The sequence below is a fragment of the Lotus japonicus genome, chromosome 3 (assembly GCF_012489685.1).
Source record: "Lotus japonicus ecotype B-129 chromosome 3, LjGifu_v1.2".
Lineage (NCBI taxonomy): Eukaryota > Viridiplantae > Streptophyta > Magnoliopsida > Fabales > Fabaceae > Lotus > Lotus japonicus.
The window spans coordinates 18331154-18403242 of NC_080043.1; the positions used below are offsets into that span (position 1 = coordinate 18331154).

The following is a 72089-nucleotide window of genomic DNA, read 5'->3' on the forward strand; positions in this document are numbered from 1 at the left end:
AACAATAATTATAATTTTGTCTTTAAGAATATACAGTAATAAACGAGTTTACATATTTCTTGATGAAATTTCTTGGTCCAAACCCCACACATACAATATTGTAATTGGACTGTACTGAGTTTGGTGTTACAGTGGCTATGTTCTCCGGCGGAAGTGGGAGAAACAAGAAGAAAGAAAGTGAGTGAAGGATAATTTAGTTATTGCAATTATTCATAACATTAAATCTGGACCACTTATTATTTAAGTATTAAATCCGATGGTGGAAATTAAACTGCACCACCGTGCCTCAGTTAGAAAATGAGGCACGGTAGACAAAACCCTACATATTAACAAATTAAACAGTACCATAAATGAAATTATGACCAACATATTAACAATCAACTGTCTAAGTGGCTTTATTCGGTGAAGAAAGATCTGATAGGATTGAGATCTATCATCTATGAATAATTTCAACATGGATAAAGATTTAAAGCCTCGTGTATCCCAATATCAAAACAATAAAAGAAGAACAGCGACTTGACATGCCAAATTCATACTCTGTAGTCTGTACCCGAGTAATGATATATACACATCTCACTTTCTCTTACATCTCATTTTCACCCCTTCTTCTTCCTATCTCTCTCTGCATTTTCTGTCACATCACACATCATATCAGTTATATCTCTATTAATTCTCTTCTTATTTAATAAGGTGAAGGTGAAAAAGGAGTGGGTAACTATCATTATTCGTCTGTACCCTGGCCTTTGTCACATCTGAACGTACTCTTGTTTCTACCTCGTGTATCCCAATATCATTTATTGCTTCACTAAACTCTACTTAAGTCCAAATTCAATTCCCGTTAGAGAAATTAGAGAAATTAATCTGATGATTGTCAATTATAAAACATTCAAAGTCTTCACTCTAGGTGAATGGAATAATGCAAATTTGTAGATATGTTTAAGTTTGAACTTTGAATGATTATATCAATATAATATGCTGCCATATTAATAAGCATCTTCTAAAAAATACAGTGTGTCATAATTTAAGTGAAGTAGAATGTTTTTTTATGCTTGGATGTTAATTTCAAACAAAATGGAATTACAAAGCGAAGGAGTACACAGTAATAAATTAGTGAATGCATGAAATTAAGAGTCTAAAACTGGTGGGGACTTATGTCCCTAGCTACCAAAATTGAGTTCCTGTAATCATTTTACCTGGTGCAACATTACTAAACATGTTTCAATATTACACACAAAAGTGATGAATCATGAATGATCAATGAAGAGCTTCACCGTACATTCGTGGCAGTTGACGATCCTTGCTTTGAGACCTTCACCGTACAATCATGAACCCTGAAAAATATTTTTTTGTTTTACTTCAATCTAAAATTATATGTTTTGTTTTTATTCCTTGCCATCACATTTTTCATCCAATCTAAGCTGAAATAAACACAATTAATGTAAGAATATAAATGAATAAATACAATAACTATTTAACACATACCAATTGGATAAAAAATGTGATAGTAAGAACTAAAAACAAAATGTTCAATTTTGGAAAGATGTTAATCTAAAAATATATTTTTCAGAGACAAAAAATAAAAATAAATGTATTTTACTGGGACTATAAATTTGTTTAAGCCTTTAATTTAATTGGTGTTTAGCCATTCATTCAATTTTGTGCGTTCACAGTTTTTGCACAGTTTACAGTAAGTTCGGTTGTCTTTTAATTTGAGAAAATGGGCAGTTAGAATTTGAAAAGAAACGGTAACCATATTATAATGTGGAAAAGATGGCATTTTGCACAGGGAAAAATATTCTTCTTCTCTTTTCAATTATGAGTATCATTGTAATTTCACCAAAATGTAAGTTATGAGTGCAAAGCACATTAAATGCAGTTGTATTAACATTAAGAAATAAAATCAACACTAAGTTACATCGAAGTCTACATAAATTTTTACTTTTTAAAGCAGTGTTTTTTTCACAGCGCAACTTTTATCATTATTTTCTTACAATTTGAAAGAAAAAATTATTTTATCTTAATAATATATAAAGCTCATCCACCAGAGTAGACCATAATGCTTTCTAATTTTCACATGTCATGTTTTTATTGGGTGTTTTCATTGAATTTTCACATGTCTATTTCTCATTGGTCCAAATCCTTAATTTTTTATTGATCGACATTAATTACTACATTAAACAATAAATAAGTAAATACATAAATCAAACAATTTGAAATTTGGTCGACAGGGCAGTAAACATTTCTTTTGATTTCTTTTGAGACAATTAAGTCAAACTTGAACGGTTTTTTAAAAGCCAGCCTTTATTTGTCAAACAAGAATACAGTCTTAATTAATTAAAATTTTAAATTATGTGCTGTCAACATAATATGGCAGCGTTACACCCAACATAACATGTCTATAAAAGTGTTTATTAATCTCTGACTTTTTTATTTCTGCAATTGTTATAAATTTGATTGCTCCTAAAACGCGTTAATGGTTTACTTTCAATTAATTTCCAAATACGTGGCCGTGCAATTTGATTGCTCATTATAAATTGCAGAAACCCGTGCAATTTGATTGCTCATTAAATTTGATTGTCTAATTTAATGGTCTTTTGAAAAAATTTAAATTTTTCATTTTAAAAAATCCTGCCTTTCTCATGCTATATAAATCCACATGCTCTTAACATTTCAAACACAATAAAAATACCTTGGCTTTACTGTACTTTTTTTTCCTCTTCATTATATTTGTTTTGATCATGGAGATGCAGAACTTTGTTGTCCACAATTGTTTAAAATTTGAATCATACTAATAAAAATTCATTTTATTACAACTTCTTGCTCTTAATTTTCCTTTACTCACCGTCAATATTTTTTTCCTTTACCTGCTGCCTCCCTTTTAAAATTTCTCTCTTTTCTCTCCCTCAACTTTTCAACTTCAATCTGCTTCATCCTCTCTCTCTCATCTTTACATCTTCAATCGGTGTTTCCTTTCTCTGTCTCTCTCAAGCTTCAATCTACTTCATCCTCATCTTTTTTTAAAAATGGTGTTTAAAGTTCGTATCTTTTGGTCCCAAAGCCCAGTTTGCATTTCTTATTTGGCAATAACTTTGAGGAAGCCACTAGAATAATGGATCAAAGAGGAGTCAAGATAATTTCAATTCAATGGCAGGGTCGACCTCTGCAGTCACTGCAGCTGTTGCTCGTTGCTTCTATTAATTTTTGTGGTAGGAGAAGGAATCCTTTTACTCAAAAGTTCACAAGGGGGACCCAAAGTCAATGAGCAACAAGGTAATATCTTAAATCTATTGTATCAAAATTGCAGCAAATGTAATTTCTTTACCTCTTTGACAACAATGGCGCTAACTGCATTGTAATGCCTTTGTTGTGAGCATTTGTATTGATTTATGAATGAAATTCATCTTATTAAAGTTTTCCAATTCATGATGTTTCAATTAAGTTTTACTTATTCATTATGGGAAGGTATAGTTTTTCTTATCAATTGAGTTGATGCATATATAATATACTTATTTTTGCATTAATGTGATATCGTATAGCATAGCATGTTTGAAAGCATAATGGGCCGCTGTAAAAAATACTATATGCAGAGGCTAGACTATGCCAAAGAATAGTTGAAGGATGAGAAGGCTAAATTTGTGTCCATAAAACATTTAGATAGATCTGTATCTATTCAAATTTGTTATATTGTTGGTCTATCATACACTATTGAACTATTTTTTCCCTTCATAAGAAAATTATACTATCATACAACGTTTTACTTCTTTGATTGACTGTTCTGAAATGAATGGAAAAGGATTATGGATCCCCATTAGATTATAATCAAATTTATTTTCTGTATTTTTTTTTTCTTTTGTCTCTTCTTAGGCTTTCCCTTTGAAAAACAAAGGGAAATACTAGATAATTGAATCACAATCTAAATCTAATTGTGTTCCCTTATGAAATTCCATCTAAGAAAATATCTTTGTTATACATACAGGTTAAACCATAGCAGCAAATATCAATCATTGTGGCTCCCTGGCTGGTGAATATTGTAAGATGATCATACTTCTGCAAGGTACCATTATGTGTAATGGCTAGAAGGGTAGGATTGTTGAAGATTTGATGTTTGAGTGAACTTATTTGGTTTCCTACTTAAATTCTATATAATAAGCATAGGTATCTGTTTAACTTAATACTAAAATCTTCTATTTCTATTTAGTTTTCAGGGGATTTTATGTTTGTCTTAACTAAGCTTCAGGACTTGCTTTTTTTAAATCTAATGGAAAACATTGGTTCTGTGTCAAAAAGCTATTGATCTAATTCAATATTGCAATATATGATCATTTGATGTAAAAAAATTTAAGGGAATGAAGACAACATATAATTTAAATTTTTCTCTGGAAGACTATCATCTTTTCATGTCCTCCTCAAAGTCAATTGTTTTCAATGAATTGCTTGAATCATATGTTTTCAGGTCTTTTAGTGGGATGGAGAGACTTGACATCTTCCATGTTTATTGAAGAAGATAGAAATGTTTGTAACCTCTGGTTTCTGCATAAACCAAAGAGATATGATTCAGTTGATTAGAGTTTAGCGTGTCATTTTTGTCTGTTTGATATATATTAGGCAAAGAGGTGTTACATTTTTCCTACAATTAAATGAAGTATATATCTGATACGGGGCACATTTCCATTTTACAGTTTAAATTCTTCCTTTAATGCTTAAGTAGGGATCACACAATTAGCTGATGTGACATCAAACAGGCTCTAATACAATTTCCATGTGAAGGAATCATTGCTCAGTATATTAATATTTGAAACATATGCTATGTTAAGTACAACATTGAGGCAATCATTTGTGCTAGACAAGGAAATTGTGAGTAAGGCCCTTGATCCAGTAAGAGAAGGAAATTGTAAGTAGAGGAATATACAAGGGAGCAAGGTCTCTCACTGTGATAATTTGCGAATGAGTCATTTTTTTCTGAACTTAGATCAATTAAATTTAAACTGGTAAATAAACGATGGAATGAATCAGATGACTCTTAGAAAATAAATGCCTAAACTAAGTCATTTGTAATTTCATGTGACGCGGCGCATTTCATAGTTAGTTATTTACTCTTTAGTACAAACTAATAGAAAATGAGATATAATGGATCAAGGCCTCTCTCAGACTCTCACTATTATAATTTGTGAACGAGTCATCTTTATTAGGACTTTGACCAATTGAACTGAAATTCGTAATTAAAAGATACAATGAATCTTAGAAAGTAAATGCCTAAAGTAACTCATTTCTAATTTTATGTGGCGGAGCACATTTCATAGTTAGTTATTTACTGTTTAGTTCGAGGACATGTAATGAAGAAATTGGTCACTGAGGATGAATAGTTTAGGTTGAAAAAAATTACGTCATGTGTGTGAATAACAATTAAAAACAAAAATATATAACACTGCGCATGTTCACACTAATATAAATACTAGAGTAAAATACACTCACCCCCCTCAAAATTTGCAAGAATGACACTCCACTTCATTCTTTTTAAAAATCTACACTCCACCCCATTTTTTATAAAGGCAAAATTTAGTGACGAAAACAAATTCGTCACTACTAAAAACTAATTACTAATTAGTAAAAATTTAAATAAATTTAATGCATATATACTATCATACATTAATTTATGAAAATAATTTTACTGAATTAAATTTAAAAAAAACATCAAATCTGTCTGTTAAGTCCACGTCTCATCTATCTCCAAATCATATTTCTCACCACAAACGGCCACCACCAAGCCTTTACTCCCTTTAACACGGCTCCACTGTCCCACAATGTGAAACCCCATGCCTCAAAGTTTTGTTGTGACCTGAACCCCAGAACGTGAATCGCACATCCCTAAAGCCACTTGTTCAACTACATCTTGTGAATTTCACCCCTTTAAGTTGTGAGCGAACGCTCTGTTGGTCTAAGATATTGTTGAATTTTGTTAAAAACGATGCTCCACCGCCTCGTTGGGCTCTAATAACCTGAGATCCACTTCATATTTTCATAATTTTGTTTCTCTATTTTCTTCACCCATTTGTGTTGCTTTTTTGGCCTACAACCCAATTTTGAAAATTGGAGGTATAAAGAGATTATTTTGATTAAAATTGAATTATTACAAAATATGAAAACACAAGCATGTTTCACTATGTTCGAGATATGGTTTGTAAATCGGGCAGGTGTGCTATTGCATAATTTGCATTGTGAATTTACGGTGGAAAAACGCGATTGAGAGAATGAGGAGGATTGTGATGTTTTCATTTTTAAATTTATTGGATTATATTGAAATGTTTTTTTTGAAATTATTGATTAACAATTTAAATAATAACTAATTATTAATGAAGAATATTTTTCGTCACTAAATTTGCCTCTATATAAAATTGGGTGGGATGTAGATTTTAGATAAGAATGGGGTGGAGTGTAATTCTAACAAACCTTAAGGGGGTGAGTGTACTTTACTCTAAATACTATTAAATAAAGACATCTCACGAGAATGAGAATTTTACATTTGATTATATTAGTTTTGTCATTAATAGAAGAAAGAATACGTATAATTTTATTATTTTTGCGATAATATTTCTTTTTAAGTATTATTAAATTATTTTGAAATAACTTCAATATAAACAATATTATTAATGTTTGAATTACATGTTAACATTTTACAATAAAATATTTTCATGTTAAATTTATAAAAAAATAAATTTTAGCAAGTTTTAGTATTTTTCATAATTTCTATATAATTTTAGGACTAAAAATATATTTTAGGACTAAAACTATATAAAATTATGAAATCTTTATAGAGAAAGTATGTCGTAAGGTGGATAGAGATTCATTGGGTTTGAAATAGAATGCATTTTGTTCTCCTACCGCGGAGAGAGGTGTGGGGTTTAGAAGTTTTAAGGCTTTCAATGATGCTCTTTTTGCTAAGCAATGTTGGAGACTCTCTAATTGCTCGGATGCACTTATGACTAAATGTCTAAAAATTAGGTACTTTTCAAGAACTCATTTTATTCATGCTGGACTATGAAATCTATCTAACTACATATGGAGAAGTATTCAGCAAGCGCGGTTGATTATTAAACAATGGTGGAACCATAAAGACTTTAAGTTTGGAACACTTTATCTGTGTTACTTAGGTACATAGGACTAATTGTGCTTAATGTTGCTTCCAGTGGCATAGTATCATTACTCTTTCCTGGAGGCAGAACAACTCATTCTAAATTTTACACTCTATTAGATGCTACAAAGAGGTCAACATGTAATATAAAGCAATGAAGTCTACGAACAAAGCTTCTACTTGAAACAAGCCTTATTATATGGGATGGAGTTTCAATGTTAAAAAGTTTTGTTTCGAAACTCTAGACGTTACACTCAAAATTTAATGAGATTGAAAAATGAAGATAACGTACATAAACCTTTTAGAGGAAAATTTGTACTACTTGGAGGTGATTTCAGACAAAATAAATCAAAGAGTAAGCATATTGGAATCTTAAAATTGGAAATGACGATCATCCTGATTCCAAAGCATGAGAGTATGATGTTCAAATCCTGCCAGATCTGCTCATCCCAATTAGTCCTGACTCATTAATGAAATTCATTAAATATACATATCCTGGCCTTACGCACAAAATGAAAGACTCGCAATTCTTTCAAGATAGAACAATTTTGGCCCCTACACTGGAGGTTGTTGAAATGATAAACACTTACATGTCTAGCATTATAGCTGCACCAGAATATGAATATCTGAGCTCCGACTATGCCTTGCGATCTGATGAAGATTCTGAAATCTGAGGTGAGTGGTTTACCACAGAATTTTTTAACGACACTAAAAGTTCAGGAATCCCAAACCACAAATTATTATTGAAAGTTGGTACTTCAATCATGTTTTTGAGAAACATATACCAAACAACAGATTTATGCAATGGAACCAAGTTAATTGTGGATGAACTTGGTGAATGTTTTATTGGTGCAACTGTTATCACGAGAACAAATGCTAATGACAAAGTGCACATTTCAATAATGGACTTTGTTCCTTATTATTCCAAATTTCCGATTAAATTCAGAAGAAGACAGTTTCCAGTTGCAGTATGCTTTGCGATGACCATAAACAAAAGTCAAGGACAAACACTATCTCAGGTTGAGTTCTTCCTTCCGAGACCCGTCTTCACTCATGGTCAGTTATATGTACCTCTCTCTAGAGTATGGTCAAGAAATGGTCTTAAATTTTGTATACTGAATGAGTCGGATAAACAACAAATCAGTACTGTAAATGTAGTGTTTAAGGAAGTTCTTTGAAATGTTTGATATATACAACCCAATTTTATTTATTTATTCCATTTTCTCTTCATATATTATTACACAATTGACTTATACACGATTGACTTATTTATAATTTAAAAATTACATACATATGAAAACTAATTTATTTATTAAAAAAATCCAATATAAATTTCCGTGCGGCGCACGGGTTATCACACTAGTTAATTTTATGTCTTTGCTAAACAACAAGAGTATGCAGCCTCATCTTTCTTGCCTTGAACCCCTCAACGGTACTAATGACAAATCGATGATAAAAAAAAAGTTGTTCATTTTCTTCGAACAACTAGAGATCGATCAAGCGTTGTATGATGATTGTCCACAAATTTCTGCTGGTATTTATATAGCAATGTCGATCCTGAGGCCGTGACTAATATGCTACCAAGAAGTTTGAGTTCTATAAAATAATATACTCCCTTCGTTCCTCAATATAAGAATTAAGCAACCACTTCACACCCTTTAAGAAATTTAGTTAATCTAGATATTTACATTAAATTTGTTCTCAAATTATATCAACTTTCCAAAGTTACCCTCCAGTCATTATTCTTAATTTTTATGCATCATTAATGCTATAGCAAGTGGAAAGAGAGAGAAATTCAATTAAATAAGGGTATTCTTGTCTAAAAATAATTAGTTCTCCACAAACTCTAAGTTGGTTCTTATAAAAATGACCAAAAGCACTTTCTATTTGATTATTATAAATAGGAACAGAGGGAGTAATAAATTGGTGCATGATCATATTCTTGCTCATATGCCTAATAATTTCCATCGATATGTTTTTCCTAGTTAATCAACAAATGTAATATGGGAAAAACTTGTGTTTATCCACTTAAGAGAAAATCAGTCACTTTTCAGACCAGTGCGGTTTCAAACCATGGTTGAGTTGCAGTTTGGTTATATAATCAAAGCAGTCCAATCCAAACTGTTGGTGGGGTGAATTTAAGCCACTCACCAGTCATTTTGCCAAACTAGGGGTTGTTCAAAGACTTACCAAAATGGTAGTGTTAAAAGAAAACATAGACACATTGTTGAAATTGGTCTTACCTTACTTGCCTATGCTAAGTTCCCCCTATGTAGTGAGATGATTCCTTTATTTCTGCCACTTTCTTCCTTAATCGCCTTCCCACTACTGTTTTGGGTCATGTTAGTCAAAACTTTAAGTTGCTCAACCACATTCCTGATTACAAGTTATTGAAGGTCTTTGGTTGTGCTTGTTATCCATTTCTCAGGCCCTATAATAGCTCTAGTTGTCTTTCAGGTCGTCTAAGGAATGTGTCTTTCAGGTCTAAGGTCTTCATGTATTCAGTTAAGAAAATCAATATATACAACAAGATTACATTTCAGTTACAATTTTCTTTCCTTTCTATCTCTGGTTCTGAAAACTTCTCGTCGAGCTTTTGGGTTGGCAATGGAATGAAAAAAGGACTTGGAGGCAGTTGTGTACAGAGAACGACGAAGAAGCAGCAGGCGACGGTGGTGGAGGAGAGCGGCAGAGAGATGGTGCTAGCCATGGGTCTCCAATTTCAAGCACTTGATACCATGTTATAGTTCAAGAGTGAGAGAGAATTCATAAGACTGAATAAAAATGAATATTGGTATTGAATGAATCAGATAGTACAATACATTGTTATATAGGTAGAGCTATAACTGAATGGATTCCGCTAGAAACTAACAGCTAACTACCTTAATTACAATTAGTAACTGTGTGGAGACTATGATACAGTGTAAGTGAGCCTATAGTAAGTACATACCTCAACATTGAGTTATGACTTATTAGGGATTTTGGCCCCTTGCATTTCCCCCTCTCCCCTCCCCTCCTAAAATTTGAACCAAACATGATAAGTTTTAAATAATCCCTTCCCTCCCCTCCATTCTCATCCAACAAAGCATAGTGTTAGTGATACTCCAGCGATATTTTTTTTAATTTATCAATCTAAGGTTTGTTCTGATTCATCTTTTTTCTTTTTCAGGTATTACGGGCTGCCCATTGCAAGCATATATTTTTATGGGGCCAATATACTACCAGAAATTAAAACATATGGTGAGAAATCCTTATTAAGAATGAAGATAGTTCTTCCTATTTTACTATTTCAGTATTCATTTTAATTATTTTAACAATTAGAATCTTTTTGTATATGATGTGAATTAGCTTGGTAGCTTGTAGAATATTGCTTTAGTATCGTAATCTAGATGAGAACCAAAACATGTTTTCTTTTGGTAAGTAGGACTACATTTTAATATTGCTTGGGGAAAATACTCTTTTTTCTTTCATATTTATAACTTGCCTCTGTATTCATGTCAACAAGTTCACTAGCAAAAGCTGTTGTGATACTCAGGTGCTTGATAAGATGCATGCCCGTGGTAATGGCCCTCGTAACTCGCTACATAGACAGCCTACAGAAGGGAAAGCTAGAAATGGAGGTTTTTATTTTATACTTTCTTGATATGTTTTTGCATTTATTACATCTTGGTAATATTAGAGTTGCTGGGATCAGTTAGAATATGATGCAACATTCTAGAACTTTATACAAAGTGTGAAAACTAATACTTGTATCTATCAAGAAAGTTATGGAACTTTAGGGAAAAGATTACTAACTATGTATACTAGAGAATTATCCAGAACATGCAAACCGACTACTCAAGCCTATAAATAGGCATGTAGTGCATCATTTGTAGTGTGTGGAGGAACACTAAATCCTCTCCACCCAATGTACTTTGCTATGCACCATGAGTAAAAGTCACACGGCTTATATCTATTTCAATGGATTTCCCATTCCAATCTATTGCAACTATTTCAAATTTTAACAGTGGTATCAGAGCTGCGTTCGGTCATACACTGGGCGTAGTGATACTACTCACCTACTATTTTAAAACTACCCTTGCACTCTTAACTCACCTCTATACTTTTTTTTAAGCTATGACTATATAATATCACTCGACCTTCACCTATCACCATCTCTATTGTTGGTGAAATCTATTATCTAAAAAATAGCTAAGGGCCTCTGAGACTCAAGTTCATCTAAAAGGAGCACACGCCTGACAATGACAACGGCCTCTGAGGTTCCGCTTGAGTACATGCCCAGGCAATCCAAGTCCAACAAAATGACTCTAGTTGGATTTGATGAGAGTGATAAAATAGCCAACAACAATTTGTTTCATGTCGATGGGTTGGAGGCAAGAAGAATGATTTCTAAGTGAAGCAAGCTAAAATTGCATCATGAACAGTGGAAGCAAAGACAACTGGAAGATCAAGTTCAACTATTGCAAGATGAAGACTAGCTAGCAGCTATATTTATAGAGGCATTGCTAGGAACAAGATTCGAAGAGCTCCATGCTATGCGTGGAGTTAGAGAATATTGCATCAAGTAGGAGTGTTAGAATATGATGCAACATTCTAGAACTTTATAGAAAGTGTGAAAACTAATACTTGTATCTATCAAGAAAATTCTGGAACTTTAGAGAAAAGATTACTAACTATGTATACTAGAGAATTATCCAGAACATGCAAACCGACTACTCAAGCCTATAAATAGGCATGTAGTGCATCATTTGTAGTGTGTGGAGGAACACTAAATCCTCTCCACCCAATGTACTCTGCTATGCACCATGAGTAAAAGTCACACGGCTTATATCTATTTCAATGGATTTCCCATTCCAATCTATTGCAACTATTTCAAATTTTAACAGTGGTATCAGAGCTGCGTTCGATCATACACTAGGCGTAGTGATACTACTCACCTACTATTTTAAAAACTACCCTTGCACTCTTAACTCACCTCTATACTTTTTTTTAAGCTATGGCTATATAATATCACTTGTCCTCCCTAGGTCGTGACCTCGTCCCCTGTAACAGCGCCACCGTCGCTGTCGCCATCCAACATCGCGACGAAGCCACTGTCGTCGGTGCCGTTCCACCATAGATATCATCTCATCATTGAACACTGTTCGGGCTCACTTTTAGTCACGTTCTTCCATACAAGTGACTGACAGCATAAAAAACGTTGTTCAATCCTTCTGATGGGTCTCAAACACGACCCTTTGCAACAACACACCGTCCAGTGAATCATCCTTTTTCCCCTTCTCCCGTTTCTCTTTACTCACCAATTTTTTCTCTTGTGTTTTACTAATGTTTACTTGGTCAACTAAGGTCAATGAGGGCAGCATGTTATCCAATCACTCTTTAGGTGATTCTGGATTTGACAAACAGTTCCTGACTGCACCTATAAAATCTGATGTTGACAAGTTCCAGCTTATTCCTGAGTTCCTCAAGGTAACTCATCTGTAGTATGGATTACACTATGGTTTATGAGATAGTAATGTTTATGATTAGATTTCGCTATCTGATTGTGCTGAATTTGGATTTTGTAGATTAGAGGATTGGTGAAGCAACATTTGGATTCATTTAACTATTTTGTGAATAACGGTATAAAGAAGATAGTTCGTGCTAATGACATTATTAGGTCGACTATGTGCCCGCATATTTATCTAAGGTATGGTTTACTTTTGGACGTATAGTTGTTCAATTGTGTATCCTATAGTTTTTTTTTTGTTATGAAACAGAACCCTCTAAATGGGGTTGGGGATGAGGGTGTCTAGGGTATTGGAAGTTGGTTTCAAGTTTTTAGCTTGTGGATGACACAATTCTGATAAATAATTTTAGTTATTCTGAGGCTCGTTTTCTGTTGTTCTTTTGTCTTCACAAGCCCGGGGCACACTAAATTGTTCCACTGATGAGTTAATGTTCAATGAGTTTTGCTGCAGATTTTTGAATGTCAGAATTGGTGACCCATCCGTGACATCTGATTGTATTCGCAACCTCTTCCTCCCTGCAACCGCGGCACCGTGAAGAAGTCCATCTACGCCGACGAAGCCATTGTCGTTGCTACCTCCTGCACGCACTGAACACTGTTCAGGCACACTATCATTCACGTTCTTAAAAAACCTTGTTCAATCCTTCTAATGGGTCTCAACCACGAGAATGAAGGCAGTGAGTTAGCCAATCACCTAAATTATTGTTGTTGTTGTTGTTGTTGTAACAAATTATGGGTTGGGTTAACCCTACTTGTCTCCTTAGGTCGTGACCTCGTCTCCTGTAACAGCGCCACCGTCGCTGTCGCCGTCCAACACCGCGACGAAGCCACTGCCGTCGGTGCCGTTCCACCATAGATATCATCTCATCATTGAACACTGTTCGAGCTCACTTTCAGTCACGTTCTTCCATACAAGTGACTGACATCATAAAAAACGTTGTTCAATCCTTCTGATGGGTCTCAAACACGACCCTTTGCAACAACACACCGTCTAGTCAGTCATCCTTTTTCCCCTTCTCCCGTTTCTCTTTACTCACCAATTTTTTCTCTTGTGTTTTGCTAATGTTTGCTTGGTCAACTAAGGTCCAATGAGGGCAGCATGTTATCCAATCACTCTTTAGGTGATTCTGGATTTGACAAACAGTTCCTGACTGCACCTATAAAATCTGATGTTCACAAGTTCCAGCTTATTCCTGACTTCTTCAAGGTAACTCATCTGCAGTATGGATTACACTATGGTTTATGAGATAGTTATGTTTATGATTAGATTTCACTATCTGATTGTGCTGAATTTGGATTTTGTAGATTAGAGCATTGGTGAAGCAACATTTGGATTCCTTTAACTATTTTGTGAATACCGGTATAAAGATGATAGTTCGTGCTAATGACATTATTAGGTCGACTATGTCCCTGCACATTTATCTAAGGTATGGTTTACTTTTGGACGTATAGTTGTTCAATTGTGTATCCTATAGTTTTTTTTTGTTATGAAATAGAACCCTCTAAATGGGGTTGGGGATGGGGGGTCTAGGGTATTGGAAGCTGGTTTCAAGTTTTTAGCTTGTGGATGACACAATTCTGATAAATAATTTTAGTTATTCTGAGGCTCATTTTATGTTGTTCTTTTGTCTTCACAAGCTTGGGGCACACTAAATTGTTCTACTGATGAGTTAATGTACAATGAGTTTTGCTGCAGATTTTTGTATGTCGTAATTGGTGACCCATCCGTGACATCTGATGGTATTCGTGAAGAGATTACCCCGCTGATATGCCGCTTATCTGACCTAACGTAAGATTCATTCCTGTTAGAAACATTATCTATTGTTTTCAATGACATATTCCTTAGCTAATAGAATTCTAATTAGTATTCAAATGTATTCTCTTCATTTGCTTCTTTTGTTCTTTGATGTTTTAGTTTCTTTTAGTGTACTTAAAATGATTAGAAGTTGTAATAATTAGAAGACATGATACCCAAGAACAGAAATAAAGGTATTTAAACATTAATTTATCTGAATTTGAACTCTAAGTCATGAAAATATTGATGTTGTCTAATGATTAGAAGTTGTATTTTATCTGAATTTGAACACTAAGTCATAGGTAGACTGTCCAAATGTCACAATCTTTTGTGGTGCTTAACCTTTTATGAATGATGTTGTCTAATAAAAAGGTATGCTGCTCCAATATATGTTGATATTGAGTACACTCGAGGAAGTCATGATAACCCAAGAACAGAAATAAAGGTATTTGAACACTAATTTTATCTGAATTTGACAGAGATCTGTATTATTTAATTACATCAATATTTTCTTTTGCACAGAAAAATGTTGTTATTGGAAGAATGCCTGTTATGTTGAGGAGTTGTCGTTGTGTCTTGTATGAGAAAGATGAAGCTGAGCTTGCAAAACTTGGTTCGTGTGGATTGGACCATTGGAAGCACATATAGTTCTACATATATTTTGGTTCATTTAATCTTTTTATTAATCCATTGTTTTTTTTTTTAATTTTCTTATAGAATCTTACTTGCTTTAGTTTTCCTTTGATTAGGTGAGTGCCCTCTTGATCCCGGAGGATATTTTGTGATCAAAGGGAATGAGAAGGTGATATTCTATCTCTTATCTTAAATCCTTATACATGTCTGAGATGCTTCCCATCATTCAATCTGTTCAAGACCAATTGACATAGGGTCAGAGGCAAAAAGTTCAATTTAAGAGTGTTAGTTGTTGGATGCTGATGATTGAAAAAGTAGTGTATCAAATAAATAAAAATTGATGAATATCAGTACAAGATTAAATGTATAAGCATTTTGAATTGACTTGTCAAACTTGTTGGAGGTCAGTTGTTTTAATAGGTAGTCACTGAGACATTGACAGTAACTTTCACACACACATATATATATTATGTCATCTAATCATTTCATTCTTTTACCTTTTTTTGTTGATAGTTTTTCATTTTTTTATCTACAAATTATTATTCCACCAATCTATTCCATGTGATTTTGATACAAGAGCAACTTTCAAAGAACATAATAATTATAGTTAGGCTTAATTTCACTTTTGGTCTCCCAACTATTGCCTTCCTGCGAAAATCGTCCTCAAACTTCAAAATTAGCAAAAAAAAGTCCTCCAACTATACATGTTGTTGTACTTTTGGTCAGACGTTTGCCTTCCGTGAGAAAACTAACATGAGAAGCTGATGTGACTGATGACCCGGGATTTAAGGTTATTTTTCTAGTTTATTTGCATGCATTTTAATATATTATTTAAGATATTTTAGTCATTTTAAGGCACTTTAGACTTATTTCATGCATTTTATTGTTTTTGTTTGGTTTTAGTATTTTTCCGCTTTTTATATTATTTTCTAATTATTATTAGGATTTATTTACTTTAATTTAGGAAGAGATAAGTTTATTTTAAAATGTTATCTTATTTTTATCTCTTATCTATTTTTATTTACTTTATTTTAGGAGAAGATTTGGAGAAAAAAGAAGAAATCATTAAAAATTCGGAATTAAAAAAAGAATTCTGGAGGCTGGAATCATGCGCAGCGCAAGTGCACAAGCTTACCATGAACATGCGCCTCAGATCGTCACACGTGCCAGATGCTGAAGAGAATGCGCCAGATTCACGCGGATGCACCGTGTTACGGTGCTCCTGCCTACGCCTGATCATTTTCTGCACCAGAAAGGACAAAACGTACCAGATTACGAAAAATCACTATAAATTCCGTTTTTGACCTACTTTTTGGGGATCTTTTCATCTTTTCTTTTCTCCTAAACATAATAAACACTTCTGGGAGACTTTGAGGCAATTTCTTGGTGGAGAGGAAGGCTAGGCCCTTGAGGGCCGGTGTCAGGGCCATGGAGAAGGTGACAGCTTCTCCGGACGTTCATGACTCCGTTCTATTTTGGGTTTTGTTTTTCTCTTTACCCATTTTTGTGTTGACTCTCTTTTAGTATTTGGGATGATAGTACTTTGATTTTACTCTTACTTAATACACTTTTATGCAATTATAAGTTTGAACTTTCATTATTTGGTGTTTCTCTCTATGTTTAATGCTTCAATTGGTTAATTGGTAATTTAGAGAGTTTATATTAATTCATAAATAGATTGAGAAATTGATATGAGTTAATGTAGCTTAGTTCATAGAAAGGGGAAAAATTTCTATGTCTTAGGTTATTGATTCTCTTTGCGCGTTCATGTATCTTTTGCCAATATGATGTTTTTTAGGATTTGCATGACAATTGAGAAGTTGGTGTGAATTTAGTTAGTGAGAGAAACCACCCTTGCATCAGTCATCTTAGGAAAGACATGTCTTAGGTAGGGTTGAAGTATACTAGGTGACAATAGGAGACATTAACCCTTAGGTATGAATATCATGAGTTGGAAAAGAGATCTATACCGAGTGACAAGTCGGAATACTCACCTCTCTAAGATAGGATTATCTAGTAGGAACTATTAGGATTTCTTGAGTGATAGTCAGGGATTCTATCCACTAGGACATGAACTTCTTAGGTTAGGAATAGAGCTTGGGAATGTCTTATCGAGTAGGTATGTGCTATAATGCTCCTTTTATGATCACTAGGACTTAAGGAATTAAGGCTAGGTTCTTAATTGGTAGATTCACTTAGCTAAGAAATTAGTAGGCGAATAACTCTTATTGGCATCTTAAATGTTAATTTCATCTTATAAGAGTATATTGGTTGATAATAAGTAGTAAATCAAGGGAACTCATTTTCCAAATACACTTTCTTCTTTGTTTGCCTCTGTGAAACTTCTTTTATCTCTTTAAATATATTTTCTCTTTTATTTAAATAAAATCACATTTTACTTGTTAAATCGATCATCCAACATCTAGCTAGTGAGATTAATACGTAGCAACACAATCCCTATGGAGACGACAAAACCCGATACTATACTACGATTGAGTCTTGAAAGGGATTTGATAGTAGTTAGTTGAGGAAAACCTCTTTGTTAAATATCCTTTCATCAGTGACTCCCTCACACGCGTCTCACGTGACTTTCTTCAAAGAGCTTGATGACTGGACAAGTCACATACTTCTCATGTGACTCTTAAAGGGTTTCATGGTGAAGAAGACGATGGAGGAGGGAGATGATCGTTGGACCCTTTCAGAGTTACGTGAGAACCATGTGACTTGTCCAGTCATCAAGCTCTCTGAAGAAAGTCATGTGAGACACGCGTAAGGGAGCCACATCAGCTTCTCACGGAAGGCAAACGACAGACCAAAAGTGCAACAACAGTTATAGTTGGAGGACATTTTTTGCTAATTTTGAAGTTTGAGGACGATTTTCGCAAGAAGGCAATAGTTGTGGACCAAAAGTGCAATTAAGCCTTATAGTTATGGACAAGAATAGAAAGTAAGTTATTCTTCTTAGTATGGTCATGCCTTATTGTTCACATTTTCTTCAATGCATATACATACCATCATGTGTACAGGTATAATTTGTGTTAGAGTTATGTTTATTTTGTATTTATTATATTTGATATGATTGCTTTAAATAAGTTGTTGTGTTAGTGATTAAATCCAAAATAGTGGGAGAAAGTGGAAAAGAGAGATAATTCTATGATAGGCGGAGCGGAAGAACCCATGCTTGATCGATCAACCTCTGATTCAACATTTTGTTGTAACTACCTATTGGCTTCTAGGTGAAGCTTTTGATTTCTATAAACGTAGCATAGTCATGTTTCATTTCTAATAAGATGAATATACTGTTTTCATTTCAAATTCTCTCTAGATAGTTAGATTTCTTACAATTTGTGATTTCTCCTCACTTTCTCTCCTATTTTATCCTACCTTGATGGCAATTATGAATTGCCCTTGGGTGATATTTATCTCATGTCAGACCAAGCTTGTCAATCCTGGATGTAACATTCTGACTTGGCGACTGACCCCACTTTAACAACACGAGTCTTTTCAGCGCGCTTGTCCTCATTTGCGCACTTCCCGAGAAAACTTCCCAGGAGATCATCCATCCCAATATTACTCCAAGGCTAGCACACTTAACCATGGAGTTCTTATGAGTTGGGCTCCCGGAAAGAAGTTGCAACTTGTTGTCATGAGTAGTACCAATAAAACCTCTTATGCCATTCTCAACTGTATAGTCCATCCCTATACAGTCTCGGAATACCTCTTGTTCGGGTGTGAGATCGGTTCATTCATGTGCCTCTCCGCCTAGAAGCCTTGTAGGAGCCGCTCCATGTCCGTGCCTCACTTCACCGGCGATCAATCCCCGCCCTCGTCGGCTCGGGTGTCACAGGCCCACCTGCTTCCGCTTGGTTCGTCCCCGAACCACACTGTACTGTGGTTTGTTCTTTTTCTGACAACAGTGTATTCTATATCTGCTTGTATGTTGATGACCTTCTCATAACTGGCAATAATCCAATTGAGATTGAGAATGTGAAACTACTGCTTAAAGGAGAGTTTGAGATGACTGATTTGAGAGTTTTGTCTTACTTCCATGGTCTGGAAGTCATTCAAACCGACAGTGGTTTGTTCATGAGACAAAAGAAGTACACTTCAGAGGTCCTAAAGAGGTTTCATATGTGGGGTAGTAACTTCTCAGAGACACCAGCTGAAGCAAGCTTGAAACTTGGACAGTGTGAAGAAGAGCAGTCAGTAGATGACACACAGTTCAGGCAGATTGTGGGATGCCTGAGGTATATTTGCCACACAAGACCTGAAATATCTTTCAGTGTAGGTGTGATTAGCAGGTTCATGAGTAATCCCAAGCAATCTCATCTCTTGGCTGGAAAGAGAGTGATGAGATATCTGAGAGGAACATTGGATCATGGAATACTATTTCCTCATCAAGGCAGTGGAAGCAAGTTGAAGCTACTGTCTTATTCTGATTCTGATTGGTGTGGGGATATTATGGATAGAAAGAGTACTATGGGTACTATTTCTCTTGGCTGGAGCACCAGTCTCATGGTGCAGTAGGAAGCAGTTAGTGGTAGCCTTATCCACTTGTGAAGCTGAATATATCTCAGCTTGTTCTGCTACTTGTCAAGGAATCTGACTCTCATCATTGCTTGAAGAACTGAGAGCAGGTATTGGTACTCAAATTGATTTGCTTGTGGATAACAAGTCAGCTATATATTTAGCAAAGAATCCTGTCTCACATGGTAGAAGCAAACATATTGAGACTAAATTCCACTACTTGAGGCAACAAGTTAAAACTGGAAAGATTAAATTGGTGTATTGCAAGACAGATTTGCAACTGGCGGATGTGCTAACCAAGGCACTGAAGATTTTGAAATTCAAAGAAATGAGAAAGCTTATTGGAGTCACAAGCTTGGCTGATTTTAAGACTTAGGGTGTTTTCTTACACAATTATAATGTGGTTTTTTTGTTTCCTTTGTTGTATTTCGGCTAAGTTGTTTTTTCGGTAGTTTTGTCATAGGTTAATTGCATTATGGGGGAGTGTTAGAATAATGCAATTAATATGGAATTAGGGTTAGGATTAATGCTTATTGATCTAGCATTATTGTAGCCGAGTTAGAGGGTTATTAAAAGCGCATGATTGACTTGTATAAAAGTAATAAGGGGTCATTAATTGTATCAAACTCCAACAGTTACCTGCTGCTATCTCCTTCGCTTTCGTTCGAACTGTTCGGTACATGAAACCTGTTAGAACCCCCAACGAGCTTGGTGTTTTCTATAAATTTCTGTACATATCGCTTGGCCTTGCTGGGTTTCTTCTGATGATGTTCATAGTTCAGAAAAATGTCTCGTTTAAACAGAGTGAGTATGGTGGAAGCGCTGCGGTCGTGATTTTCTTGCTCTTCCTTCCACTTCTTGTTGTTTTCCTTGAACAGTCCAAGCTAGATTCTTCGAAATCAGAAGCTTTCACTCGTTGATCCATCCCCGGGGAAAATAGAAACCGAAGGAGCAAAAACAAATGATAATGGGAAAACAGAGGAAAAGGTCAAAGCAGAGTACTCTGTTTCAGCAAACGATGATAACAACAACTCTGTTCATTTTCACTCTGTTTCAGCAAAGGGTAGTGAAAAAGAAGAAACTAGGTGGTGGCAAAACATTTTCAACCCACCTGAAAGAGGTGACGATTACACCATTCTTCAAGCTCTGTTCAGTACATGATTTTACTCTTCATCGCTGGAACTTGTGGTGTTGGTGGAACTTTAACCACACTTGGGTCAGATTGGAACCTCACTTGGTTACCAAAAATCAAGCATAAGCACGTTTGTTTCACTAGTGAGCATTTGGAATTACGCAGGTCGTGTTTTCTCTTGATTTGTTTCAGAACATGTTCTGACAAAGCACAAATTCCCACGGCCTCTAATGTTGACTCTAACTCTGCTCTTATCTTGTGTTGGTCATATTCTGATAGCTTTTAACGTGCCCAATGGTCTCTACGCAGCTTCGGTAATCATTGGGTTCTGTTTTGGTGCACAATGGCCATTGTTGTTTGCCATAATTTCAGAGCTGTTTGGGTTGAAATACTATTCAACATTGTACAACTTTGGTGGGGTAGCGAGCCCGATTGGGCTGTATATTCTTAACAGCAAGCTAACATTGTATTAATTTGGAATTTTAACATGTTAAAGCATGCAGGATGGAATCAACAACTCAAATTCCTCAACCTATTCCTTGGCAACTCAAAAGACCTATACAAAATATGTTTTCAGGTCATTTATTAAAATAAAAACTGATAAGGAAATAAATCAAACCCCACCATATAAAATGGAAGCCATGAAGCAAATAGCAAATCAAAGAATCACCTTCTGGAAACTTATAAATTTGTAATTTTTGAAACTCTGAAAGACAACTCTTCATTTTTCCAATTGAAATAATTAGATTACAAAGACCCCTCAAGCACTGCCCTGGGAAGGGTGAGAATCTTTTCTTTGTGTGATGGAATTTAGAGGATAAACAGAAAAATCGTTATTAATATATATAACCTACACTGGACATCTCAACAAAAAGAATTCAAGTTAGAAGTGAACCCATTTATGAAAGCAAATAAACCAAAGCTCGGTAGTAAAAACTGAAAGATGAAAATATCTCACTTCTCAGAAGCTACTACCCAAGCACTCTGTTAAGTTGTACTTTTTATTAACTGAAAAGCCAAAAACAAGAATTTATAGATTACCACTAATAGAACTTACTCAACAAAAGTATGTAAACATAGCAATGACATCAAAATATTATAGTAAAGAAAAAAAATAGAAATTATAGCACAATCTTTATAGAAATTCCACGTTGAATGTTACCTTGCAATAATAGCAACGACCAAGGATCCAAATTTCCCCTCCAACCTACTACTTCGTGTTGGCCATTCAGTCAAAAGTAGAGAACCTGCTATAAGTGTCACCATTGAAAATATGCTTGATAGTGTGTAAGGAAAATGTTGCTTTACATTTTGAAGCTAACTACAAAAGGCTATTGTTTAAAGTGGGCTAATAGCATATTTGAATAGAAGCAAAGTAAGCACATTGAGGCAAGGATAAAGTATCCTTAATAGCAGGGGAAAAAATCATAATAAAGAAAAGCAAAGAAGCCAAAAACAGTAGGAGTATAGCAGGTTAGCCAAATCTAAATCTCATTGGCAAACATAGATGTTAATATTAAGCCAAAGAAAGAAAGGATTGACAATTCCACAGACCAAGGGATCAGCAAGTGTGAACCCAGCTGGGTCACCGGTCTGCAAGCCTGAATCCAGACCAGCATCAGGGTTGTGTAGAAGCGACCATAATCTAACAAAAATGTCAAACTCAAATCATTCCCACATAATGAAAGACAGAGAACAAAATATGCAATGGTAGTGGGTGAAAGCAGAAATTAGCAAAACGAAAACAACAAATATGGAAAGAGAACCTTGGAAGGAAGACTGTCCTGTACTTGATTCATCTTTTCCATTTCAGGTATTACGGGCTGCCCATTGCAAGCATATATTTTTATGGGGCCAATATACTACCAGAAATTAAAACATATGGTGAGAAGTCCTTTTATTAAGAATGAAGATAATTATTCCTATTTTACTATTTCAGTATTCAGTTATAACTATTTTAACAATTAGAATTCTTTTGCACATGATGTGAATTAGATTGGTACTTTGTAGAATATTTCTTTTAGTCTCGTGATCTAGATGAGAACCAAAAGATATTCTCTTTTGTTAAGTAGGACTACATTTTAATATGGCTTGGGGAAATTTCTCTTTTTTCCTGTGTATTCATGTCAACAAGTTCACTAGCAAAAGCTGTTGTGATACTCAGGTGCTTGATAAGATGCATGCCCGTGGTAATGGCCCTCGTAACTCGATACATAGACAGCCTACAGCAGGGAAAGCTAGAAATGGAGGTTTTTATTTTATAGTTTCTTGATATGTTTTTGCATTTATTACATCTTGGTAATATTAGAGTTGCTGAGATCACTGTTTTGGTTTCTCCACCTCCATCGAAATGTATTTGGTTGAACTCAATTTTTAGTTCCTGCTATTTTGTTTAATTCTATTTTTAAATGATTTTTATGATAAGTTATGTTTTACTTGTAGATTCATTCTACACTATTTCTGTTTTACTAGTTTATAAATTTTACCCTTTCTGTCTCATCCAATTTTTTTTGTCTAAGTAAGCCCATCAAGCTTACTCACCCTCACCCATAGTTATAGACTAATTTTTACCTCATGTTTCACTTACATAGCATTTTGGTGGTAACTGGTAACTAGGGTTCGGATAATCAACATAAGAAAATATTCTGAGATGTCCATTATACAGCATGAGTTAGTGGTTGAATTTGATGTCACCCTTATATTTTCAGGTCTACGAATTGGAGAAATGGAACGTGATTGCTTAATTGCGTATGGTGCGAGTATGTTGATTTTTGAGCGACTCATGTTATCTAGTGATCCTTTTGAAGTTCAGGTAATGATTGGACTTTTATGTTAATATTACTGACATTTCTTGTTTGCATTTCAATGATGGGTTTCTTCATGGATTCTTTCATTTCAAAGATCCATAATGTGTTGAATTGTTAGAATTTTGTAAGTGAAGACTTTTTTGTAGACAGTTGGGTTATAATTTAAACTGAAATTGTTAATGATTTGCACTTAAAAGTTAAAACTAATGTTTTCCCAGTCATATAATTTGAGAGTTAATGTACATGACATGGTATCAGAACCTCTATCACCATGTGCATTGTAACTCAAGTGGTTTGAGCCTTTTCTACTCACGAGGAGGAGGAGCAGGGGCGGATCCAGACCTTATATATCAGTGTGGCTAAACATAAAAGAAATTATAGACTAAAATATTTTGAAAATATTTTTTTTGAAAAAGAGAAATATTATAAATAAAACCATGAGAGAGTTTCTCATGGAAATAGAAGAGTTTACAGTCCAAGAAGGACTAGACTTACAACGAAATATAACAAAAGAAACCAAGTAAAAACTTGTACAGGGAAAATCAATTGTGAGAGACTTGATTTTTTTTTTTTTGATCAACTAAGGTAAGATGTATTAAAATGGGAGTACTAGGTGTACTTCAAACCCACTTACAGCAAGAAAGCACAAAACTATGAAAAACAAAAGAACAGAACAATAATTCTGTTTTGCTTACACATACCTGTTACCCACAAAAGCCAAACTTATAGAAAACTGCCTATACAAGAAAAGAAGAAGAAGAAACAAACGAACACAAGTTTCAGTATAGATATAATTGCCTCACAAACCAGGGTAAAATCTTACACGTCTAGGATTGTGAATTGGATAACACAAGATTCAACTCATAAACCAACACGCCTCACCTAAAATCTTACACAACCATAGAGAAAGCGTGCGTGAGAGGGTTTTTCTTTTGTCATATTTTTTTTTAGTAATGCTTTGTCAAGCATATAATTTTTTATTTATTTAAAAAAAGCCACACCCAGCCTCAATGTGGATCCGTCCATGAGGAGGAGGAAAGGTCTTTGCCATGATCGTATAAGATGAGATACTAGGGTGATGTCTATCGTGGAGAATCTGACAACAAAAAATCGGTTAAGGTGTACAGACAAGACATGTACAAAGAAGACCTTTGGAGAAGGGTTAATAACATGGTGAGAGTGGTAGAGGGAGCCAAAGGAAACATTGGAAGATATTATTAAAAATGACCCCATTGTCAATAACATCTCACAAAATTTGGATTTTGATCATGCTTAATGGCGTAGTGTGGTCCATATAGCCTACTTCTCTTAGTTAGATAAGACTTTTTGTTGTTTTGATGCAAAATTGTAATGATTCTTCTTTTTAGATTAGAATCGAAGTGGCTGATGATAGTTTCCCTTTTACACAGGTCTGTAGATCGTGTGGGTTGTTAGGATATTACAACTATAAGTTGAAAATTGGTGTTTGTCCATCATGTAAGAATGGAGACCAGATTTCTAACATGAAGCTACCATATGCATGCAAACTCTTGATTCAGGTAACATTGTATTGGAATATCTTTCATATTTAATTAGGATATCACTTTTTGCACATATTATATAAGATAGAATCAATTACGAGCAATCTTATAAACTACTCCCTATGATTGGTATATTTTTTAAAAGTCAACAGATTTATCTTACTTTTCAAAAGATGTGTTGACCCTTTTGAAAAATAAATCAATCACACAAGGTGCGTTGAAGAGTGTGTTAACTGCATTTCTCTTTATTTTTCCTGAAGCTTTCATATTATGTTTAATTTCTGATTCATTGTGTACCTGGTGTTGATCAATTTGCTTTGGTTTTCAAAATTTTCAGGAACTCCAATCAATGAATATTGTTCCCCGCTTAAAACTGGAAGAACCCTGAGATTAAGAAACGAATTAAACTTAGTTATTCATGTTCTTATGGAGTGAATACAAGCCAGAACATTGGCATTTCTGAAAGTTTTCTTTAGGTTTTTAGTTTTTCTTGCACATTGTAGATAAACAAAAAGTTGTTTGACTTATTTAGTTCATTTAATATTAAAAATTGAATTTCAAGAGAGGTAACACATATCCACGGCTAGAAAAATGATCATGGAATTCACGCTTCATTTTCTCTTTTCTTTCATTTTCCTTCATTTTTTCTTCATATCTTTCTTTGAATTTATTACTATCATATTACCTATCATAATCATTTATTTCACTCTCTTCACTCTTGGTGTGAGTTTTTTTTTTTTAGGCAATGGATTAAATATATTGAAGAGAAAGTACAAGGAGTACTTCAACCCAATACAAGTGAAGAAATAGGAGAAAAAATTACAAAGAGCAGAGAAAATGCTAAAAGAAACCCACCCACTCCCCCTTCTTGGAAGAAGGATCTAAGGAATAGGTCTCATTAAAACCTTACTAGGAAAAACCCTCTTGAGAAAACCTAGTGAACCAAGTACTATTCACAAGTTAAATGAACTAAAACCTAAAACTTAATTATGGAAATCTAAGACTTAATCATACATCATTGCCTATTAATTCTAATAGAGGAGGTTGTGTGGTGTCTATGGTTTAGACTTGTTTAAAGCCAATAATAACATAGCCGGCAGATATGCAAATCTCATTGGACGGTGTGAATTGGATTCGGGTCAATGCTGATGAGTTTTATATCCTTCATTAATCTAATTATTAGCTCTAATACATTACTAATAATTTACTCCCTCCGGTCCTATTTATAAGCAACAATAAAAAAATTCACATAGTTTAAGAAATGTAGTTAAACTAGATAAAATGCATTAAATTTGTCTTAAATTAAAATGAACTTCCAAAATTACCCTTTGTTATTAGTGTTGGAAAGTGGAAAAGAGAGAGAAGAATTAATGAGACACATTTTACAAGTTAGAATTAATAAGGGCATCATTGGAAAAAATTAATTAATATAACTCAAACTTTCATTTGGTTCTTATAAAAAGGACCAAGATTTTTCTTCTCTTTCATGCTTATAAATAGGACCGGAGGGAGTAGTTTACTGTTTTAAACTAGTCTGAACGCAAGTCACCGACCCACCGCAGATCTTGCAAAATATCTGCTGTATATCTTGGTGACAACTTTGTTCGGTTGCTCTTTCATCTAAATCTATATACTCCCTCCGTTCCTATATATAAGTCCATTTTACCTAATTCTCTTAGATTAAGAAAAGTAGTTACAAGCAACAAATTTGGAAAAGAATTTATTCACTTTCCTAGACTACCCTTATTTAATTTCTTATAAATTTCTCTCTCCAAGTTATTATTTCAAAACCTCATTGTCTCTTTCATATTAAATATGATGATAGTTTTGGAAAAAAATAATTAATGCTCCATTGATATTGTAAATGGACTTATATTTAGGAACAAGAAAAACACTAAAAAATGACCTTATAATAAGGAATAGAGGGAGTACTTTATAAAACAATAACACTATGAGATAGATTCTGCTGAGGTGTCACTCCCACAATCAATCTACTCTAAGAATGACTCTCTCAGCCTTCTCTCCTACATGTCACTCCTAGATCCAGGCTCAGGAAATGCTAACGTGTCAACCTCTCATGCATTTGAGTTTCATGGGCTCCACTTGCCTCATTCTTCTCCAATAAGCTTTCGAATTCTCCACTACTTTCTCCACTAGCCATGTGATCCTTAGGGATGGCAACGGGTAGGATCGGGCACGAGTTTTACAATTACCAAACCCAAACCCAAATCCTAGAACCCAAATCCAAACCCAAACACAAACCCTCATGGGCGATAAAATGAAATCCATGCCCAAATCCATTGGGTTTCGGATTTACCCGAAACCCAAACCCAAACCCATTAGTTACGTAAAATAGCAACCCGATCCAGAACCTACTTTCATTGAAAGAAAGAAAAAAATAAATACTATTCATCATCTTCATCTATCACAAAAGTGAGACAAAAATAGTTTAGAGTTTACTTTCTCAAACATACAAAAGTACAAATAATCATCAAACATTAAGAACAAAGTTTATAAATATATATATGTATGAGGATTTTTTTGTAATTTTATGTTTCGGGTATCTTTGGGTTCGGGTTTGGGCGGATATGGGCACGGATTTAACTATTACCAAACTCAAACCCATAAATGGCTACAGTAACGGGCAAAACACAAACCCAAACCCAAATCCAGTCAACTCGGATTTTACCCGTTAAATCGGATCGGGTTCGGGCGGATACCCATGGGTTTGGGCAAAATTGCCATCCCTAGTGATCCTCCGGCTTCTTTTGTTAATTGCCTCAACAATTCAATTAATTTCACCTTCCATTAAATGTTAATGTCGTTTCTTTACATGCGGCCTCTGTGATTGACCAATGGGAAATCTCCTAAAATTTTGCTTAATAATTTGTATTCTCCCTACATCCGTCGCCGCCCTTCTTCCCCAATAGGAATTTGATTTTTCCACTGATATGTTCATGCGTTGTGGTGTTTTCTATATGCAGCTGCAATTAAACCTAATTATATTTCACCGCCTAATCTACCCAATTGTGTTACTTTGCCTTTGTTTTCAAATTTTCTTTCTCCCGGTTCTTATCATCGATGGTGTGCTATAAATAACCTTTATCGCTACCCTTTCATGACCATCTAACTCTCTATCGATTCATCATTTTGTTTCCTAAATTCTGCAATTGCTAAATGGCTTTGGCTGGAAAGGTTGATCCAATCTCAGCACTTGACGAATCCAAAGAAACATGGAACATTGTTACCAAAGTTGAGCGTTTGTGGGTGAGCCCAAGTCTCTATGGATCAAAGTTACCTTTTTCCACGGATATGGTTCTGATGGATTCGAATGGCGACAAGATTCATGCTTCTGTTAGTAAGACTTTGATTTACCGTTTTCAACATCTGATAACGGAGGGTAGGGTTTATAGAATCTCCTTTTTTGGCGTCGGAGAAAGTGGTCGCGATTTTAGGACTACCCGTCATCCCTACAAGATCAATTTCCAGATTCATACCTCTGTTCGAGTTCTTACAAACACTCAGATCAACTTAAGCCCTTATTCCTTCATGCCTATTTCAGAGATTATGTTGAATGACCCTGATGCTTCGTTTCTCATAGGTTGATTTTTTGATTTTGTTATTAAAGTATGTTTTATTTTCTTGATCTCACTTAATTTTGTTTTTCTAACTTTCTCATTTATTTTGTGCAGATGTTATTGGTATTTTGACTGGTGCAAATGGTGAGCAGGAGTTTGAAAAAGATGGTGTCAAGCAGAAGAAGATCATCACCCTTGAGCTTGAACAGGATGGGTATAACTTTTGTACAATGTGTCATTTTTTTTTTAATATAGATGCCATCGTTTTGATATTTTAATTCGTTTTTCAGTGTAAGAATGGAATGTGCCTTTTTTGGTGAGATTTTGGCTCAACTCTCATATGGGGATATGACTAATGCTGTGGTGGTTGTTCACTATGCAAAAATAAAGCCTTTCAGAGGTATTTGTTACCCTTTTTAATTTAGTTACTAAACAAAATTTTTGCTAAGTCGTGCGTTTTTTTTATAGGTAAGGGTAGTATCCAGAATGTTTATGGTGCTACTCAGATTTTGTTTAAGATATTGACGAGACTACCAAGATTCGGGAAAGGTATTAATCTGAAATGAATTTTATTGGTTCATTTTATGATCCTGTTAATTAATATTTTTGACATTGTTTGAAGTTTTTTTGAGAGGAATGATCCTGCATCTCAAGTACTGAGTCAGCTTCAGGATTCTGGACGGATTTCTGTGGAAGAGGATTTATTGAGGCAAACTGATGGTAAAACCATACAGCAAATTAAAGATCTTGCTCAGGTTTCTATTAGGTATTGTTGTAATTAGGTCATTGCTTTTTTTTTTCTTGCAGAAAACATACTGTGTTGTCCTTGGTACTGTCAAGTACATTCCTGATGGCATGGATTGGTATTACCCAGCTTGCAAGTGTAGTAAGAAAGTGTTTCCTGCTGATGGAATGTATTTTTGTGAAGCCTGTAATCGACATGTTGTCTCACCATTGTACAAGTTTCGTATTCAACTACGAGTGATGGATTCCAATGATAGTGCTACTTTTGTGCTATTTGATCAAGAGGCTTCTGCTTTACTGAACAAGAGTTGTGCTGATTTGGTTGATGCTTCTAACAAAGCTGTCAGTCTACTATAAAATTTTTATCTTCTTTTTAAAATTTATATGTACAATTTTTTAACTTCTGTGTATTAAAATTTAAATCACTTTTTAAAATAACAATGGATTTGTTACATTTACAGGGCCCTGATGCATCAAATGTGCCTTCTGAAATTTTGGAATTAATTGACCGGACTTTCCTGTTTAAGATTGAGGTTGCAAATAGCTCCAATTCTATTTATGAGCCTTCATATCGTGTTAAGAAGATTTCTTCAGATGTTGATCTAATTACTCAGTTTGTCACCAACTTCCCCCACCCGAGATATTTGTTATTTTTTAATAGTGTATATTTGACCCATTCTCCATTGCAGTGTATAAAACTTTTTGGTTATGTTGTTCTAGGATGGATCAGAACCATTTGAATTTCTTGCTACCCCAACTTCTGATGTTAAGCAGGAAGCCGTGAACCCCAACATTTCTAAGGTTACTATTTTACTCCTCATATCTTATTAAATTTGATAGTATGCTTATTCCATATCATTTATTTTTGAAACTATAACACTTTTCTTGATCTTTCAGGATCTGAATGCTGATTTTGCAGTTGCTGTTGAAGAACCCTTGACTGAGACTCCAACTGGAAAAGTTGTTGATTTAAGTTATGATTCTCAGGACCTTACTCCTTCTGCTGGGTCTTCTACTGATAGCGGCCAGAAGATGAAGGTTCATAATTAGTTTAAATACCTAATTTTTTATTATCTATTGTTCTATCCAAGAACATAGAGATGAGGTACGGTACCTAGAGTGAAAAGATCGTGATGTGAGAATCTAGAGAGAGAGAGAGAGCGTAACCGCTTAGAAAGAGAAGGTAACTGAATTTCCATCTTGTTATTTCTCTAATGAGCTCCAAAAATCCCTTACAATTGGTAACTGTCCCCTATTTATGGATTTGGGGATTGGGCTTGGTGCCCCTAACTTCTCTTAATGGGCCTGTTGGGCCTTCCCCTTGCACGTCGCCCTGGGCTGGCGCGCCTGGGCGAGGGACCTTAGGGTCTCGCCCAGTCCATCTATCATTGTTTGTGCAACCATCTAAATATGTTTAATTTTTGCAGTCTGTGGGTGAAAATGTTGTCACTGTTGCTGTTTCTCCGGGGCCTGGTGGTTCAGTTGAATCTTCTAACTCTGGGAAGATGAAACTGAAGGTCAAGTTGGAGAACATGAATAAGGCTAGAAATGAGAAACTTAAGGTCAGATATTGTAATAAAGATTTTTTATATAACTTGATTATCTGCTAGCGTTAATCGTTTAAAATTGATGGTCCTCCTTTATTTTTATAGACCCTTCATGCTGTGATTGTTGCTGCTGTTGTTACTCCAACTGTTAGTGCCGAAAATGCCATTGCTGATGTTGACTCTTCTGCTGAAGCTTCTCCTCCTTCCAAGCGCCCTTCCCCTCCTGATGTTGATGTCAAGAGCCATTCCGCCAAAAACAAGAAGATTTTCAAAGCTGTTAAGAAGGAGAAGATTTGAAGATGTTGTTCTTCATTTTTTTATGTTTTCTGATTTTGTGGTGTTCATCTGGCTTTGTTGTCATGACTTTTAATTTCCGTGTGTTTTTTCCTTGGATTGTAATCCTTTAATCCTTTAAAACTTATTTGTGCTATTTGCGCCAATTTTGCGAGCTATTTAACGATGAATTTTTTTTTGCGAATTTATTTGCTCTAATTCCTGAATTATGACGTTCTGTTAGTTCATGTTTATATTTATTGTTATTCTTGAGATTCATAAAACATTTTTTATTATATCTGGATAACAACTACATTATAGTGGTAAATCAACTGATATTACATAACTGCTTTTTGGATAAGGTAAATACTTTTTAAACCCTTCATTGCTATGCTATGTGACCTTTTTTCCTTGATATAAGATATTTTTTCTCACCTATTTTTTCAATTCATTTGTATTATTTGGATTGATTCAACTAATGGTATAAGAAATTGATAGCGCTATTTCCATTCAAACAAAATAAAAATGTAATTGAGTTTAAGATCATAACTTTGAAGAAAGAAAAGAATTTTTTTTTAAAATATGTTAGAATATAAATTTTAACGGATATGAATTTTAGGGAGTGTTACATTAAGAAAGAGGTTTCTCAATTATGATGAATGTTCAAATTTGTTTTTAATTGAAAAAATATATGCATAATTAATGTTTTTATTTAAGAAACTTTGACGAAAGAAATGAATTTTTTTTTTTTACTCTGAAGGAATATAAAATTTAACGGATATGAATTTTAGGGAGTGTGTTGCATTAAGAAAGAGTTTTCCCACTTGCAATGAGTGTTCAAATTTGTTTTTAATTAAAAAACTATATGCATAATAAATGTTTTTATTTAGGAAATTTGAAGCCAGAAAAACCTGGTTCATGAGAGTTGTGAATAGAGAGAGATTTTTCAGGTTCTAAGGATAATAATTATTGAAACAATGCATGGGTTGAGTGCAAAGTTTACTTTTGTTTAACCGATATGCCATTTAAGTTTCCCCGTGTGCTCTTCTCTGTTTTATTGGCATTTGTTCTTTCATGGGTCTCGAGAATAGTATAGGTAGACTAAGACATTAATTGCATTTATCATTCATCATTGCTTCTTTTTACCACCTTTCCGTCTTCAACTGCACCTATTACATCAATTGCCATGACCAGATTTCAATATCTATTCAAAATCTTTCTGACTAAATACGTGTGAGTATAACTCAAATTCCAAGGGAGTGCCATTATTATCCACTTTCATCTCAAAGCGGTGGCTTTTTTTGGTAGAGTAATTTTATCTTCATTTCCCAACTTCCCAACTTCCGCCATCCCTTACTCCGATCAACCCAAAAACACCATGCGTAGAATTGAGGATTATCCATGGCTATGGTACAAGTTCTGGCTTCCAGTTTACTCACGGAAGTGGCAGGTTAAATCAAGTTCATCTAATTCATTATCATTTTCATTATATTTGGTGATTTATACATAGATTCTCATTTGTTTTTGTTGGTTTTTTTTTAACGTGAAAGAGAAAAGAAATATTTATGATGGAAGGCCAATTTTTTATTAATCAGAACTTGCTCTTTTAAAGGCAAAGAGTAACTAACAAACTGACTAGAAATCTGCAAAATTTGAAATACTAACAGAAGATACTCTAAACAAATTCAAAGATAGTCTAACTAATCATTCTAACAGAATTAGGACTTATTCAAATTTAAATAACAACTTCAAACTAACAACTTAAATTTAAAATTCAAACAGCTACTGAGACATAATTTCAACAGTTTTGCATGCAGCTTGAAGGGGAAATTGATCGAAGCTTTATCCGTGAACATGGTGCAGAGATTAGTAATAGATGGAACTTGATGGATCCTGTTGGAAATTCTAATATAGTCTATTATAACATGGATCCTGCTCGGCCGAGGCTCACCTATGGATGGTACCAGTTACGGGATTTTTACCACTTGGAGGGTGACTGCCTTTTCATTCTGAACTATGTCAGTGATTCCCTTTTTCACATCACCATTAAAGACCATGAGAGAAGGGAGGTTAACTATTTGGCTTTTGGGGATCCTGCGATTCGTTTTGCTTGGTTCAGGCGGCCAGATGATGAACCCGATCCTCCAGTGGTTGTGGAGGAGCCTGAAAGCCCTGATCTTTTCGACTTGGATGATATTGTTGACGAGCCTGAGTTAGATATTGTCCCTACAAATGAAGTTGTACAAGAAGGTACTGCTCCTGTTGTAGAAGATCCTCCAGTTCCTGAGATTGAAGGGGCTGAAGTGCCTGACATTGACGGGCCTGAAGTTCCTCTTGATGATTTAGAGAATGGAAAGGTGCTAGAGATACTGTCGGTTGGCATGATTCCTGGCCCAGATGAAATGTATGAGTGCATTTTCACCCACACCCACACTTATTGCCAAGCTACTCGCTCCATGATGGTATAACATTCGTAATTTAGGGTTTTGTTTTTATAATTTCATTGCAAATTTAACTATTTTACATCTAATGTGCTATGTTATTTTTTCTTTTGATCAGCATGTGCCTTCCTTTGTTGGTGCATATCTTAGAGAAGTTGGGGTCAATAGCTGGATTTTCCTTGGATCTTCCGGTATTGGGGTTGAATGCCGCATCATAATGCCAGCAAATGCGAATTATGTCAAAATTGGACAGGGGTGGAGGGACTTCTGTGAAGTTAACAACATCATCCCACATCAGGAGCTCACTTTCAGGTTCACAAATCCTCATGATAGGGTTGTTCATGTGGATTAGGGTGTTTAAAGATGGGGTGTTTGTTTCCCCTTTTAATGTTTATCCATGTGCTGTATTTTCATTTTAAGTATGTTTAATTTCTGTGGACAATTTAATGGTTGTAATTTGATGCTTTTTTTTTTAAATTTGGTGGTTGAAGTTTTAGCTCTCCTTATCAGTTGTTATGTCTTTCTTTAGAAAATTTTCATTAACAACTAAATTTGGGTGTTCAAACTGGAAAAATGATATGAACCTGAGAATTTTAAGTAATATATCAATTTTATAGAAGTAATGACAAAATGTTATTGATAATATTATATTAGTGACTGCTTAAATTATGTATTTGTTTATCAAATATTACTCGATCCGGCCATATGGCTCATTTTTTCCAAAAGGTTTTTAAACACAATCTACCTCAAACTTAAATAAAGGCTATCTTTGATGTACAGATAAACAAAATCTAAGTATATAAATTATCAACAGAGAGATTTTATTATATCAATTAGATTCAATTTGAACAAACATATATGGAAATCTGTATATACTGGGTTGTTAGTTTGCGTTAATCCTTTTTATAATTTCAAATAAAAAAAGAAAGTAATAAAGAATTTTTAATAAAACAATGTTAAAACCGATTCTTATGCATCAAGTAGTTTGATTTCATGATTTTTATTATATTAGATATGAAATAATAATTGAGCTTCTTTTTCTGTATCCCCATAAACCTTCCTGATTGGTTTGTTTGTTGTTACTTCATTGTGTGTCTCCCCTTGGAATATGAAACAACTTTAGCCAACTACTTTCAGAAAAGTTGGAAGGTGAATAATCTATCATAGCTTATATAGACAAAGCCACACACAATGCACTCTCAACCACAATAGTTACTCTGAATGCTTTGTTAGAGGCATGGAGATGGAAAAACAAGATAGTGGTTTTAGCTTTGTTGAAGCAAGGGCAAGACGGAAAGAAAAAATTTCAAGTAAAAGGAATGGTAGTATTATTTCTTCAACAAGTTCTTCATGCGTGAATAATGTCAGCAAAGAATGTTTTTCTCCAGAATTGGTAACCCCCTCTACGAACCATAGTAAGCTGACCTCCGTTGATGGGGTCTATTCAACTAGCAAACCATCTATATCTCAAAAAAAAAAAGGCCAAGAACTTCAGCAAGTAGAAAACTCACCACTGTAGAAACAATGCAAATATCTAACCCTCCAGGTAAAGCTTTGACAAATGATGATTGTTTTTCCATTTTTTCATTGTATCTATGGTGGTTTATACAACAACCCTCTATTAAATTAAATCTCTGTTGGGATAAATTTCTCAGTAATGAAGGAACATTGTGGGAAGAGGAAATATACAGTTGGATGTACTCCTGGAAGCCTAAAATATACTTCTGGAAGTTTTTTATGCACGGATCTGGGCAACAAGCATTTTGAATCCTTGCAGTATTCTTCACAAATCTATCAAGCAACGCCGAGTGGTATGCATAAGAGTTCAGCAGTGACATTGTTTAGAAATGTTTTCACTCCTTTTGTTTTTATTATACTTTATTTGTTTAGAAAACTTATATTCATTGGAGTTTTTTTTTCAGGCTCAGGAAGTTTGCATGGGCTGCCATATTTAAAGATTACCCCTGAAGGCAGTTTTGTTTGGTATACCTCTAATCCAGTTAGAGCAAAAGAATCAAGAATGAGGAGGAAACTTATTTTGACGGCTAAGAAACGTGGGGTGAATTTAGCAGACAAAAATGAGATTATGTCAAGTGTTGTTCGTTGTGTTGTTTCAGGTTTGACTCTTTTTGCTATTTTAATCTTGCTGCAAATTGTTTAAAGTAATCTGGCAATTGTCTATATAGATATTGTTATAAAAAATTGGTATTATTGTTGTATTTTCCAGGTTCATGTGCCACCCCACTTTCTAACATTACAAATACCGTTGACAATACCAACCGCTCGAAGGAAGCTAGGGCTAAACGTAAATCTATTATGTCAGATGCCAAAGTTGCCAATAAATCTGGGACTTTGGATTCTATTAGAACCTTAACTTTTGAAGATGTTGATTCCCCGATGGTTCAAGGTAAATATCTATTTGGAAGTTTAAACAATATTTCCCAGCCTTAAAGTTTTAAGTTTTGAAAAGAAAATTTTGAATTTGTTATGTAGGGTTTGATGTGTCAAAAAGAATTAAGTGCTCCCAAGCTAGAAAGAAAAGATTTGAGGTGTTGCACGACAAGAGAGAAAAGCGGAGTTCAAACAAGGAAAATATTCCACCCGAAGGTACAATATGAGATTATGTTTAATATTAGTTTCATTTTAATTACATGAGGCTGAAAAAATTATATTCTTTCACGCAGAGTTGAATCAAGAGATTTATTCTTCCGAGATATTGCCTGAAACACATTCTGTGAATCCTGAAAGTTCCCTTTGTGAAGTTGGAATACTGAGTAGTGATGATGATAGTTCCGGCCGGGGTATTTTTATTGCAACCTCATATACTTCCTTTCCAATGTACATTATAATTTGCTTATAATTCTGACCCAGTTATAATTCTTACCTAGGCTCCGATAGTGATGCTGATGAAACACATGCTAATTCTATTCCAGAACTTCCGTCAAGCATATCTATTATGTTTGAAATGGCTGAAAGTTCAGGTTTGTTCTCAATATAAAATAATTTTTTATATTGTTTAAAAAATTCTATGCGTTTCATCCACTAATGAATTTTTTCTTTCTGCACAAATACTTGATATTGGTGATCCTACATGTGTATGTTTCTACTGTAATGCTCAAATGTGGCCTAGAGAAAAAACAGTAAAGATTAAGGAATCAGGTGCTGCAGCATTTTCTTTATGTTGTTTGAAAGGGAAGGTTACCTTACCATTTCTTCCTAAGCCCCCAAATCAATTACTGAAATTATGGTCAGATGAGGATTCTAGGTCAAAGAATTTCAAGGAAAATATCCGAGCTTACAACAGCATGTTCTCATTCACTTCTATGGGGGGGGGGATGTATTGACTTCTATAAATGATGGAGGAGGCCCTCCCCAATTTGTATTAAGTGGCCAGAACTTTCATAGGATCGGAAGCTTAATTCTGAATGTCGGGAATCCGTCTAAATTTGCTCAGTTATATATATACGATACACAAAATGAAACAACAAATAGGATGAAAGTTTTCAGGTATTGATTTACCCGTGCATTGCTTTTTTTTGTAGAAATGAATTAGAATACAGTATAGGGTTATTTTTTTGGAATCATATGATGTTTTCTTGAACTTTTATTGGGCAACAGTAAGGATTCTGGACTGAATTCCACGTTGGTTGAAGATTTGAAGGACATGATCGATCAACATAACGTATTGGCTAGGGTTTATAGAAGAGTTCGCGATTATTTAGACTCAAACGAAACCGCCAATATATCTGTCCGTCTCTTTAGAGGTAGAGGAAAGGATCCTAGAACATATAATTTGCCTACTGTTGATGAGGTAGCTGCACTGATTGTAGGTGACTTCGATGATTTGGAGTGTGGCAGGATATCGTGGTTAGAATGAATGATGGTTTTCTTACAAAAGTACATGAAACTCATGCTGCCTCTATACCTCTACAGTACCTCTTGTTTTCCCATTTGGAGAGGATGGATTTAGAGAGGATATTCCTATAAGTGATTTATTTAAAAATATGGGGACTTAAAAGAGGCACACTGTTTCATTGAGGCAATTTGTAGCTTTTAGACTCCAAGAGAGAAGCAATGAGTTTGGGATGGTGCTCAACAGTCAAAGGCTATTTCAACAGTTTATTGTAGATACATATACTATGATAAAAGCCAACTGGTTGACATACTTGAAGTTCAATCAAGAATCAATTAGAGCTGACTATTTGAATGGGGTTGCTGAAGCTATTGATAAGGGGGGAAATAGATCCCTCATCTGTTGGAAAGCGGGTTATATTGCCTCCGTCATTTACCGGAGGTCGGAGATATATGTTCAACAATTGCCAAGATGCAATGGCCATATGCGGAAAAATTGGATACCCTGATTTGTTTGTAATAGCTACATGTAATTCTGGCTGGCCTGAAATTCAAAGGTTTGTTCGTGCTAAGAACCTGAAAGCTAAAGATAGGCCAGACATTTGTGTTCGTATTTTCAAGATGAAATTGGATATTCTTATATCTGAATTAAGGAAGGGGGAAATATTTGGAGGAGTTGATGCAGGTATACATCCAAATAGTTAATTTCTATGTAGGTTATATTAAAGTTTGGAACTCTTTTATTATTTTTTTAAAAGGGTTTTGAAATCTTTCATGGACTTTTTTGATGATGTAGGCATGTATACTGTCGAATTCCAGAAGAGGGGATTGCCTCATGCACACATTCTTTTGTGGTTGAAACCTCAATATAAACTTAAAACAAGTTCTGATATTGATAAGCACATATCAGCAGAACTTCCAGATCCGAAGCTGTACCCGAAATTATAGAAGGCAATTACCTCTTTCATGATGCATGGGCGGTGTTGTCGATCGGAACTCTCCTTGCATGGCTGATGGGAAATTTTCTAAAAACTTTCCAAAGAAATACCAAAATTGTACCATTGTTGATGATGACGGGTTCCCGCTGTATAAAAGAAGGCAATCTAGCATTTCTGTGTTGAAAAAGGGTGTGCCTCTTGATAATGCGTTCGTTGTACCGTATAATCCCCGTCTTTTGATGCGCTATCAAGGGCACATAAATGTCGAATATTGCAACAAATCCAATGCTATAAAATACCTTTTCAAGTATATAAACAAAGGACTAGATATAGTCAATGTTCGTGTATCTAATAGTGCTGAAGGTGGAAGCAATGTGGAAGCTCGGGATGAAATCAAAGAGTATTATGACTGCAGGGTTGTTTAGACAGTATTTTACCTGTGGTTCTTTTGAATATAAGTTTTACATTATTAAATGCTAATTTAATTTGCAGGTACCTTACTCCTTGCGAGGCTGCGTGGAGAACATTCAAGTATGACATTCATGATAGATGGCCTCCGGTATCACATTTGGGATTCCATCTTCCTAATCAGCAAAGTGTTCTCTTCAAAGATCATGATGATTTAGAAGAAGTCGTGGAAAAATGCTCAATGAAGGGAACAAAATTCTTGGCCTGGATGAAAGCTAATAAAAAGTATGTAGAGGGGAGGGATTTAACTTATGCGGAATTTCCAAATAAGTTTGTATACAAGCCTGAATTAAGACAATGGTTTCCTAGAAAGAGAGGAATGGCACTTGGGCGAGTTCAGTATGTAAATCCCGGTTATGGGGAGCTTTATTACTTGCGAGTTCTGCTGACAAAACAAAGAGGTTGTGATAGTTTTGAGAGTATTCGAACTGTCAAAGGGGTTGTTTATTCAACCTTCCATGATGCATGTGAAGCTTTGGGTCTAATGGATGATGATCGGGAATATATTGATGGTATTCTTGATGGAAGTGAATTGGGAAGTGGACATCAGTTAAGAAAATTGTTCAGCAGGTTAATTTTATCCAATATGATGTCTAGGCCTTCTGAAGTATGGAGAAAATCATGGCAGCTTCTAAGTGATGGAATCTTATATGAGAGACGAAAAGTTCTCAAAATTCCAGGTACCTTATTGTTTCATATGTTTAAGTTTTCATAATTATTTTACTTAATGCGGCTTACTCTTCTGATGAGAAAGCATTCTAAAGTGCCATGATATGCAGATCTTCAAATTGACGATGAAAGTCTGAAAAAATCTTTGTCTAATTGAAATTGAAAAAATACTGCAAAGCAATGGAAGATCTCTCAAAGAATGGCCATGCATGCCATATCCTTTGTTCTCTGAAAATGTTAATTTTGAAAACAGGTTGGTTGCGGATGAGTTGAATTACAATAAGGAAGAAATGATGACACTGCATGATGAGCTGGTGAAAAGCCTTACTGTAGAGCAGAAGAGAGTCTATTAAAAAGGTTTTGGATGCAGTTATGTCTAATAATGGAGGTTTCTTTTTTTTTTATATGGATTTGGAGGAACGGGGAAAACGTTTGTTTGGAACACTTTGTCTGCAGCTTTGCGTTCGAGGGGGCTTATTGTTTTAAATGTAGCATCAAGTGGCATTGCCTCTCTTCTCCTTCCTAGCGGGAGAACAACTCACTCAAGGTTCTCTATACCCATATCCATAAATGAGATATCAACTTGCAATCTTCTCCAAGGTTCTGTTAAAGCTGAATTGCTTCAAAAAGCAAGTTTAATAATTTGGGATGAAGCTCCAATGTTAAACAGGTATTGCTTTGAAGCTTTAGATAAATCTTTAAATGATATTATGAAGACTCGCGCGAAGTTTGGTTATGATATACCCTTTGGGGGTAAAGTTGTGGTTCTAGGGGGCGACTTCACACAAATTTTACCAGTTATTTCAAAAGGAAGTCGTTCTGAAATTGTTGGTTCTGCCATCAATTCATCGTACTTATGGAAACATTGCAAAGTCATGAGATTGACTATAAACATGAGGTTACAAAATGATGCTTCCAGTTCTTCTGCATCAGAAATAAAAGAGTTTGCTGACTGGCTTCTTCAAGTTGGAGATGGCACTGCTCCTACAGTTGATGAAGAAGAATCTATTATTGAGATCCCACAAGATTTGTTGGTTGAACAGTGTCAGGAACCTCTGGGGGAGTTAGTCAATTTTGCTTATCCAGAACTTTTAAACAATTTGAAGAACAAGACATACTTTCAAGAAAGAGCAATTCTAGCCCCAACCCTTGATAGTGTGGAGGAGATCAACAACTTCATGCTATCTTTGATTGCTGGTGATGAGCGTGAGTATTTAAGTTGCGACACCCCATGCAGATCGGATGAAGATTCAGAGATGAATCCAGAGTGGTTCACTTCTGAGTTTCTTAATGATGTTAAATGCTATGGAATTCCAAACCATAGAATTTTATTGAAAGAAGGGGTACCTATAATGCTTATTCGAAACATTGATCAAGTTGCGGGGTTGTGTAATGGAACAAGAATGATAGTAAATGCGTTGACTAAATATATCATTGTGGCAACTGTTTTGATAGGAACAAATTCTGGGGAAACTGCTTTTGTTCCAAGAATGAGTCTAATTCCATCAGAATCAAGCCTTCCTTTCAAATTCCAACGGAGGCAGTTTCCAATTACTTTGTGCTTTGCAATGACTATCAATAAGAGTCAGGGCCAATCACTCTCACATGTTGGGCTATTCCTTCCAAGACCTGTGTTTACTCATGGCCTATTTCACTTATTGGATGCATGTACAAGGTGGTATCCAAATTGCTGGCAACCAGGTTGAGCTCTGTCATGGGAAAAATTATTGATGATCGCCAGTTTGCTTTCATTGGGGGGCGTCAAATGCTTGACAGTGTCGTGATCGTTAATGAAGTGGTTCATGAAGCAAAATTAAAGAAAAGGCCTACAATTATTTTTAAAGTTGATTTTGAAAAAGCCTACGACTCTGTTGAATGGGGGTTCTTGGAGTACTTGATGAGAAGAATGAAATTCAGTGAAAAATGGATTGAGTGGATAATGGGATGTCTGAGATCTGCATCTGTGTCTGTACTTGTAAATGGCAGTCCCAATGGTGAGTTTAGAATGGAAAAGGGGCTTCGTCAAGGGGACCCTCTGGCTCCATTCCTTTTTCTAATTGTTGCTGAAGGATTAAATGGGCTCTTTCTCAATGCAATCAAAGTTGGCAAGGATAGGGGAGTTGAGGTCTCCCTGCTTTAGTTTGCCGATGATACTATTTTTCTGGGTGAGGCCTCTATCCAGAATTTGATGGTGCTGAAATGTATTCTCCGATGTGTTGAGCTGGCTTCTGGTCTAAAAGTGAATTTCCACAAAAGCAAGCTGACTTCTATTGCTCTTGAGCCCGGAGTTGCACATCAATTCGCCTCATTTCTTAACTGTAAGGTAATGCAAATTCCTTTCATTTATCTGGGGATGGGAAGTCGTGGTGGTTGCCAAAAAACTTGGGAGCCTGTTATTAAGAAGTTGAGGGGGAGATTGTCATCTTGGAAGCACAAACTGGTTTCATTTGCTGGCCGCATTTGTCTCATTCAAAGCGTTCTTTCAGCACTGCCCCTGTTTTTTCTATCTTTCTTTAAAATCTTAGTTTGTGTTTTGAAGATCTGCAATAGAATGATGCACTGCTTCCTGGGGGGAATGAGGAAGATAGGAAAATCTCTTGGGTAAAATGGTCTGATGTCTGCAAACCAAAAGATGTTGGTGGGTTGGGCATCAAGGATCTATCACTGTTTAATAGGTCTCTTCTGGGGAAGTGGCTTTGGAGGTTGAGGTCGGAGCCTGATAATTTGTGGTGCAAAATTATTAGAGCTAAATACAGTCAGGGAACCTTTTTGAAGGAATCAGCTTGGTGGAAGGATGTTCAGGCAGCTTGTGAATTAGGAGGATCGAGTTGGCTGGATGCCGGGTCTTCAAAGTCAGTTCGGTCAGGAAACGATATAAAATTCTGGCTTGAGGACTGGTCAGGTAAGGGGATTTTTAGAGACAAGTTCTACAGGCTGTATAATTTGTCAAGATTGAAATGAGATTGTATTTCTGATTGCGGGCAGTGGATTTCTGGCTCTTGGCATTGGAATCTCTCATGGCGCAGACCCCTTGTTGGCAGAGAGTTGATTTGGCTTCAGGAAATGCACTCTGACATGCTTGCGGTTCCGCTTGTGGAGGGTATAGTGGATAAATGGCTTTGGCTTCCGAACCCTGATGGTGATTACTCTTTTAGCTCCTCTTATTCTTTTTTGCAGGATCCAGATTTGGGAGAGTCTGACATCATATTTAAGCACATTTGACGCTCAATGGCCCCTTCTAAAGTCAATGCGTTTGCATGGCGCTGCGTTTTGGACCGGATTCCCTGTGCAACAAACCTTCTCATGCGCGGTGTTCTCCCTTCCGTGGAAGTGGCTCTATGTAACTTTTGTGGCCTTCATGCTGAGTCCTGCTCTCACCTTCTGTTCTCTTGCTCCTTCTCAGCGGATATTTGGCGAGCTTGTTATAGTTGGTTGGGATACTCCACTGCACTACCAGAAGATGCTCGAGCTCATCTGCTGCAATTTCAGTTTGGCTGGAACTTAGCTCAGAACCGTGGTTTGCTATCTTTTTGGATGGCCACAATTTGGTCTCTCTGGCTTGTCCGGAACGAGGTGGTTTTTAGAGGGGGAACTCAAGATTTTTCATCAGTGCTTGAATTAATTAAGTGGAGGTCTTGGCTTTGGAACAAATCAAGTTTGCCTGAGTTCAAAAATTCATTATTTGAGTGGTATAATAACCCTGTGTTATGTGTTCAAGGGCTCTAATTCTTGGCTGTGGAATGTGGTGGGCTTGGAATTTTTGGTGCAGTTCTGGAATCTACTTATATTGTAATTGATCATCCATGTTGGACTGTATCTTTGCTGGGGTAGTTCACGATATTTATCTTTTCCCCTGTGTATCAGTAGGTGGCTGGGTTTCATGCTTTCTGCATGCTTTTCTCTTTTTCATGTATTTTTTATGGTAGTAGTCTTCGGGCTACTTCCCCTATCTCATGTATTTGGGTTTAGCACCCCTTGTGCTAAAGTTAAATACAATTTTGCTTATCAAAAAAAAATGTAGCATTATCTAGAGTGAAATCAAGAAAAGGATTGAAAATTCTAATCTTAGATGAAGAAGGGAATGTTTCTAACAAAACAAGTAATGTTGTATACAAAGAAGTGTTTGAAAATATTTGACAAGGGAAAGGTATGTCGTGCAACAACAATTATTTTTTTTTTAAGTATTCCTAATCTAACTGTGGTGTGATCGGTTGTTGGCAGTTTTCTTCATGCGTCAGAGGTGGCTGTATCTTCCAATATCTAATTGTTTCCAATATGTTTCAAGTCTGTTTAAACTTGGCATCAAATGAATTAGTTATTTTTTGTTGTTAAGCTAAACATAACTCATTGATCTATTTGTTGTTTTTGCAGTGTATGGAACTAAGCTTTCTAACCACAGATATGGAGATAGGATTTGTTGGTGATCATTTTGGAGTCATGTTTCAATTTATAGTGTTTGTGTACATGATATCACTAATTTTGGCTGAATTTGGTGGTTGGTTTGTTTTCTAAGTTTCATTTATTTAGTTCTTTTTATAATTTGGCCTCGCAAGTAAATCAACTCGTCTAAATCTAAATATAATATAAAAGAGAACTTATAAGAAGGAAACTTTTGACACATGTCACACATTGACATACCTTTTACCTATTTTCTCAACAATTAAATAATTCAAAAAGAAAAACTTATTTCTACTTATGGAAACTTCAAAGTGGTACTTTTAATCAGTTTAATGCCTCTTATTTAAACCATTATTTTGCCTAAAAAACAACCTCAATGATGCCCAATCAAATTTAAACGTGATAAGTTCCATTTGAATGTTTCAAAAAAAAAATTCCATTTGAATTCTGTTTACGTTTAATACTCAATTCATGAATTCAATGTATCAAATTGAAGTGAAATTAAACTAGCCAATGACCAAGTGGGTTATCTCAAATTTTAAATACATTTAAAATCCAATTTGAAAAATCTCACGCTCATTAACTACACACATAAATTCGTTTCTGATTTTTATTTCTTTTTATGTTCCTTTCCCTTGACTACCTCCCGACCCAATCATATTTTCTTAACAAAATATAAAAAGAATTTTATCTTCCTTCACTAAACCAACCTCCATCTCCATGATACCCAATCAATTTTTTTTTATTTAACTCAATTTCTAAAATATTTATCTACCATCCATGAAATAATGTGCTTCTTTTGAATTTTTCCTGCTTTACCATTACTTGTGTGATTATCAAGACTAACAAATTTCTTTATTCAAAATTTGAAAAGAGTGTTATTTTTAAATTATGCCTATCACCATAAATTATTATTATTGAGTTACCAAAACCATTAATTACCCTATGGAAATTCATGCTTACTGGTAGTATATATTGCTAATTTGCTATCTCTGCCACCCACATGCTTACTGCAACAACTGAAATCAACTAAATGCCTGACGATTGCCTTTCAATCCTATTTGTTCTGTACTAGGGCAAGCTTATGTAAGAGACAAAAAGTAAACCCTAGCAGAGCACTAAAATAGCAAAACTACCATAAAAGGAATATTCTCATTAATGCTGAAAAAGTTGGTTTCGTACAAGTGGATGACCTCCCCTTTTATAGAGGGGGTGGTCATGATATGGATCTTTCCTATATTTGGGCCTGACAATCAGGGCCCAAATCCCGGTACATATAAGACAAATCCAAAGGAATCTTCCAGCTGGCTTGTGGGTCCATCATCTAAAGGGGGGGCAATGAAGCTCGTCGTATCGCCTTTCCCGCCATGGCTATCTTCAATGGTTATTTGTTCATTTTGGGCGGGACATAATCTTCTTTATGTCCCGCCCAGTCCACATGCCCCCAAGACATGAGACTCGAGTAGAGAGTTGAAATGTCTTCATCATGTTACCTAGTAGTTCGCCGCTATTGTTTATTCGTTCATCGCCATTTTACCTTCGTTGTTACATCGCCATTTTCACGCTTCGCCACCTTTGTTGCCGTTTCAAAGATATGTCGCCATTAATCATAACCGCCAACCACGTCTTTTCAACTGACGCACGTATCCTTATTTTCCGGGATTTCGTCATCATTTGTTATAAATGCAATCTTCAGTTGCGCGTCTCGAGGAGTAAATGTCTTTTCGCTTCCTAACTTTTCGAATTTCAAATCCCACGATCCCACGATCTTCCCCCACTCATTCTCTCTCTTCCTTTCTCTCTATAAAATCCCCTTTTCACTTTTCATTTTTCACTTTCTTAAAACTTTTGCTCTGAAAACCCTTTTCACCGCAGCTTTCATTCTCTTCTTTGAACTCCGGTGAACCTTTTCTTCCTCCGGCCGTCGTCATTGCGCGGTGCTCCCCTATCGCCGACGTTCTCCTTTCTCAAACTCACGGTTCTCCCTCTGGTTAGTTTTTCTCTTTCTTGAGACTCTTCGTTTACTTCTTTTTTCTCTGACTCTGTTCATCTTCTTTCTTCTTTTAACTCTGTTCATCTTCTTTTTATGAAACTGCCTCGTATGTCTTTACCAAACGCTAGCCTTTCTTCCCTAGAACTTTCTTCACCCTCCACGGAGGAGGAAGTTGTCGCCCCCTCTATAATTGAAATTCATTCCTCGCCTTCTACCCATGATGATTCCGGTCCCGCCGGCTCTGTAGACTCAATTCTCTCCTCTAATGGAGATTTGTCTTCACCTGAATGGCGCTCTGACGTGCATTTAGTTGAAGATAAATGTCTGTTGCATTCTATCTGGAGCAGCGTTGGGAGCATTAGTTCGCTTCGAATTTCTGCTCAAGGGTTCACGAAGATAGATCCCGCCACCTCGAATAATGAAGATCATCTGTTGAATGTCCTCCCATGTGGCGAAGATGACTGTGTTCTGTTGCGTAAAGAACCAGACGATGGATCGCCCGATTTTTTCTTTGTTTATGGCTATTTCTTCTTAGATTTAAACATTAAACTTCCTTTCTCGCCGTTTATATGTCACGTTCTTTCTTTTCTGAATGTGGCGCCTTGCCAACTCCAGCCCAACGCCTGGGGTTTCCTCCGCTGCTTTGAAATTCTTTGTGAACACTTGAGTTTCACTCCAACCTATCCCTTGTTCTTCCTTTTCTATAAATCGGTCACCACTAAACCTACTTCTGTGAAATGGGTTCCACTATTAGCCCGTAAGAACATGAGTCGGTTTACCGCCCTTAAAAGCCATTACAAAGTATGGCAGAAGAAATACTTTAAAGTTGTGGAGTCGCCCGAAATAAAGAACTTGTTCCGAGATTCTGACAATAACCCCCTCTTCCCTTTTTACTGGACAAAGAACCCTCGCCGAAAAATATCTGTTTCATACGACGCCTTGGATGAATCTGAACAAGGCGTCGCCGATTACCTCCGCACACTACCAGTAATTTCCGGTCATGACTTGATTGAGGCGTCGAAGTCCGGCACTTTAAATCAATTTTTTAGTAAGTTTATAATCTTTGTACGTAACTTCTTTTTCTTTTTGTTCATGTATCTCGTCTAATTGATGTTTTCCGTACAGCTACGATGGGAAAAGGCAAGGTTGACGCGAACCCACTCAAGATGAAGGAGTACCTCGCCCAGTCTGCTGCGGCGGCGAAAAAGAGGGCCGCCGAAACTGAGCAGAAGAAGAAGAATGAAGGTACCTCGGGTTCTGACAACGTCAGGGACCCTAAACGTCAAAAAACTTCAAGTGCTGCTGGTGGTAAGCCTCTCCACCAATCAACTCTTGATTCAAAAACTCGTCCAGCTGAGAAAAAGAAGGGACATGACAATGTCCCGCCCCCTCAACAAGATCCAAGCACGCTGATCAACCGCCCATCAACTCCATTTGGCCAGGCTGGCCCTAGTTCAGCCATTGGTGGCGAAGCTCCTCCCCCCTTGCTGAGCTTGTCGGATCCTCACTTCAATGGGCTGGAATTCATGACCCGTACTTTTGACAACCGGATTCACAAGGACATTTCCGGTCAAGGTCCCCCCAACATTGCTTCCATGGCGATCCATCACGCGCTTTCTGCCGCCAGTACTGTAGCGGGAATGGCTCAGTGTGTGAAAGAGTTGATCTCAGCCAAAAACCGTTTTGAGAAGAAGGCAGCTGATTACAAGGCAGCCTATGAACAGGCTAAAACTGATGCTGAGACCGCCAACAACAAGCTGAAATCTGCTGAGGAGAAGTGTGCTAAATTAACTGAAGACTTGGCTGCTTCGGACCTGCTTCTTCAAAAGACCAAGTCTCTTAAAGAAGCCATAAATGACAAGCACACTGCCATTCAAGCCAAATATCAAAAGTTGGAGAAGAAACATGATCGCCTGAATGCTTCCATCCTAGGGCGTGCTTCTCTCCAATATGCTCAAGGCTTTCTGGCGGCCAAAGAGCAGATCAGTGTAGTTGAGCCGGGCTTTGATCTTTCCCGCATTGGGTGGCTGAAGGAGATCAAGGATGGTCAAGTAGTTGGTGATGATGACATTAGCCTCGATCTCCTTCCCCAATTCAATGATGAGAGTGAGCCTGAAGAAGATGGTGAGGATGGGAATGAGCAGCACAGGAATGAGGATCAAGGGAAGGAAGATCCTCAAGCTGGGACAAGCCAGGGCAACAACGCCAACAACGAGAACCTGGCTTGAATTTGTTTTTATTTTATGAAGTTGAAATTTTTCTTTGGGCATTGCCCCGTTTTATTTTCATTCCAAATCATGTATGGGCATCGCCCCCTTTTCTCTACTTTAAATGGATATCATCTTAAGTTCATTCGTTGTTTTTAATTGTTCCCAACTTTCGTTGTTATATACCTTAGCCGATTTTTCGACGAGGCTTGGTTTCTAGTGGCCACTAGAATTGCCAAGGCTTTTAACTTTTGAAGGCGATACTTTCTTATTCCGAAAGGTTTACTCGCGGTATTTGCATACCTTGATACGATTTGCATTGCATGAACTCGTAATAAAAATTCAAAAAACATACGATTCTGTTGAAATGATCTTTTCATTAATTTTCCTTCGTATGGGAACAATTGTCCCTTCATTACAATTGTCGCCTCATTAAAAACCTTTCCAAAGAAAGGGAAAAAGAGTGCGACTTCATTCACATTTGTTGTTTCTACTAACTAAAATACTGCTTTAGATGAGAGGCGTTCCATGTTCGTGGAACCTTTTGACCGCTTAGTTGTTCCAACTTATAAGCTCCTCCTCCAACATCGCCAATAATCCTGTAAGGCCCGCCCCAGTTGGGTGAGAGTTTGTTGTGTTTATCGGGTATTGTATTTTTTCGGAGCACTAAGTCTCCTACCCTCATTTTTCTTGGCACCACTTTTGTTGAGAACTTTCTTGCCACCTTCACTTTTCCCGCCTCATTTCTTATGTGGGCCTCTCGTTGTTCCTCGGGCAGCATAATTAGATTTGCTATTAAGTTTTCTCCGTTGTCATTTTCATTAAACCGAGCCACTCGCCAATTTTGGTTTTCAATTTCCACTGGGAGCATGGCGTCAGTTCCATAAGTTAGACGATACGGGGTTTCCTTTGTGCTTGACTGCTCCGTGGTGTTGTATGCCCAAAGAACGCCTGGTAGTTCCTCCGCCCAAAGCCCTTTTGCTTCATCCAGTTTCTTCTTTAAACCCTTCAGGATAACTTTGTTAGCCGATTCAGCCTGCCCATTGGTCTGTGGATGTTCTACAGAGGCAAATCGCATCTCGATTCCCATTTCTGCACAGAATTCCCGGGTAACACTACTTGTGAATTGGGTCCCATTATCCATTACTAATGCCATGGGGACCCCAAATCTACAAACGATCCTTCGCCACAGGAAGTTCCTGACCTTGGCAGCTGTGATAGTCGCCACCGCCTCGGCTTCTATCCATTTAGTGAAGTAATCAACCGCCACGATAATGTACTTCATTTGTGCTTTCGCCACAGGGAATGGTCCTAAGATATCGGTCCCCCACATGGCGAACGGCCAAGGCGCCATCATGGTTGTTAATTCTTCTGGTGGAGCCTTGTGCAGGTCAGAAAAGACTTGACATTTTTCACATTTCTTAACATACTCCAAACAATCCTTCTTCATGGTTGGCCAATAGAATCCTGCTCTTATCACCTTAACTGCCAAGGATCGCCCGCCAATATGACTAGAACACACGCCTTCGTGGACTTCCGCCATTATTCCGAGGGCGTCCTTGGTATCGACACATTTGAGCATGGGAGACATGATTCCTCGCCGATACAACTCACCATCCACCAGAGTGTAGAAACTGGCTTCCCTGCGTTTTGTTCTAGTGTTCAAATCATCCTCCTTTGGTGGGTTCTCTAAGAAGGTTTTAATCGATTCCATCCAAGATAGCTCGCCCTCATTGACTGACTTTACAGCTTTCAACTTTATTTCTACCAAATCAATGCTCGGGCGAGGCAGGGTTTCTTGAATGACTGTCTGGTAGTTGCCCAATTTCCCTGTGCTTGCCAACTTCGCCAATACATCAGCCCTCTCATTTTGTCCCCTCGGGACATGTTCTATTTTGATTTCTTTGACCTCCATCATCAATCTGCGCACCACTTCCAAATATTTGGACAGTTGCGGATCCTTCACCTGGTACTCACCTTTCACTTGTTTAACCACTAACTGCGAATCTCCTTTGATAAATAACTTCTGGACTCCCAATTCAATGGCCAACCTTAAGCCGGCAATCAGAGCCTCGTACTCAGATTGATTATTGCTCGCCTTGAACTCGAACTTGAGAGACTGTTCAATGATCATTTTATCTGGACTTTCGATTGTTATTCCCGCCCCACTTCCAGTGTTATTAGAGGATCCATCCACAGACAGGACCCATTCTCCTTGAGTCTTCTCTCCTTCAGTGGGTGTTAATTCCGCCACGAAGTCAATTAAACTCTGGATTGTGACTTGGCCCCTTGGCTCATATTGCAAGTCATACTCTGACAGCTCAACTGACCAGCTAACCAATCGCCCTGATAAATCAGGCTTCTGAAGTACTTGCCTTAAGGGAACATCAGTTTTAATTTTGACTTGGAAACTTTGGAAGTAAGGTCTGAGGCGCCTTGCAGTTTTCAGAATCGCCAAAGCCGCCTTTTCAATTTTTTGGTACCGCAATTCTGCCCCCTGTAAAGTATGGCTCACGAAATATATAACTTTCTGCTTTTTTCCTTCTTCCTGGAGCAAAACCGTACTTACCGCCTTGTCAGTAACCGCCAAATAGAGCACTAATGGAACGCCTGGTGTTGGCTTGGAGAGTACCGGTAATGTGGCCAATGTTTCTTTCAATTTGGTAAAAGCTTGTTCGCATTCCTCTGTCCACTGAAACTTTGAATTCTTTTTTAAACATGTGAAGAACGGGGCTGCTTTGTCACCCGCCATTGGCAAGAAACGTGACAAGGCGGCCATTCGCCCTGTCAAACGCTGAACCTCCTTTACACTTGTTGGGCTTTTCATTTCCAAGATCGCCCTTCCCTTATCTGGGTTTACTTCTATTCCTCTTGATGTTAACATAAATCCCAAGAATTTTCCTCCCTGGATCCCAAAAGAACACTTCTCAGGGTTTAACTTCATTTGATATGTTCTTAACTGATCAAACGCTTCTTTAAGGTCGCCGCCATGATCACTAGCCCTGGCAGATTTTACAATCATGTCATCCACATACACCTCCATATTCCTGCCTACTTGCTTTGAAAAAATTTTGTCCATGAGCCGTTGGTACGTAGCTCCTGCATTTTTCAAACCAAAAGGCATTGTCTTGTAACAATAGTTCGCCTGATTGGTCATGAATGCTGTACTTTCCTCATCCGAGGGATGCATCATAATCTGATTATAGCCCGAATAAGCGTCCATGAGACTTAAAAGTTCATTCCCTGAAGCTCCATCCACAAGCTTGTCAACATTGGGAAGTGGGTACGAATCTTTGGGACACACTTTGTTCAGGCTCGTGTAGTCCGTGCACATTCGCCATTTCCCATTGGCCTTCTTGACCATTACCACATTGGCGAGCCACGTTGGGTACTGTACCTCACGGATGAAGCGGGCCTTGATCAATTTTTCAGTCTCTACTTGTACAGCCTTGTTCTTTTCTTCACTCATTCTTCGCCTTGGTTGGATGACCGGGGTCGCCCCTGGTCGTATGGCTAGTTTATGAGTGATCACCTTGGGATCAATCCCTGGTACATCATTGATGGTCCATGCGAAGAGATCTAGATTATCACCCAGAAGGGTGATTAGTCTGTCCTCTTGTTCTGTTGTCAAACCACTGCCAATCTTTAGAAACTTGTCCTTGACTTGCACCTGCTTGGTTTCCTCCAGCGGTTGTGGGCGAAAATCATCAGCATCATCTCTTGGGTCCAAGCTAAATCCTTCTTGTGGGAAGATTTCTGTAATTCGGTGGCTCTCCTTGGCGGCCTTCCGCCCATAGAGCGCCACGCTCCTCAAATAGCATTCCCTTGCTGCATTCTGGTCTACACGCAATATCCCGACCTTCCCGTTGCAGGCGGGATATTTAACAGTTAAATGAGCAGTTGAGATGACCGCGCAGACCTTGTTGAGGGTGTCTCGCCCCAAGAGTACGTTGTAATTGGCTCTACACGCCAATACTAAGTACTTTACTTGAAACTTCTTGACAAACTCTCCTTCTCCAAAGGCAGTCGGAATTTCGACGTATCCCCGCACACTGACACGGTCTCCTGTAAATCCCACCAAAGTTCCCCTGTATGGTTTCAAATCTGATTCCTTTAGTCCCAAGCGATCAAAGGCATCTCCATAGATGATATCTGCCGAAGATCCCTGGTCTAAGAATACCTTCTTTGTCACATAATTGTTAACCCTAATTGTTACCACAATTGGGTCGTTGTCATGGGGAATTACATGCGCAAAATCCTGAGGGGTGAATATAATAGGGGAATGATTCACCCAACACTCGCCTTCGTTCGACTCCTGTACTGAGTATACTGCCGCCACGTAGCGTTTTCTAGCCTTACTTGAAATTGCACCCCCGCCAAATCCTCCTGCAATAGATAAGCATTCCCCAGCAGGATCGCCCAACTCTTCAACTATCTCTTTACCTTTACCTTTGTCCCCTTGAGTGATTTTAGCTACCTCCGGCGCTGCTGTGTCTTTGACAAAGTTTGCCAAATGGCCAGCTTTAATCAAGCGATCAATTTCCCGCCTTAAATTCCAGCAATTATCTGTCGTATGCCCCAACGCTCTGTGGTACTCGCACCACCTATTGGTGTCCACGTTAGCTGGCGGCCGCCGTGGGGGTGGTGGGTACTGCACAACGTTGGTCTGTCCAACCGCCCTTAAAATGGTACTTAAGGGTGCATTCAACTTAGTAAGTGGGATTGGCGTTGGCGAAGCACCAGGCTGACCAGCTGTGGCAGCAGCGGGACCTTGTGAGTTTCTGTGCCATGTATTTTGAAAGCCAGGTTTAGAGTTGTGGTATGGTCCCGGTCTTGGTACACGGGGGGTTTGCGCTATCCTGGTTTCCTTCCCCGCCTTAGATTTGTCTTGTGAAACACCGCCAGATTGAGACTGCTTACGTCCTTCCTCTCTTTCTTGTTTCTTCTGGTCATCTTGCTCAATCAATATGAACTCTTGAACACGAGCGCGAAGATCCATCATATCCTTCGCCGGTCGCCTTGTTAAGTCTCTATTCAAATCTCCCGCCCGAAGGCCATTTTTGAATGACGCCAAACAGACATCTGGATTTTCATCCTCCAACTGCACCGCCATCTTGCTGAAGCGTGCCATGTAGGTTTTTAATTTCTCGCCTGGTTGCTGATGTATGCTGATGAGATCAAACATTGTTGCTTTTGTGGTTTTATTGGCGGAAAATTGAGTCAGAAACTTAGCGGACAGATCAGTGAAATTATCAATGGAGAAGGGCGGTTGTCGAATGAACCACTGCATCGCCATGCCCTTGAACGTGGAAGGCAATAATCGACATTTTACCGCATCCGACGCCCCGCCGATCACCATTTTAGTATTGAAGTATCTAAGATGCTCCATAGGATCAGATTCGCCCGAAAAGGCGTCTAATGCCATGGTTTGCAGGTGCTTTGGAATGTCCACCCTAGTGATGGCTGGAACAAAAGGTTGGAATTCAACTACATCCTCCGCCTCCAGGCGTTGTTCTTGCTTAAAATTCTGCCGCTGAGTAAGATACTCAACTTGGGCTTGCAACTGCTCGTTTTGGGACTGCACCTTCTGCAAGGTATCTAACATTTGTTGCAAAGCCGCAGGCGTGATACCTGTCACTGCCTCTTGCGCTCTCCGTGGAGCAGTTGTTTTAAGATCTTCCAAGTTCACGTAGTCAGGCGGCGTTGAACGCCGCCGAACACCTGGATCTGATTTAGCGATCAGATCTGACGGTCTTCCCGGAGCTGCATTCACCAATGACGCCGGCGACGGCGCCACTGAGTGGACCCCCTCCGAGGAAGCTTCCTGCTCTTGGTCGTCCAGTACGGGACGGTTGTTGTTTCGTCCGCCGGCGCGACCGCCGTGTCGACCACCACCGCGCCGGCGATGATCGCGCCGACCTACGCCGTATGAACGAGTCTCCATGGCTCGCGATTCCTCCTTCTGTCACCGGAAGAGGTAAGTCCTCCCCACAGACGGCGCCAATGTTCTGTACTAGGGCAAGCTTATGTAAGAGACAAAAAGTAAACCCTAGCAGAGCACTAAAATAGCAAAACTACCATAAAAGGAATATTCTCATTAATGCTGAAAAAGTTGGTTTCGTACAAGTGGATGACCTCCCCTTTTATAGAGGGGGTGGTCATGATATGGATCTTTCCTATATTTGGGCCTGACAATCAGGGCCCAAATCCCGGTACATATAAGACAAATCCAAAGGAATCTTCCAGCTGGCTTGTGGGTCCATCATCTAAAGGGGGGGCAATGAAGCTCGTCGTATCGCCTTTCCCGCCATGGCTATCTTCAATGGTTATTTGTTCATTTTGGGCGGGACATAATCTTCTTTATGTCCCGCCCAGTCCACTATTATTCCAAACTTTTCTCCAAGCGCTACGTAACAATGACTGCCGATGAGGCCTCCGTCGCTGCTCGCTGTTGATACCGGCGGTATCGAGATCCTGGGAGTCCTTCAAAGAAAAGTTACAATCTTGGGGGATCACGCCTTTTTCTATGAGTGCAAGGTACTCATGAAGTTATCTGTGCTGCTCATGAGCTTATGCGTAAAAGCAAAGAAGATAACGAGGAGTATGACTATGAAGGTTATATTTTGCTTTGTACTTATTCTGTATATTTTGTCACATTACCAGAATATTCTTTTTTGAGTCTTGGAGCTTGACAGCTTGCTGTGTTCTTCTTAATGTTTGTAACTTAAGTCAGGTATTTCTAATTCTGCACTTATGTTCTTTTTCATATGTATGTCAGTGATTTATCATATTCTTCTTCATTTTGTTTAGTTTCTATTAAATTTTGAAGGAAAAGTTTAGAATCAAGTTGATTTTATTGTTGATGTGGTTAGGCAAAACCGCAAAAGTTTAGGGGCTATATGCTGATTTTCTCTCTTTGTAGAAGAGGGAATATAGAAGCCTATCATATCAGCAATGGTGGTGAATTTGGAGAAAAAGTATTATCCTTTGATGAAGGTTGCTTATGAGTAAGTTGGGTCTTCGATCTATCAATGTTATTTTCTTCTAAATCATTTGTATTGTTTAGATCAACAGTTACATTTAATGTAAGGTGTCCATGATTATAGGAAACACTAGACATGACTATGATGATCTTGGTCACAGTGACCATGAAATGTAAAGATGATTTTATCAATTACACATGACTATGTGGGCATAACGTTTTCTGTCAGGAGATGGATTGGCGAAAATCATTGTTTCATGTTATCTGAATTCTGAAGCATTAGTTGGACAGAGCGGATTGTTGATGTTGGAATGTGGTGTGGTGTTGGATCTCCTTGATTTTTGCTTGCTTATAATCTACTGACACCAAATAAAAGGCTATCTGAAGAATTCTAGATGGAAGGGAGTGGCAGAAGCAGCACCACCACCGCTGATCAAGCACGAGAAGGATGCATGAAGGAATCGAGTCTTAAATTTTGCTCAACATGATTTGATGATGAAAGGTGTTTTTTATATCAAGTTTTTGTTACTTTTTTATCAGATTGTATAATTTTGTATGAGCGATTTGAAAGCTCTCCTTAAGACAATTATGTTTAAACATTTTACCTTATATTAATTAATATTGCCGTCTTATCTTTCTATCAAGTACCAAGAAATTTTATTTTTTAAATTTTGTTACAGATGATTTAGTTTGATATTTTTAGTATCATTTATTTTCTTCTAAATTAGAATAAATATAATTATTTAATCTTTAAGATTTTTACATCATAATATTAATATTTAATTAGTATTATTTAACACTATAACTACACTTTGATTTTTCATAATCAATCAATCAATATCAATATCAATATCAATCAATATATATTAGAAAAGAACAACTTCTAGCATGACGTGTCGCTCTCACAGGCCAAGTTAGTGACGTGTCGCTCCGAGATTAATTCTCACTTAATTATTTACACGTCAGCTTTTCCACCTATTAATTCTCATTTAATAATTTACACGTCAGCTTTTCCACCTATTAATTCTCATTTAATAATTTACACGTCAGCTTTTCCACCTTGACCCTATTTGCCACATGTGCCCTGATTTTTCTTTACCTTATTTATCCTTTAACATTTTTTCAATTGCACAGCTCCACTACTACAGAAAAGGCCTTTCGTCACGGTTAAAACCGCTCATTCATCACGGTTAAACCGTGACGATAGAAGGCGTGACAATTGCTCAATTGCCACGGTTAAAGGCGGAACCGTGACAATTGATTCGCCTGTTATCACAGTTTGTAAAGCGTAACCGTGACAATAGGTTCCCTCTATTGCCACGGTTACGTACTTAACCGTGGCAATAGAGGCCACCTATTGCCACGGTTACGTAGTTAACCGTTGCAATAGAGGCCACCTTTTGCCACGGTTAAGAACGTAACCGTGACAACAGGTGACCTCTATTGCCACAGTTACTTAACCGTGGCAATAGGTGGCCTCTGTTGCCACGGTTTTAAACGTGACAATAGGTCATACACCTGGTTTGTTACTAAAAAAATCTAATAAGCTAATAAGGATTCTTCTCTTTGTTCCTACTAATTTGATACTAAACATGCACTAAGTCTTAACGACTTAAACTAATGCTAATTGAGCTACAATTTTGCTTTTATGTTATGTGTAGAATTAATTCTATGTATCATGTAATCTTTTATCTTTTATACATACCGTGGCACTGAGCACACTTGCTTCTCTTTTAGCAGATACTGAGGGTCCAACAAGTGCCTCAAGTAGTATGAATCCAAAGCTATAAGCATCATCCTCTAAGTTTTTCATTTGCCTGAAATTACACATGTTGACAAAATCAAGAGACAAACTTAGGAAGAATCCACAAATAAATTATTAAACTACTAATGACTTTCTGCTAATTTATAAATGGATCAGAAGTTATCCAAGTTAAACTACTGATGACTCCCCACTTGCATCATTTTTCTCTGAGATAATGGACAATCCATAGTCACTAAGCTTTGCCATCCAATCTCACTAAGCAAAACATAGTTCAGGTGCAAAAGCTAAATATTGAGTCAAACTAATAGTGTACAAATTTCAAACTGAAAATGAATCAAACTTAAATTTGAATAAAATCAACAAAACTCATAAGAAGGAAAATTTAGCACCCAAAATAAAGCAAAGGAACACATGACAATAACAACTTGCAGCCTGCAACTAAATAAACAGCAATATACATGATAGACCTATAAAGATGGCAAAAACATGCACACCTTCTTCAATAAGGCCCTTCAATGCCCATAAATCGCCCATAATTGGTCCACCTCCTCCTGTTAAGTCAGGGTACAACACTCATTTCAGCTGATAACTTCTAATGAGATTGCATGGCAACAATTAATATATATGCTCCCTCCATTATCTCATAACAGTTACTTATTTACATGTAAGTCAGAGAAATCAAAGCAACGAGATTATTTGGGCTGGGGGACTATTCCAGAGCAGGACACAATCAATTCTTATCAAAAACCCTGAGAGACTATCTCAAACAAAACATGTTGATTCAGAACTTGAATTTTGCATAACACACATGTTGGGAAAAGAGGACTAAACCTTAAAATACTTGTGTCCATGACATAAACATCAGATAACCACTTTTTTCCATCCCATCCACCACACCTGCATTCAAATAAACCCCACCTTATCACATGTTATAATTTGATCCTAATACAGCCAATTAGGATAAAAAGTCAAATTAAATGCTATAGATCTCACATAACAATTTTCCGGTTTCCAATTGCTGAAGCTGCAGTGAAATCCCTCGATGAAGGCAAGTCACCAAAGCTAGTTAATTCAGACCATTGCCATATATCTTGAACACCATCATTTGTTCCAAATGCCAACAAACAAGTCAAGTCTCACAACATCAAAGTCTTCACAGAACATGAACTGAACAAATATTATACAAAATGCCATACCAGTATCCAGAACCCAAAAGTCCCCCAACCTGTAAAATTCAGCCGTTAAGACGAGAAGTAAATAAACAAACACACATTTCTGGTGAGAGCATCAAAGGTGATAAGCATTAATCTTAACTCTTCATCATATAATCATACATGGATTATCAAGTTGAGATTTTTCAACTTAAATCTAATCTTGACACATGTTCTTGTATTTTTTTTTGGGGATCCAAAATGTTCTATGAACTTGAATTTTCAACAGCTCAATTTACAAGTGTGCAAGTCATTCAATAAATTGGAAAATCAACTTAACAAGCGAGGCATGATGCGAATCATGAAATCTGATTGTATACCAGCTCCAGAACAAACACCTTGGAAAATCTTCTTCAAAATGTGCTGGCACTTTATCAATAAAAGTAAATGACTATCAACTTTATATGAAAGAATTTCAGTGCAGAACAACTCAACTCACGACATGCTTGCTGAACAAAGGTTTGGCCAATAACTAATTAGACATTTAGCAACCAATTTTATGTTGTGTTGACGAAAGTGAAGTGTGTATCCTTGTGGTCAACTAAATTCAGAATGCAAAGATTAAACTTGATACATTATAAGTTCAGCTACTTGAATTTTCACTCCCGATACTTATGGCATCCTTGGCATAGCACATTCCCACATGTTTGATTGCAATAAAACCAGTCCAAGCATATCAGCGAATTATAGAAGTAAAATTAGCAGCAAATTGTAAGAGCAAATTATGCAAACCAGGCGGAATATCTCAGTTCCAGATTCTAAGCATTTATTGGATGCGCTCTCCTCCTGCCTTACTCTTCACAAATTCAAAAGAGGGCTGGTGCGCTACCTCAGTTATGGACTCCGTGCGTTTTTCAAGCTTTGTGATACTCACACATTCAACAAAAACATGAAGAAAAAGTCAGTCAAGCATTTCATCAAACAGTTTGTAGATTAATAAGACATCAATAACACAGCTTCATTAGACAAGTTTTATGTGTGTAAGCTACAATGAAAATATGAGAAAGCAATTGAAACAAAAAGACCAAATATGGATGCCTACTAGAGGAAAAATAACAAATTGGATTTAGGAATAGGAAAAACTTCTTGGACATTCTAATCTATAGGAACAAGAAACAAGTGTCGTGTATAAAAACCATTGCAGTGCTGCCATGCTCTAGTCTAGTAACATCTCAATGGTCTATAGTACCTGAGATGAACAATATGAAATCAAAGATGTACTCTCGAGATTACCTTTGTCTATAAGACACTAAGATTGAGATCCTCTCCCAATCACACATAATGAAAGACAGAAACTATGACCATTGTTGGCAGCATTTTCAAGTATTGCCATCGGTTAAATTCGATTTTCCATAATGCAGCAACTAGTAAAACAAATATTCAAGAAAATATAGTCAAGTTAAGTTCAACCGCATTGTTCAGGAGATACAAAACAAGGTTTCTGTGAGGCATTTAATCAAACAGTTCTAGTGCATAAATTATTCTACCAATTGCAAACTACACTAATCAATAGCGTGACCACAAGAGTTACCAATGAATGAATAATATGATTTTGTAAACTTCATCCAATTGCCCAGAAGCTAGAATCACCTGCGAGGAAATAAAGAGAGGCAGAACCACAGCAGAGAGAGAAAGTGGAACCAGCTTCCAAGTCGGGACGAGTTGGGAAGATGGTGCGCAGGCAATGGCACGGGCGGCACCACCTTAGCCACCGTGTTCACTCTTCGCATTGCCGCCACAGGACGCGCCGTCGCGTGCTCAGGGAGGGTCACCTTCTTTGTTTTCATCTTCGTCACCAATCTGCTCTTCGAGTGAAACGAAGGAAACGGAGAAACAGATCTGGAACGAAATGTATCTAGAAGATAACAGAAGATTCTTCCACCATCATCGTGTGAGGGAAGGAGCGGCGCCGGTGGAATGGGCGGCACCGAGCAGGAGAAGGAGCGATTCTCCCATGCGAAGGAGAGGGAGAGAGAGAGCGATTGAGAAGCAGAGGGAGAGGAGGACTGACTTGCAGTGAGAACGAGAGGGAGAGAAGGACGTATTGCAGCGAATAGAGAGGGAACCAAGAGAACAGATCGAGAGGGTTAGGGTTTTTGGGTAAGTGAAAATCTCAAAAAAAATTGTCTATTGCCACGGTTCCTAAATAAAATAATAAAATATTGTACCATTTTGCCACGGTTCCGTGTATAACCGTGGTAACTGACCTATTGCCACGGTTCCGCCTATAACCGTGGCAATTGAGGCGTGGCAAAAGGTGTTTTCTGTAGTAGTGCTCACTGTATCTTTTCAATTGCATCTCGGTTTCGGATCTCATCTTCGAACAACTAGGGTTTCCGAATTCCGATCAATCGGCGCCGCGAAGATGTCTGGCAGAGCGCCGCCGAAGAAGAGTGACAGCACTAGGTACTACGACATCTTGGGTGTCTCTAAGACCGCTTCGCAAGATGATTTGAAGAAAGCTTACAAGAAAGCCGCCATTAAGAATCACCCTGATAAGGGTGGTGATCCTGAAAAGGTTGTTAATCTCATCTTAATTTTCTTCGTTTTTGATTAATTGTTTGTTTTAGGGTTGATTAGTTATCTTAATTGTTTGATTTGGGGTTTTGTGATTAATTTAGATTGCAAAAGGGGTTTTGTGTATATTTTGATCGATTTAGGGTTGGAATTTGTCGAAAAATTGGAAATTTTGTTAGTTTGTGGGAAGAATTTGTGGTGGGTTTTGGTATAGTGTGGCACTGTGTTGCTGAATTACTTTGAATTGTGCTGTATAGAAGTTGTAATTCATAGTTTCATTCTGATAACCTTACAGATAGTTTTCTTTGATTACATTCTGTACTTTAGTTGTTGAATTGATATTGTTTGGGCTTTTAAATTTTCCTTTCATTCCATTTGTGATTGGACAGGGACAGCACCTGCTCGCACTCCTTTGCCTCCGCCATGGAAACCACCATCACCGTCAAACTCACTGTCTTCCCCATCTTTTCCCTCTGATGATTTCCTCTCGGCAAGGTTGTGAGATTGAAGAGAAGCGGAAGACATTTAGATCCCATTGTCTTATGTAACTGTAAGTTCTCTCTTCCTCATACTTTAATCAATATATCTGTTCAGTTCTATCATGTTTTTTTATTCTTTTATTGGGCATGTTGCTGTTTTATAAGACATTTTGCTACTGGCAGAAGCATAGTTTTCTTGCTTTCTATACTTTCAAATCAGTTTTGTTGTATCCATATTAGTTTTCTTAAGTAACTTATCTATTGCAAATAGTTTAGAAAACCTATTTAGCCTCTTGCATTTCATGGGGACTAATCCTTGGTGTAGCTGGGCATGGTATGGCCAAAATAATTTTGTTCTTTTTCTTTTTATTCAGCTTCTGATACTTTTGTATTGTACTTCTGTGTAGGTGGCACAAGCTGACTCAAAAGACTAATGAGAACAAAAAGGTTGGTTCTAAGCAATGACAGTTTTCCCTCTGCTCTAAATAAGTATAAGATTAATGAAAGGAATCACCTATCTTTTGTTATCTTTTATTTATTTTTGTTAAAAAAATGACATGTATAATTGTTGGCCATAAAATTTTAAGCTTTTTACTGTGCATGCTAATGTAGAACATGACATGTAGATATATGAACATCTTTTATCATCTGGCTAACAGCAAAGTGTCTATTTAAAGTGTTTGTGGGAGCAGTTCCATAGTTTTGTATTGTTAATTTATATGTGGATAAATAGGTGAGATAATAATTGATCTACTGATCCACATCGCATCACCTTCCATCTGTTACATATAGTGTTTCTTATAGCAGGATCTATATGAAAGAATACACTTATCATTCTGAATTTCTGATTGCACTCTTCCGAATCTAGCCAGGAAATTACTGCATTACATTAATTATTTTTCTTTTATCTATTTCAAGGGACCACAATATGTGTGCACAAATTTTTGGACATTTGTTTGCACTAACTGCAGTGGAATACAGTAAGTCCTTACAATTTTTTGCATATATGCCTACACTGTGATTTGAGTTGAATACATGGTTTTATGGTTCATGGTGTTGCTTTATTGATCTTTATTGCCAATTTTAGTTTTTTTGTTGGTGGGATAACTTTCCTTCTCAAATTCAAACTGCGCTTTTAGCAGATGTATTTTCGATTATTATCTAATGAAGTTACATTTCCTATCAAAAAAAAAATATGCCTTGCTTATGATTTTTTTAATTCAATGGTGAAGCTTGAAATATCTTTGTACTCCAAATTGTGTACTTTCTGCATATTGTTGCATTGCAGTTTATAATGAATTAGAGTTGATAAAACTGTATACCTACAAAAATTTGTTTTTCCTTTGCAATGGTTAAAACTCAAATAAGTCTAATAATGTGCATGCTCTCATATTCCTTTTTTTTCTCAATGGTTTGTTTGATTTTTTTTTTTTGCTCATATATTTGCTCTTCCTTCTTCTTTGATTCTTATAAAGTTCGCTCATTGTAACTGGGTTATTTCTTACAAAGTTCATTATGCCCTGGTTTGTTTGATTTTCTTTGATTCTTTTTTGGGGCAACTATATTGCTAAAAGTAATACTAAAAGGGACAATTATTTGTGTATTTGAAAAGATGTTCAACAATTAAAAAATGCTCTATGCATCTCAATTAATTTTCATGTTCTTGATGCTTCTGTCAATGACCATATGTAGTCTTATTCATTTTATTCCTGCACACTTGAATTAGGTGTTCCACATAGATCGAAATGACTACTATGGAGGGGCTTCTACATCTCTAAATCTTACACAGGTCCCTCCCTTCTGATGCAGATTTTGAATACAAGCATTCTCCTTTCTATTTCATGTTAGTTTGGTTTTTTTTCCCGCTCATGTTAAAACTCATTTTCTGCTATATAGCTATAGAAGCGATTCAGGGGAGACGACAAGTCACCAGATTTAAAAAGTTTAGAAACCGATTATAATTTCAATAACATTCCCAACTTCATGTTGATAATTGATTGAAAGGGCCATATTGTTCACTTTGCAGAAAAACTAAAAGGATTAGATTTGACGGTAGTGGTATTATTAGTTCTTCAATTAATGAATATGTCATGTCTCTTTTGCCTCAATGAATATAGCATGCAGATTATTTCCTATCTAATCGGATTTGCCATATTTAATTAGTGCAGCATGTTGACACCACTATATTATATGGCTTCCAGAAGAAGAAGCACAAAAACATCCTAACACTGCATCCATGTGCGTTTATGTTTTGTTTTTAGAATTGAAACCATGCTGAAACTAATCAGATGGAGTTGTCTTTCAGGAACAAGCATATTGTTGTACATAGAAAAGGTGAACTTATTTTGCTATATCTTGGTGCAAATTATGCATAGAATTTTGATCATCACATACTAGAAATTTGAATATTTGTTTTTCTGGAGATCTTGCGGCTGATAGCTCAATTCCTGTTTTTTTCTTCATGCTTGCCATTTCATTTATCCTTCTTTTAATTTTAGTGTCTTAAATGTTTTTAGTTTTAATTACAGGTTGTGCAGCAATATATTTTTAAGGTTGCATTGTTATGTTTTTATTGGAGAAATAGAGGACAGATTGATGCTCACAGTGGAACAAGGGTTTAAGATAATTGATTTGGAGTTGGGAGCTTGCTAATTCAGAATTTCATGGAAAGAATTACTTGCTGAAGAATTTGCCGGTGTTGTAAATGAATTGGATTGAAATTGCTTAACACCTTCGAAGAGGTTGTTAGATAGTGGGAATGGGAGTATTTCAAGCAACACTGGTCTTCGTTTTAGTTTTTTTTAGTTTTGTTTTGTATGAATCCATAGAAGTATTGGTAATTCATGGATGTATAATTTTGGGTTTGAAATTGGTTAGTGAAAGGTTCCACCCCTTATGTGTAAGGTTTTAATTTCAGAAGTTTTTGTGAGATTTAGATTGTAATTTCTCCCACTGAGGTTGAAAAGGCTCATTTTTGTGGTGGTTGTGTCTAAATTTTATAGGCTCTCCCTGACAAGTTTTGTGGAGAAAGCAAAAGCAAATGTCATGTCTGATGGAGGAAGAGAAAAAAAAAACACTTGAATAAGTATCCATTCTATGAGATAAGCTCAAATAAGTAGAGGAAGAGAAAAAGATCATGGTTGAGTTTAAGAGCAAACAAATTATTTCCATGGGAATGCAGAGAAACACAAAGGGTTGTGTGTATTCGTGATTGTACATAATTTTGAGAGTTAAGATAAATGTGAATGTGCCTTTACACACTAGAGAACACTATCGATATGAAGGTACTTTTGTACACCGTCATTAGCAATTAAAGGAATTCCATCTTAGAAGTAGAGACATATTCATTAGATGTAGTTCGGGCAATTCATTGCCGCAGAACAAGGACATTTTACGGATTCACCTTTTTGATTGTGTTGCTTGATTCATTGTAATCATTCTCCCCCACCCTGAGCAAGTTCATTATATTCTTTTACTATTACACTAAGTCAATTAAAATGTGTCATGTGGCAAAGTATTAGTACAACTTTGAAAGCCCATTACCAAACTAGGAATTTATAGAAATCCTGATAGGAGTGGTGAAAATAAAATTAGTAGCATCCATGAAGTAACTATAAAGTACTCACTTTTTTTCATTTTAAAAAAAAGTACTAACTTTTAGGCGCCGTTGATAAAATGGGTAATTTACTAATAAGACATTTTACTTTGAAACGAGGGTTACTATGAAATGAAGGGTTAAGACTAAGAGCCCCAGAGTTAAGACTAAGAGCCCCACTTCAAGGAGAGACACATGAGATCACACATGAGTATGATGACAAGAAAAAAAAAGACAAAAGTAGCAAATTAGAATGCTTTATCACATTCACAATCTTAATATTCAGCAATATCTCAATTCAAGTGTAAAGATCAATGTTAAAAGAAATCGTAAAAATATATAAGAACGAACTTGATACTTAAAAAGAAAAATATGAGGACTAAACATAAGAACAAACTTCGCTGTGCAACGCACGGGTAGGGTTTTGCTTTTGAAACATAGGTGATGATGATTCATGAAGCTTTAAAATTCTGCTAACTACATTTGATGTCCAGTCGAATCTAATGGTGTTGTAGGCTCAGGTCCATTTCTTTTTGGTCTCTATTTATCTTTCTTGCATTATTCCTTAAAGCAACAGGTCATGGAAAGTGGAATGCCATGCTTATGTTTGGAGGTGGAGATTTACTAGCTATTACAATCAAGCTTGAGACTTCGTGCAATTTTGTCAGTTAGCAGGAACTACATGCCATTGGAGATGATCTTTCTATTTCTTTATTGTTTGCTGCTAATATTTTTTGTAGGCGGGTTGTTTTGTTTAGCTTTTTTTGAGGTATATCTGGTGCTTGGCTTTTGTTTTAGTGATCTTTTTCCTCACCTAGGGTTTTTCCCACTGGATATTTCCTATGGAGGTTTTAATGAGGCTCTCTCATGAATTGCTTTTGGCACCAAGTTTTTGTTGGTTTTTTTTTTCATTCTACATGAGAGGAATGTTCTCATGAGTTTTTTACTCATTCATCAATAAAATCTCTTTGTTCTCAAAAACAAAAAATAAAGCCACTAAATTTACTTTTTCTAGTGGCGATATTCTTGCACATCTTTACCATTGTAAAATTTGTATCATCTTTTACACGATAAAATTGCCCTAATCAAAGTATGCGTGAATTTTTTTACCTACTTTTTTAGTAGGTTGTGTTTTACGGCATTTCTTCATTTGAAACTATACATCCATGAGAACTATGTCTAAAATAGATTAGTAGACATGGTAAAAGTAACTCACATAGAAAGTAGTTTACATGAGTTGATGAACAAAGAGACATAGTGGGGGAAATAAGCAGGGTAACAAAGAAGGAATAAATTGATTAATTTTTTACTCCTGGTGTAAGACAGGTGTCCTCATTCGAAGACAATTCTGTTTGAGTCGGGAAAATCCACATCATGGTGGGGCTAACTCTCCGAACGGGGTTTTTTCCATCTACAAGACTCGACGAGTTAATTTTTAATATGAGTTATGTGATTTGTGGAGTGGGACATGAACAATGACCACATGCATATACACAGGATGAGGACCAGACTGAATGAGGCTAAAGGGAATTAGGGTATAATAAAAGGACACAAGTCCTTTAGTTTGTGGATTAATGTTGTATGAATCAGATCATGATGGGTGAGATCCAGACAGTATAGTTAAGATTATTGGAGGGGTTTGTGATGTTCTATAAGGTTTGATGTACATTTATGGAGGGTGAAAGGATATTACTCCAGCAAATAAGCAATTATTAATGTGTCGATGAAAAGATGTCGTGCGGAGATTAGAAGACCTTAATACATATATAATCTATATTATTTATATTTAAGTTAAAAGGTTAAAAACTCACACGGGGAATAATATTTTACTTGAAAATATTTCCATATAAAAATAAATTTTAACAAGGTTTTAGTGGTTTACAATATAGTTTTATGTTAAATTTATACTACATTATAATATAGTCCACTTTCATTTTTTGTACAAATTATATGAGTATGTACAAAGTCTGATATATATATATATCATAAATTTTGTAGGGACTCTGCAATATTGGCACAAACTTGGATGTCTTGATATAAACACAATGATGTCATACTTTATGATTTATCTTTCACAATCCTCATATGTGTTACTATCAGATACTTTTTTTTCCATGATTAATATGTGTTTATCATCTGCTTTATTAGTGATTTCTTAAATCTATGATTTGTGCTATTGTCTTCATGTCCAAGAAGAATGTGAAACGAGTTCATGTTGATCTAGATCAAGCTTACAAGAGAAGTCTTTTTGTCCAATTTGCTTAGCATTTCAGACTCTTCTATTTCATCTGTTGTTTAATATAATTTTAATAATCAAGGTATTGATTGACGTATCGAATATAACAAACATATTCCCCGTGCAACGCGCGGGTAAAAAAACACTAGTATGGTCTATATTTATTTGTGTAAGCTACTTAAAGCTCACACAGGGATGAACATTTTACATGAAAATAGTTTCAAGTTGAAATTAATAGAAAATATGTTTTAAATTAATTTTAGTACTTTTCCCAAACTTTTTAAATAATTTAACAGTAGATTTACAAAAGCATTATAATTTGATTGTGATTATAGGGCTCTCATAGGGAATATGTCACACGTTTAAGCTTCAATCTCTTTATTTTTGACTCATACTTTTCCTTTTCAGGGCCTTTACCTTCATCAATGACGATCCCTTGTTAAAATGTTCCATATGATTTCAAAAACTCCAGAATGAAAAAACACAAATTATACTATACCAGTAATGATGAATAACAATCTGGGATATAAACATTGTTTTCCATCAGATATTTCTTACCAGATGACTTCCTCATCTAGTGAATCATCTTCATTTAATATAGAAGAAACACGTCTATCATACATCAAAGCAGCTTCCAAGAGAATGCCAAAATCTTCATCAGGAGTCCTGAAAGTACACAAGTCGCAGTAGCCCGCTAATGTAAGTCAAGATTATCAGATGATTTTTATCTCCTTTTTGGTGTTTTGTTTATTCCCCACGGAAAACTTCACAATATGCAGAAAAAAGTGGCCCTTTTTAAAATGATGAAAAAATGGCTGAACACAATGAATGAAAGTTGATTTTATATCACATTGAAGCGGAAACTATACCGTACAAATTTTTACAATGAAAATTTAAACATGCACAACTACATTATATTATTATAATGCTACAAAAGGGTGCAATTCAAGATAGGATAAACATACCAGCTCGTACTGCTTACTACAAGTGCTGGCCGATTTGGCTTCAAATATATGTCTGAACCATCCTCAGTTGTAAACAGAGTCTCATTTTGGAGATGATTACCCATCAATGAAATTCCTGCAAGAAATAAGAACATTTAACAAATTATGAGCCTATAACTAAAACCATTATATATGAGATTGTAAAATCTACCTTACCATTACTAACACAATCTCTAACACCAAGAGGCCGACAAAAGTCTACATTTAATCTGCAACACAACTAAAAGCTAACCACATTATGTATGAAATTTTTTAGAATACTTGTTCCATAATAACAGCCTCAATTACTAGACAATAAAACAACTATATCACTTTATGCTTCTCCTCCACTGAAGCTGGATGGAAGAAGTCAGGAGGCTGATCATACAAAACTGTAGCACTACAAAAATTAAGAAATAAATATCAGATTGCTTCATAGTTGACAGCAACAATTTTATGTTGCAGAAACAATATATTTGAACTTGAGCAGACTCTCTCACTTAATTCCCCAGTTTTGAGCCAATTCATGCTGCATTGCTTTTGTTACACACGGAGAAGCATCATCCATTTTCCCAAACTTCTTCTCAAACCTAAATGGAGCCAAGAAAAATAATCACATTAGCACTAAGCCACTAACTTTGAAAAATAAAGTCATGACAGAGCAAAATGAAAAATTCATATCAGAAAATGTAAAATTAAAAAAAGAGAAAAAGTTTGATGCACCGACGGTGTAAAGTTTTTTTACACCGTCAACCAATCAGATTTTAAGGATATGCCATGTCAATTAATGAAATTAAATGAAAAGAGAGATTTTCTCACATCCTTGAAATCTGATTGGTTGACGGTGTAAAAAAACTTTACACCGTCGGTGCATCAAAATTAAACTCTTAAAAAAATGCTAAACCAATACCATTTATATAAAGAGACAAAATGACTATTTCTTCCCAAAGACAGTCCAAGTAGTGTGTATCCAAAATTATGCCAATCTATGACAAATGATGAATTCCTAATCCAGCAAGCCCATTTTACTGCCACAAGTGTTGGAACTGAAGGAGGATTCTGCACAAACAAAGGAATGAGAAAAATGAAGCAAAGAACTATGAAATAAAACTTGTTGCCAGCTCTGGTTGTTTTGCTTGATTTGTCAATGAACCATTACACTGTTAACCTAACAAAAAATCAGATAATTAATTTTCCTCCAAAGTGTAGAGTGCCTACTGCCTAACAGCATTTATGCAAGATAGTGGAGTTAGATACTGTAGAATTCCTCGTGGCCCAACACCCCAAACGGACCTAACACAAACTTCTTGACAAAGATAATTTTATCATTTATTTGACTTTTGGGATGCTTCTCACAAAGGCGTCCATTTTTCAGTTACATGTTTGGCAACGTTATCTATAACTTAGCAAGAAGTAGTATTGGATCTGTCAAGTAAAACATTAAATTATTTAGAGAATGTTGGGGGAGAAAATGATGAAGAAAACATAAAAGGCTAACCTGGCCAATAAAAATATCAGGAGAAGGTATTTTTACACAAAGGAACCAAAGAAGCATGAAAAGTTGAACTAAGGGCTTCAACAAAAGCATTATGGGTTGAAATATCCTTGGTAAGCTTTAACGAGCTGTTGGCCACTGCTTCTGAAATTTAGAGAACGTTTCAACACTACATAAACTTTTAGTCAAGTCTGAAGATAATTTGTCCGGAAATGGCTAGTCCATATACATACCATTATATAAAAGTGAATAGATGGGTTGGAAAGAAGTGCAGCATGGGGCTCTGAACCTGTTAGAAATTATTAAATACAAAAAAAATTCTCATACTGTACTGGGAAAGTAATTGACTCCATGAAACGCAGTACTAATAGAATCTAACTCTTAAAGGTTCGTTATTAAAGATATGAGAACAGTTATGTACCTCCATAAGCAACAACATCTACCTTCAGAGAAGCCTGCAATACCACATAGAGAAGCCAGTAGATCAATCAAAAGTGCAAATAAAAATATAACACTCATAATTTGGAACTAGTTAGTATTAAAATACATAAAGGTCATACCTACATTTGAAAGAATAGACATTTAAGTTGGATAATCAAAGGGGATAGCAGAGAAGACATAATCAGCTCAGTAGAGGAGATAACAGCACAGGAATGAAAAATGAAATGACAGAAGGGAAGTTGAGTGGCAGTAGGAACAAAAGCCATACGAGTTGAGGGAATTCCAAGTTTCCAACAAAAATAAAATTTGTAGATCAAACACACTTCCATAGTGAATGGCTAAACTGGTTATGTTTCAAAAATCAATAGCCACTACTGTTGAATCAATCCTCAAGACCATCCAAACAACACCATGAGCTTCCCAAACAAAAATGGGGGAAGAAAGCCAAGTTGCGAGCATTAACCGGGTCTCAAAAATATCAAACAGCACGGCTACCAGGTCAGGGTATATCAGTTGAAAGTGCATAAAAACTTGTAGCATATAACCTATGCCAGTCTGGATTAAATTTAAGAATCATGATCATAAAAGGAGTTACATCAATTACACCCAGTGCAGAACTCAGCCATCAAATAAGGAGTCAGATGAATATGAATATGGCATGATCATACTCCAAAACATGAAAATTAACAGCATGATTGGTTCTTCTCAGTCATCTCTACAACTTCATCTCCAATTAAAACTTGTAACACAAGATTTATTATTCAAAAGCACTACTTTTACTATATCCCCACTCCTGGAAAAATCACAAAGCTCACACTAATTCTATAACTAAACAAAAAAATTAGAAAATCAAATCAAGTTATATTAAACTAAATCATTCCATGAAATTATAAAAGAAAAAATGACAAGTGGAGCAAAAAACCAAAACCTGATTGGCGAGTGAAAGAGCATGGTACTGCATTCTAGGACTACGTCCAATGTCACCTAAAACCACCACACACGCCCTCCCTCTTCTTCCTCCTTTCTTCTCCTTGCTTCTTCCTTCAACTTCAGAGTTCAAATCAAATTCAAACAAAGCAATTCAGAAAAAAATAAAAAACCAATCTTTTCCATCGAATTCCAATACACCGAAAAGGGAAGAAAATCCCACCTGCCATTTTTCACGTATCGCTGAAAAATCAAAACTTTCGAGGTGGGTAGTCACAGAAAAGAGTCAAGCAGGAGAATAGAAGAGTGATGGTGAAGAAAACAAACAACCGGGTCAGAAACTCGGGTCTAAACCCGACCCATATCAGTGTCGGGTAGGTGCAAACTCGGGTCTAAACCCGACCCATAAAGGATTTTCCTTTAAATTCCGAGAAAGTCTCAGAAAATTGAATTTGATGGAGCGCAGAGAGAATCAAACTCCCCAAGGTATGAACTTTGAAGTTATTAACCAATAAAGTTTTGATTTTTAATTATTATTGTTATGTGGGTACATTTGTTTGTGGTTACTATGATTCTGTCTGTGTGGAAATTTTGCAGGCCAGACAGCTCAAGTTTTGGTTGAGTTTTTGGAAGTGGCTATCACTGCTGTTGTTTTTCTCAAAGGGGTTTATCCTTCTGGTTGATTCTTGAATACCCTTTAAGTTTTGGTTCTTCCTCTTCATTTTTTTGTTTATGTTTTGCTGTTTGGTTGCTGGGAAAAAAGAAGAAAAAAAAACTGATTTTGATTGCTCAATTCATTTTTTTGTTCTCTTTCAAACTTGCTTTGCTCAATTCATTTTTTTGTTCTCTTTCAAACTTGCTTTGCTGGGAATTTATTTTGATTTATTTGGTTGTGTTGGGTGTGGAAAAGGTGCCTTTGAGAGGAGAAGGTATATGAACTTGGTGGTTCAAAGGGCTTGCCATCCTCAGCTTAGATATTACATTCATGCTACTGTTTCAGGACTTCTTCCCTTTCTACAAAAGGTTGGTCATATTTGGTAATTTGATTTTTGTTTGCTTTTTTTTGTACTCAATTAGTCCAACTATATGTTGCTTCAAATGTCATATAGAATTCAGAAAAATCTTGTTCCTGCTAATTGGTAATGGAAATGTAAGATTGTTTATTTGTAGTACTGAAAAATCCATGAATAGAGTTAGAGGATTAGGACTTACTATAGCTTCAGGCTAATCTGGAGGTTCAGACTTTGAGCTTCTCTCAAGCGGTCACGCGTACTTGCCTAGCTACAAAGTTTCAACTT

General features: G+C 36.5%; 4 protein-coding genes, 2 long non-coding RNA genes and 2 pseudogenes across 11 annotated transcripts in view; 6 read left to right on the forward strand and 2 right to left on the reverse strand.

Moving 5' to 3' along the window:
* Positions 1–2701: 2701 nt before the first annotated feature.
* Positions 2702–4172, forward strand: LOC130743050 (uncharacterized). Its single transcript, XR_009021334.1, has 2 exons — positions 2702–3270; positions 3977–4172. It is a non-coding gene; the product is annotated as an uncharacterized LOC130743050 (long non-coding RNA).
* A 13824-nt stretch (positions 4173–17996) lies between these two features.
* On the forward strand, positions 17997–21198 carry LOC130743704 (uncharacterized; annotated as a pseudogene).
* A 2245-nt stretch (positions 21199–23443) lies between these two features.
* Positions 23444–25490, forward strand: LOC130743048 (DNA-directed RNA polymerase III subunit 2-like). The gene is made up of 3 exons (XM_057595156.1): positions 23444–23537; positions 24942–25070; positions 25390–25490. Exons 1-3 carry the CDS (start codon positions 23451–23453, stop codon positions 25438–25440), a joined length of 267 nt encoding a protein of 88 aa, XP_057451139.1. The 5' UTR covers positions 23444–23450; the 3' UTR covers positions 25441–25490.
* A 2739-nt stretch (positions 25491–28229) lies between these two features.
* LOC130743705 (replication protein A 70 kDa DNA-binding subunit A-like) lies at positions 28230–31218 on the forward strand. The gene is made up of 11 exons (XM_057595933.1): positions 28230–28653; positions 28745–28844; positions 28921–29030; positions 29149–29179; positions 29253–29385; positions 29438–29716; positions 29836–29991; positions 30095–30175; positions 30272–30412; positions 30802–30936; positions 31027–31218. The coding sequence occupies exons 1-11, from the start codon at positions 28230–28232 to the stop codon at positions 31216–31218; spliced, it is 1782 nt and encodes a 593-aa protein (XP_057451916.1).
* Positions 31219–38493: 7275 nt separating this feature from the next.
* Positions 38494–41268, forward strand: LOC130743706 (uncharacterized). The gene is made up of 4 exons (XM_057595934.1): positions 38494–38825; positions 38918–39463; positions 39816–39876; positions 40279–41268. Exons 1-4 carry the CDS (start codon positions 38494–38496, stop codon positions 41266–41268), a joined length of 1929 nt encoding a protein of 642 aa, XP_057451917.1.
* A 15581-nt stretch (positions 41269–56849) lies between these two features.
* LOC130743049 (uncharacterized) lies at positions 56850–60393 on the reverse strand. 4 transcript variants are annotated; one of them, XR_009021333.1, is made up of 7 exons: positions 60287–60393; positions 58851–59482; positions 58104–58132; positions 57906–57997; positions 57739–57804; positions 57402–57458; positions 56850–56959 (listed from the first exon to the last, which is right to left on the reverse strand). It is a non-coding gene; the product is annotated as an uncharacterized LOC130743049 (long non-coding RNA). The 4 variants fall into 4 exon arrangements; XR_009021332.1 differs by lacking the exon at positions 60287–60393 and adding an exon at positions 59709–60237; XR_009021331.1 differs by lacking the exon at positions 60287–60393 and having other exon boundaries at positions 57901–57997; positions 58851–59683.
* A 7026-nt stretch (positions 60394–67419) lies between these two features.
* On the reverse strand, positions 67420–71144 carry LOC130743046 (UDP-glycosyltransferase TURAN-like; annotated as a pseudogene).
* Positions 71145–71164: 20 nt separating this feature from the next.
* Positions 71165–72089, forward strand: part of LOC130743047 (DNA polymerase zeta processivity subunit-like) — an 11259-nt gene continuing 10334 nt past the window's right edge. For all 3 annotated transcript variants that reach the window (XM_057595153.1, XM_057595152.1, XM_057595155.1), the window contains exons 1-3: positions 71165–71277; positions 71389–71469; positions 71702–71814. In XM_057595153.1, coding sequence (XP_057451136.1) covers positions 71247–71277; positions 71389–71469; positions 71702–71814 — 225 coding nt within the window. In that variant the 5' untranslated portion in view covers positions 71165–71246. The remainder of the gene's footprint in view (positions 71278–71388; positions 71470–71701; positions 71815–72089) is intronic.

Bases quoted from the DNA above. Each gene is read 5' to 3' on its own strand.
- LOC130743048 (XM_057595156.1), top strand. From the start codon at position 23,451: ATGGAACGTGATTGCTTAATTGCGTATGGTGCGAGTATGTTGATTTTT. The intron at 23,538-24,941 runs GTAATGATTGGA...CCTTTTACACAG, and splicing joins GTGATCCTTTTGAAGTTCAG to GTCTGTAGATCGTGTGGGTT. The intron at 25,071-25,389 runs GTAACATTGTAT...CAAAATTTTCAG, and splicing joins CATGCAAACTCTTGATTCAG to GAACTCCAATCAATGAATAT.
- LOC130743705 (XM_057595933.1), top strand. From the start codon at position 28,230: ATGGCTTTGGCTGGAAAGGTTGATCCAATCTCAGCACTTGACGAATCC. The intron at 28,654-28,744 runs GTTGATTTTTTG...TATTTTGTGCAG, and splicing joins TGATGCTTCGTTTCTCATAG to ATGTTATTGGTATTTTGACT. The intron at 30,176-30,271 runs GTTACTATTTTA...TTGATCTTTCAG, and splicing joins TGAACCCCAACATTTCTAAG to GATCTGAATGCTGATTTTGC.
- LOC130743706 (XM_057595934.1), top strand. From the start codon at position 38,494: ATGGCTGATGGGAAATTTTCTAAAAACTTTCCAAAGAAATACCAAAAT. The intron at 39,464-39,815 runs GTTAATTTTATC...TTTTGAAAACAG, and splicing joins TTAAGAAAATTGTTCAGCAG to GTTGGTTGCGGATGAGTTGA. The intron at 39,877-40,278 runs GTGAAAAGCCTT...GATATTATGAAG, and splicing joins TGACACTGCATGATGAGCTG to ACTCGCGCGAAGTTTGGTTA.